The following is a 71,673-nucleotide window of genomic DNA, read 5'->3' as shown; positions in this document are numbered from 1 at the left end:
GTTGTTATAACCGTAGACACATATTAAGATATAACGTTTGTGATTTATCTCCACTACCACCATTAACCAGTGACCTTCGGTATCCTCTTTATGATCAATTATACCACCTGGGAATCAATTGAATAATATCATGACTCCTGCCGAGTATGATGTTCCATGTGCAAAAACTCAACTCAACTCAACTCAACTTTATTTATATAGCACTTTAAAACAACCACAGCTGAAACAAAGTGCTGTACATAAATAGATAAAACAACACAAGCACATAAAAAAATTGACAGGAAATAAATACTAAAATAATTGCTTATTGTTTTTAAAACAAATTAAAAACAATAAAACAATAATTAAAAAAAAAACAAAAACAAACCATAAAACACTAAAACAGGAGCAGAGTCTCATGCTGGGTTGAAAGCCAAGGAATAAAAATGGGTTTTAAGACAAGTTTTAAAAATGGACAGTGAGGACGCTTGTCTAATATTTACAGGAAGCTTGTTCCATAATTTAGGAGCAGCTACAGAAAAGGCTCTATCCCCTCTGAGCTTCCACTTTGACCTCGGTACCTCCAGGAGCAGCAGATCAGCTGACCTGAGGCACCGAGCAGGAGCGTGGGGGTGAAGGAGCTCAGAGAGGTAGAGTGGGGCCAGACCATTTAAAGATTTAAAAACAAATAAAAGAATCTTAAAATGGACTCTAAAGTGCACAGGTAGCCAGTGGAGGGAGGCCAGGATGGGCGTTATGTGCTCCCTCTTACGTACTCCAGTTAAGAGGCAAGTGGCTGCATTTTGCACCAACTGGAGACGTGCAAGGGATGACTGACTGACTCCAAAATAAAGTGCATTGCAGTAATGCAGCTGGGATGTGATGAAGGCATGGATTACTGTTTCAGAGTGCTGTAGTGTGAGGAAGGGCTTTACTTTTGCCAGCTGTCTAATATGAAAAAAGCTGGACTTCACCACAGCACTAATTTGCCGATCCAATTTAAAATCACTATCCATCTTAAAACCCAAGTTTGAGACTGTTGGCTTAAAATAATCTGCCAAAGGACCCAAGTCAAATGGAGGGGGTTCACAAAGGCCACTGGGACCAAACACCATCACTTCTGTTTTTTTCTCATTGAAGTTAAGGAAGTTCAAGGCCATCCAGGCTTTGATGTTTTCAAGACACTCCAGAAGTGGTGTTAGGGAGAAAGCGTTTTTCTTTTTCAGCGGCACATATATCTGACTGTCGTCAGCATAAAAGTGAAAAGAGAGGCCATGCTTTCTCAGGATGGAGCCCAGTGGCAGTAAATACATTGAGAAGAGCAGGGGCCCTATCGACCCCTGTGGAACCCCATACGGCAGTTGAGCAGAGCTGGATTTTAAAAGTTCCAAGGCTTACACTCATGCTTCTGTCAGCCAGATAAGATCTGAGCCACTCCAGTGCAGTACCACAGACACCCACTAGGTGGCGTAGCCAAGCCACTAGGGTGTTGTGGTCCACGGTATCAAAAGCTGCAGTTAGGTCCAACAGGACAAGAATGACATGATCACCAGAGTCATTTGTTAATAAGATATCATTAAAAAGCCGTAGTAAGGTTGACTCAGTGCTGTGCAGGGTTTTGAAGCCTGATTGAAAGACCTCATCCAGTAATGACTAGCTGGGCATGAACAACTTTCTCCAATATTTTTGAGATAGAAGGCAGCTTGGAGATGGGCCTAAAATTGGCCAGCACGCTGCGGTCAAGGCCAGGTTTTTTAAGTAGCGGCTGCACCACTGCATGTTTAAAACTTAGGGGAACGACACCAGAAGACAGGCTGCTGTTTATGATAGCCAGAACTGACTAGCCTATACTAGGGAAAACCTCTTTAAAGAAGCTAGGAGAGACAGCATCACAGGGAGAGCCTGGTGGCTTAATATGACCAACCAGATCTTCTAAAAATGACAGAGACACAGGCTCAAACTTATCAAAAGCTGCAGAACAAGGAACAGGGACAGAGGGGTCAGGTGCAGGAGCTAAGATAGGAGTATTAGCAGTAGCAACCTTATCAATAAAAAAGTGCAGGAAGCTATTGCACATTTCAGGAGATGCCTCCAAGCTGACAGGCTGTGGGGTATTTTTTTTAAATAACACCCGCTGGTTATGACGATTGGCTTCAATGATGTTTGACAGGTATTCTCTTCTGGTCTCTTTAACAGTATTCTGGTAGCAGCGCCAACAGTCCTCAAGGATTTGGAGAGAAACCTGCAGCTTGTCCTTCTTCCACTTACGCTCAGCTTTGCGACACTCCCGTCTAGCTGCGCGAGTTGTGTCATTAAACCAGGGCTGAGCTCCTCTGTGTTAACAGAGGCAGGGCTGACAGACATAGAGCTGATCAAAAGCCACAGAGAAATGGCCAGCAGTAAAAGAGTTAAAAATCTGACGGCTCTGAACAGGAGCGCCAAATTTAACATCAGCACAGGAGAAAGCAACTTCAAACAATACTGGCATATGATCAGAAATCAAATCGTCACAGATCTCCAAGTTAGATACAGATAAACCATGAGAGAGGACGAGGTCTAATGTGTGTCCATGTTCATGTGTGGGGCCAGACACACACTGAACCAAATTAAAAGAGTCAATAAGGCTTAAAAAGTCCTTCACCAACGGCTTATCAGGGCAACACACGTGAATGCTAAAATCCCCGAGGAAAGGGCACGGTCATATTTAGGCATGATTTCAGCCAGAAGACCAGAAAAGTCATACACGAAGTCCTTATTGTATTTGGGGGGGTCGGTAAATGACAGCGCACAGCACCGGGTCGGAACGACCCACCTCAAATAAAGCCACTTCAAAGCTGGAAATTGAGGACGAGACGGTGCGCTGCTTACATTTAAAGTCGTTTTTATAAACTGTCGCCGTTCCTCCTCCACGACCCGACGTCCGAGGGGAGTTAAAGTAAGAGCAGTCGGCAGGTAAAAGTTCGACCACAGGGCTGCACTCACCGACACCGATCCAAGTCTCTGTCATACAGAGGAAGTCCAGGCCACGGGAGCTGAAGAAGTCCCTCAGGGTGAAAGTCTTGTTCGCCAGGGATCTAGCGTTCACCAATCCAATCCTGGTGGTGGGAGCTGCGGCCTGAGGTCCGGTAGAACGGTGGGCAGAAGGGGGCAGAGACGGCGGGGGTGGAGTCCTTCAAAAGAGCCGGTGACCGGCACCAGGCAGGCGTTGATGGGGTCGAGGAAGCGCGAGAGGAGGGAGCAATCCGTGTCCTGTCCGAGAAATGGACGAAGAGCGTGTCATGCAGAGCTTCAGCTTCACCAGCCGACCGCCGCGTCTACCGCGGCGACGGGAACGCTTGCGCCGGGAAGGTAGGGCCGAGGCCCGGTACAGGTGAGGCGGGATTCCCGCCAGAAACGGGGTGAGGTATACTGTCCGCCGTGATCAAATGTACTTAAGTCACTGACATTCGGCCGGATAAACAAAAGAGACTGGCGATCATACACCAGCAGAGACTCAATTTGTTTAGTGCCAATGATGAAAAACAATAAGCACACTAAGAATTGCAGGAACACCGGACGGTCAGCCACACACACTGGCGCCATCTTGGGGTATAATCTCCCCATTGGATTTTCCAAAATTTTTCATCAGTCCTAACAGAATGAGTCTCCTGTAGAAAAATACATTGTGATTTTTTATCCTTACAAAACAAAAAAATGGCTTTACACTTAATGTACACTTTTTCAACCCCCTAACATTCAATGAAATAAAGGAAATTGTGATTGTTTCAAATGCGCTTAACTTCATTTTTTCTGTGCAGGAATGAACATGTTGTCCTTAACAGCATCACATCAAAAACATACCAACTTGCAATTTGAATCTATAAACCTTTTTGAACAGTTAAATCAGTTTAGCTTTCATCCGGCAAGATTCTGACTTACAATAGGCTATAAGTTTTACAAGTACTTTGCTTTCTGTAAACATAAGTGTATCTTACCATGTATCTGAATTTCTGCTTAGTAGGAGCATTTGTATGTTCAACCAGTGCCTGAGTGTTAGCTTACTATACGCAGCATTTACGGGTTAACTCTGCGTCCATCAATGAGTGCATATCCTTCTCTTAAGGAGGCCTTCATCCCGTTGTGTCTGGCTTCTTGCACCTTGGGCCACAGCTTTGCACGGGCCTCGCGATCTTCCTTTGAGAAGTCCTCCTTGAACTGAATGTTCATCTCTTTGCATACTCTTGCCTCTCTTGATCTCTTCCATATTTCATCACGAACAGTTCGCATGGCAAACTGGATGATTACAGGTCTGGGTATCTTGTTGGTAGCTGCATCGTTCCTCTTTCCCAAGCGGTGCACTGTGTCTACTGACTCGCGGAGTTTCTCCACTGATACCGGGATTACTCGTGTAAGGATATCACAATCACAGTCTCTCTCGTGTCCTCTTTTTCTTTTTCGGGAAGGCCCATCAGTCTGAGATCCCTCCTTCTCTAATATCTGGCTTGCTCCAAACACATCTGCTTCAGTGAGACATTTTCTTTTTTCAGCAACAATATTTCTTCTTTCATTTCGCTTATTTCTGTCTTATTTTCACTCACTGCTTGTGTGTTAGCTTCCATCTGACTTTCAAAGGTTTTAAGTCTGTCATCTTGTTCATCAAACCTCTTTATCAGAGCCTGAATTGCATTGAAGATGGTTTAATTTGTAATCTCGATCGGCTGTTTGTTTGATACGAAGGCGTATTAGGGCCATATAAGTAAAAAAAAACTGACCTGGAGGAGGAGGGGGGTAATATTCTGAGAAAAAAACTCAGAATTTCTGAGATTAAACTCACAAATTTGTCAAAAAAAAGGTGTTTTATTCTGCCAAGCAATCACGTAGCCTCACTTTGCAACATTGGAGAGAGGTCGCTCGTCGTTAGGAGATACTTGTTATCTTAGCCCAGAGTCACCATATCATCCTAAGCATCAGGACTTTGAAAAGATACTGCAAGAAACTGGGCCTGTTTCGAAGAAAAAATCATACAAATCTGGATGAGGTGATAGCTTTTGTTCACCAGGAGCTGCAACAGACCGGGCAGATGCAAGGCTATCGCTGGTTACATTTACAGGCGATTCAAATGGGTTTCGTGGTCCAGCAAGACACCATACGCCAAATTATTAGATTAATAGAGCCTCAAGATGTGGATGTTCGGAGAGCGCAGCGTCTCAGGCGCCAACAGTACAGCACCAAAGGACCCAATGCCCTTTGGCACATGGATTCTTATTGTAGTGAGACAGCAGGTGGAGCTGTCTCGCTGCAAAAAGACTAATTATGGATTATTGGATACACCTGTGAGACGCCAGGTAGAGAGCCGAGATTTAAAAAAGGGGTTCAATCTGTGATGAGGGGAGAGCTGTGTGGACGTCTTGTTTGTTTGGCGGCGTTCAGTTCTGGATTCCAGTTCTGTTTCCTCAACCTCGTTCAGGTAAGACAATATGATATTAATATGAAAATCTATTTACAATGATGATCAATTCAATGCACAAATAGTAGGCCTGTACCAGCTGCACTTTATAATTTATGATTGATTAAACTGTATATAGAGAAGAAGACTCCCATTAAACAATCAGGGACTGGAGGTCTTCATTTAGGAAATATTTAATTATAATTCTTCATCCACAGATGGTGCAGGTGATGGCACAGATGAGTAGATGTGGTGTAGGTGGTGGTGGTGGTGGTGATGATGACGTTGGTCACCATGGCAACATGTGTAAACAGTTTAACTGAAGGCTATTTTGTAACATTCGATAAACATAAAAACTTACTGTAATAAACATTACAATATATCTCATATTGATATTAGCCTATTACTGATGACAAAACAACTTTTTTGCTATTTGTAGAACTAATAACGGAAAACCAAATGGCAAAAAAGTTGTGTCAAACTCATTTTAGTTCAGGGGCCACAAACATCCCAGTTTGATCGCAAGTGGGTCAGATCAGCAACACCATTAGATAGTAATGTCTGTCTATCTATCTATCTATCTATCTATCTATCTATCTATCTATCCTTTTGCAACTTGTGGTTACCATCAGACTTATGAATAAGTGCATTACAGTGCAAACTGTTTTATTGCATGAGAATGTGTTTAGAGTTTTGCAAAAAGTATCAATGAGAACTGCAAACTGTTTCACTAGGTGTTTATGGTATTGTCAAAACAGTTTTCGATTTACTAATGGGTTTACACTACTGAGCACTTGATTCAGACAATGGCTTTATATTTATGGTTTTAGGATTTGGCAGACACTGTTGTCCAAAACAACTTAAAATATGTTTGGTTTTAGCCATTCAGAAAAAAAACTTCATTACATGATGTTACTGATGGCTTAATGTATAATATATACAACTACTTCAATGCAGCTAAAGCCAATTTCTTAACTGAACTGTTCTGAATGCTCCTGATACCTTCAAAGGGACAATAGTAAAAGTAACAATGGTTGGAATGTTCTGATTGCTTATTTGATTTATGAGCTCAAGGCTGGAAAATCTACCAAACTGATTTTTTTTTTTTTAACATGCAATGACAATAAAAAAAATGTCTGCTTCCCTGAAAGCACGTCATAGCTACAGACCTAATTGTCAGTGTTGGGGAGTAGTTCAATAGCTAAAGTGCATTATGTAGTAGTTGGGTGTTTCAATTACGTTCAAATTTGAGTAGCTTATTCAGTGCTGAACAATTTGGAGCGATTTACTTTTATTATATTATTTACAATCTACATATTACCCTATGTCTCCGGATTCCATTCAACAACTGATGCATAGCCTCTCCTTTAAAACACATGGTTATACCCAAGTGAGGTTTTGCCTGTCCTCCATTACAAAATCAAAGCCACACTGTCAGTTCAGTTGTTGCTCCACATAACTATGAGTACCAGGCTCCAATTTTACACAATGTTATTTAGATGTATTTGTTTGACAAAATACACTTTTGAACATAGTTTCTAGGAAAAAAGATTTATTAAACATACCTGCATGTCTTGTATATTGAACAGTAATTTGATAAGTATGCCATAGAAATGTCTGACATCAACCCAATACAATGGACCCCAGTGAGCCTTCTTTTTTGTGGTGGACAGCACTCAGGTAAACTGAAAATGTTTTCTGGTGTTTGTTTTGTTTGTCTCCTTTGAACAATGTATTATGCATTGGAACTAAAAATTAAAATCTTATAAAAGAAGTAGCTGCCCTGCAAATACATAACTGACTGCAGAAGTGCAAAGAGAACCCAAATATTTAATAATTGCTCTGTTACATGCCAGGCAGATGTGTGTGTGTGTGTGTGTGTGTGTGTGTGTGTGTGTGGGGGGGGGTGTCTCCTCCCCTGTGTGTGTTTCTTTCAGGTGCTTGCAACAGAAACGCTGCTCACCTGTGCAGGCAGGCTCGGCTGCTCATTGGCTCTCTACCTTCCCACCTGGCCTATGGTAACAGGGGAGAGGCCTTAAAATGGAGGAAATCCCAGACCTTCCTTCTCTTGGCTTTTGTTTGTGCTGTTGCTACCCTTGTCTGTCTTAGTGGTTTCTCTGATTTGGTTTTGGACTGTATGTGGTGGGAGGTTTTGGGGCTAGGTAAGTTGGGGTACCCTTTACTTTTCACACACACGTAGGTGAAAATTGTTACCTCACTAGGTTTATTGGTTGTGCCACTCCTGTAATGTTTTGAGATGTTCTTTTCTTAGGGAAGCCAGTTAGGCATTTTGTTTGCACTTTATTTTCTCCAGAGGTAGTTTAGGTAGGCCTCCTTTTGTTTTATTAATTTCATTTGTTTTGGCACAATCACATTATCCCATCCTCCCCCACTTCGGTGTGTCTTTTTGTTTTAATGAACCACATTATTCACTTCCACTGATACTTATTTGATTTTTATGGTTGTCGTGTTATTGTCTGCTGACTGGGTCACCAAGTGGACGTAACATGCTCTTCAAACTATTTTCACAGTAAAACCAAGTTTTTGTAACAGGTTTACCTTTTTGTTTTTTTAAAATAAAAACATCCAGTGTGTTAAACACTATCAGAAAAAGAAAATGCATAGTTCAAACTAAATGCAAATGCATTATGATCTTTGTATACAACAATCAATGTTGATAATGCCAAGTCTGCCCTTGACCCCACCCCCCCTAATTGTTACATTGCCTATTCTCAGTGTAGGACATCACAATCCTAAATGGGATCTGTATTCAAGTAGTAGCACCAGTGGGTACAGTTAATGTGCCCGTAAGAGAACAAAACACAGTTGAACAAGAGCTGCACTGTCAATAATCCAGATATTGCTATCCAACACTGCACTGAGTTCTGAACGGAACTGTGGGAAGTTCTCATAGCTCTAGAACACATCCACATGTGTGCCCAATAGGCCGCCTTGTGAATTTAGACATGTTTGACATCTCAATTCTGTCACATGTGATTACATCACTCCCTGTGGTGAAGTGTAGAAACTTTCCAAGTTTCTCTTCATCTAACTCTCTGAGGTACCTTTTTAAGGTGGTTCTCCACCTCCCTTTGCTTTGGTGACATGTCAGGGAACTGAAGGAGTGCTTGTACTTTCTTAGGAGTTGGTTTAAGGTTGCCATACAGCTTGACAAGTTAATTGTGGTTAAGGGTGATGTTTGGCTGTATCACCTCCCTCCAGCAATCTATCACATACATCGGATTTTGGACAAGCTCTTTGTGTGCAATCTCCATAAGGTGTCTCAGCTGCAACTCGTCTTCGACATTCATAGTTCTCAAGGACCTCCAGTAGCGCCTCAATGTCAACTGAGGAGAAATCAAGAGCCTTCTGGAGGACAACGTGATCTTGGCAACTCACAAAATGCATGAAAGTTTCAAGTAAATTACTTAGTTACAAGTAAATTATAAGATTTCCTCAAAAAGAGGAAGGGCCAGCTTGATTGGTAGGTATTGACATGTTTGATAACCTAAAACCAGAACTGCCAATGGCCTTCCAAGTTTCGCAGTTGAAGTCATGCCTGATGAAGGGAACTTTCACTGTGGTTCCTACTGTACCACGATCATAAAATTCACATCTCTAACAACACCAGAACCAACACCCTTTTCCTCTGTATTATCAGGAAGTAGCCGTTTTATAATCAAGGGTTGTGTCAGCACAGCTGGATCCATAAATGCATTGATCATTTCATCCAGGCAGTTGCCATGGTGTATATGGTGACTACCTTAGGAGGAGTGGGTGTTGATGTGGACGGTGGTTGTTGTGGGGGTGCATCATTGGATACATATGACATGAAGGGTAGCTGTTGTGCATCATGGGACGTTGGGGGTGCAACATGGGTTGTTGAGAGTAGCTGTTGTGGGGGTACATCACTGAACACAGTGGTGGGTGGCTGTTGTTGAAGCATGACCTCAAAAGCATATGGTTCTGTGTCATTGTCATCACTTGAATGTTCACTGCCACCTGCAATGAGTATAAATTCATGGTCAAATTCATGCAATGTTAAATCATTGTGGTCGGTGATGAAGTGAGCACCTTGGATATCATAGTAGTTGATGACAGGTGATGACAGCTCATTCTCTTTGCCACCTTCCATGCCACTGCTGAAGGATAGCCCACACCTTTTGTTGCTCACGTCACATATTACAGATAGTGAGATGAACTTGTTTACTTTTCCTTTGAAAAGTTTCTGTCAGAGAAGACTGACCAATGCCCTATACTGTATATTGCCCTGTTAAAAACATGCATCTTTCACATACTAGTACCTTATCATCCTCCAGGCTGTTTATCACTTCTTCTGGGACTCTGCGTTGTCGTAAGAAACCTGACACTGTGATGGCTCCAGGCAGTGCTGTCAAGAAGATAATGATAATAAGACAATAATCAAAACCAAACATTTAAAACAGTTGCGTTGTATCCAGTTAACGCAATATCATAGAAACATTATATGGTAGGATGTTGACTATTAGTATAGGCCATGATTTCATAGATTGCTTTAATTACTGAGAAACACTGCATTGTGCTAAGTTGATGCCTATTCTGTTCCAAAACAGGAAGCTCCCAGTGAAATCAAATGTGCTTTCAGGAGGCTAATTGTTGAGAAAAAGTTAAACATTATCAATTTTATAAAATAATGACAATCAGGATAATAAGAATAAATCGGTATGTTATGTAATGAAATTACTATAAAACAAACAATATTTGATAAGTATTTTTCTCAATCTGAATCTCAATCTTTATTTGTATAGCGCCAAATCACAACAAAGTTATCTCAAGGCACTTTCCACATAGAGCAGGTTCTAAACCAAACTCTTCAGGTTTTAACTTTAAAGAGACCCAAAATTCCCACATGAGCAACAGTGGCAAGAAAAAATTCCCTTTTAACAGGAAGACACCTCAGGCAGGACCAGACTCAGAGTGGGCGGCCATCTGCCTCAACCGGTTGGGTTTGAGAGGAGAGAAAGAAAGGATAGAGGAGAGAAGCACAATGAAAATCAACAATGAAGCTAGAAGGTCCGGGACTGGAATCCGTCATCCGGACGTCTACAGGCCCAGATTACCTGTGAGATGAGAAAGCACAGACAACTCCGGGGAAGAAGTTTAGGTTATTGAATGCATTAATAGAACATGAATGTTAATGGATATAGATGGATGGATAGAGAGAGAGGGAGGGAGGAGGAGAGAGGAGCTCAATGCATCATGGGGGTCCCCCGGCAGTCTAAGCCTATAGCAGCATAAGTCAAGAGCTCAAAGAGCCCTAACTATAAGCTTTATCAAAAAGGAAAGTTTTAAGCCTACTCTTAAATGTAGGGAGGGTGTCTGCCCCCCGGACCAAATCTGGGAGATGGTTCCACAGGAGAGGAGCCTGATAGCTGAAGGCTCTGCCTCCTGTTCTACTTTTAGAGATACTAGGAACCACAAGTAGACCTGCATGCTGGGAGCGCAGTGTTCTAGTAGGTACATAAGGTTCTATGAGCTCTTTAAGATATGATGGAGCCTGATCATTAAGAGCTTTGAAGGTGAGGAGGAGGATTTTAAATTCTATTCTGAATTTTACGGGAAGCCAATGCAGTGAAGCCAAGGTGGGAGTAATATGATTTCTCTTTCTAGTTTTTGTCAGAACACGAGCAGCTGCATTAAACAATAACAACACAAATTTTAACAATATTTTGAGTGTAATTTTTGAAATTCATTGAATTTTGAATCAGATTTTTTTGGTAAACAGCATTGACTTGATCATACTACTAAAACTTCAGGATCCATTAGTTTTAATACACAGTAAACCAAAACACTACCATAACATCTTAGCTGATAACTCAATGTACTTTATTTTTGACAAAACATCCCATGTTTCGGTCGTGACTGTCCATTTTTCGGTAGTGACATATGTGTGTCCTTTTGTCACTACTAAAACAACCAAGTCACCATGAAATTTCACCATATGTTTCTGTTGTGACAAAAAAAACATTTTTTGAGTCCATCTCAAAGATGCTAGACAGCACATGGTTAGTTAAAACAGTTCTGAACACACATTAAATAAAACTCATGTTTGTTTAATTGCAGAAAATGGGTGTTTGGTGACGATTCTCAAGGTTACACACCGACTTTTTAGACTTTTGAACATGTTTACTTCAAAATGATGAAACCTATTTGCTCCACATGCAGACACGAGCAAGAGGGGGGCAGACATACTTCCTGATCATAAATGTAGGGGTGCGGCTAAAATCAGTCTCAGTCCACAGACTAATATGTTCAGTGTTTCGGTAGTGACTTCAAAATTGAGGACAGCTTTTTTTACATTACATTCCCTGAATTAGAAATTAACATCTAAGATTTATAAACTTAAATGCTTTTTAAATTGTTTTTTTTGTTGGGGGACAGCAGTTTGCATCTGTAGATTTGGCCCATATAGCACCTTTTAGTCTTCTAACCACTCAAAGCTCTTTTACACTACATGTCACATTCATCCATTCACACACATTCATACAGTACACTGCTGGCAGGAGCTACCACACAGGGTACCAACCTGCTCATCAAGATTATTCTCATTCTCACAGACACACACACTATTGGCACAACCATCAGGAGCAATATTGGGTTCAGTATCTTGCCCTAGGACACATCAACATGTGGACTGGAGGAGCTGCTTTATCTCCTGAACCACAAACTACACACAACACTTTGTTTCCCTTTTTATTCTTCATGAAGGAAGGTTTATAATAACAGCAGCCAGCAGAACTGTGTTCATTATTTAATTTATTTCAACATCATCATCTCATCTCACCAGTAATAATATAAAATAATATAATACATCTATTAAAGAGTCATCCACAGCCCTATAACAATGAGAACTGTGGGTGAAGAGACTGCCTGACAGCAAAGTCACCACCCTGACTTCTGCTCATTGATGACATCATATTCTGTGATGACAGGCCAGTGTTCATCATCATCACTTTACGCTGTGTGTCCATCTTTCACACTGCATGGTTCCAGTTCAGTGATCTTGTGTCTTCCTACATTCAGGAGTCCTGTGGTGGCTGTTGAACTGCTGGCTGAGCATGACATACATGTGAGGGATCACACAGCCAACTGCTTCTCTGGACATTGTTGGAACACCCAAGACCTCAGAATCCACACTGCATGTTTACAGTCAAAACATGAGTCAGAACGAGAGTGGATTTTACTAACTACAAGCAGAACAACAATCAGTCTTCTGTGGTAATGAACAGGTTATGGGTCCTGAAGTGAAAGAAGTCTGGCTCCGTTTTGGCTTGTTGTTAGTACTGTAGTCGAAAGCAAGTTACAACTTGTTGTGTGGTAAAACGATGGGATAGATTTGGCTGTAGTGATCCACAAAGTGGACCTCCAGGCCCTCAGTGATGTAGTCTGGCAGGTCAGAAAAGTCTTTTTTGTTCTCAGATGGCAGGATGATGCACGTCACACCAGCACGACGAGCCTGACAAGAACAAGACAATACAGTTACTAGTTCTACAGTTTACTCATTCTATAGTAAATATGCAAATGAAAAAGATATAAATGACTTCTACAAACCAAGTATATATTTGCAGGCTCTAACGATTGTAAAGTGCTGTAATATTTGTCGATTCATCCAAGCAACACACCTAAATATCTACTGCCCAGATTGTCAGTACATGTGCTGCAGATATGCATGGTCTACAAATTTCTAGTTAGCTGGGAACCATTTCTATCTGTGTGTGTGTGTGTGTGTCTTGTACTTACAGCGATAGTTTTCTCTTTGATTCCTCCCACTGGCAGTATTTTCCCAGTCAGTGACACCTCACCAGTCATGGCTACATTCTGACGTACTGGCTGGTTCGTTGCAAGGGACAACAGTGCGGTGACAATGGTGCAGCCAGCGCTTGGTCCGTCCTTGGGAGTCGCTCCCTACAAAACAAGTGACAGTTGCAGATAAAGTTAACACTGCTGCCAACCACAACAGATTATATGTAGCAGCTTTGAGCACTTCAGTTTTTTTAAAAGGTTCTATTTATAAGAATGAGACATTCCTTCTCATTAGTGACACGAGTCACTGTTAAGTAAGCTGCAGTCAACATCCTGCTGCTTGCACTAGAGAGTGAGCAGCAGTGTGATGTCTTCTTTCTCACTTACACATCTCATAACATCAGGGAGCTTTAACATTGTGTTTTGCACTGTGTTTCAGTTACACACACACACACACACACACACACACACACACACACACACACACACACACACACACACACACACACACACACACACACACACACACACACACACACACACACACACACACACACACACACACAAGCTTCTATTGTTCTGTGGCTGCTGGACAGTGAAAGCCATTCCACCCCACCAAACCTGCAAAAATATGTGTTAATCAACCACCACTCAACCCACAACCCGACCATAATACCATAATCAACCATATATAGTAAACAGTGGTAGGCTCAGTGAGCTGTGGCTGGGGAACAACAAGCTGAGACAGAGAAGCAACACATTGTGGCCAGGGAGCAACTGTTTAGACAACCAACAGAAAAAAGAAAAGATGTTCTGCTTTCGCTCTGGAGCTTTTAGCTGTGTGTGCTGGGGAGTGGGTGACTGGTCATTGCGGAGGCATTTTGTTTTGCAGCGTGTTGATGTCAGTCTTGATGGGGGCAGCTAGCTGTCTCATTAACAACTAGAGAGCTAATATCTCCTCAGACAGCACCGTTTTTGTTGTGTTGTTATGCTGCTTGTTAGTTGACATTAGTGGAAAAGAGGAAAAACACAAAAACGTCACGTCCAGATCGGTCCACAGCCTTTACAGACAACTGAGAAAGTCGGGGAAGGTCTCCATACAAATGCTTCACAAGTCTTACAAATAGAACCTTTAAAATGCTACTCAAAGAAAAAGAATTTTCTCTTGCATAATTTTGAGTAGCTATTAAAGAATAAGTAAAACAAATAAAAAGAGTAATGAGTTAGTCATTTAATAATAGTACATTATCAACATGTTTACCTCAGGGACATGCAGGTGTAGGTGGGAGTTGACCAGGAAGTGATTTTCTGGTTGCTGTGTCATCAGGAAGGTTCTGGCAAAGGTTGACGCTATCTTAGCACTTTCCTTCATGACATCACCCAGCTGACCTGTGGAGGAGCACCAGCACATGGTCCATGTATCAGACTGATGCTTCATTGGCTCCTAAAATGACTGAAGAGTGTTTGATGAACCTGCAGAGTGACCCAGTTCATGGCTTTCTTAACTGACCTGTGACCTCCAGTGATCCCTCTCCCTTTGAGTCTGCTCCTCCAGGAGGACGTCTCAGTGATGTCTCTATGAACAACGTTGTCCCTCCTACACACAGGACAAGATGCTCATTTTCTATTGGTGTGTGTGTGTGCAAGGCCGTAGAATGAACAATTTGCAAAATTGGGTCAAGTCCAATTCACAAAAGTAGAAAACATATTTCTGGCGATTTTCAAGTCGCAGTTCTACTGCAGCGAATAGTTTTCTGAAAGTGAGCACTATATAACTGTGACTTAAAAATCTCCAGTAATATGCTGTGTATATTTGTGAATATACCGAGGACATGACCTTGGTGTCCTCAATGGTAGCTACGGCTGTGTCTGTGTGTGTGTGTGTGTGTGTCTCACCCATAGCAGTCCATGCCAGACCCATAACCACTCCAGGGGGTGTGACATCATACATTCTGTCCACTGTGAAAAGGGGTTTACCCACGTAGTCCTGCAGGTTGTCAGGGGAAACACTCACTGTGGTTTGTTTCCCGCTGACGATGGAGAACGCCACCTTACGGAAAACCTGACAGAAGACAGACACAAAGAAATAATGTTCCTTTCATCACACAGAGCCACAGCTCCCCTGCAGTTATTGATTTCCTGTTTCATAGCAGTGAGTACAAGATTAGTTTCATCCACATGAGCCTGTTCCACAACCATGCACAGCACACACAAGCAACTCCTGTTGGTCCTACTAAAGTAGCTGTAGGATTCAGTGTTCTGATGATTAAGACCAGAATCTCTGTTCTGAGTAATTTAGGCTACGTTCAACACAGCAAGCCAAAATCAGATTTTTAGCCAATCTAGATTGGAACCAGATGGCTCTTATGAAGTCTGAACAGTCATAAATCACATGAAATCCAATTTTTGCAACCCAGATTGAAACCACCTTTGGTAGTTTCAAATCACATTTGGACAGATGTGTCTGAGTCTGAACAGCTCCAAAACACTCATATTGGATTTGACTCTCTCTACATTTCTACGCTACGTCACTCTATGCGACACCAGACCCGCGCTTATTCCAGTTGTTGTTGCTAGGTGATATCACTGGAGGCAACGGAGGACGTTGAAAACATCAGTCCATGGACAGAGGACCAAACCATATTCTTAATCTTTGGGGAGATGGCTCCGTTCAAGCGAAGCTCGAGGGTTTGTTGTTGCTGTCGCTGTCGCAATTATATGAAATCACACAATACACGCTAGATGACACCTCCGCTCTGACAACGTTGCCACGGCAACCTGTCAGATTGGTCATTAATGTGGCCCAGTCTGAACAGAGCCAAATCCAATTTGGACACTTGCTAAAAACAGTGTGAACAGTCAGGCCTAAAAATCTGATTTGAGAAGGAATCAGATTTGCCTGCAGTGTGAACGCAGCCTTAAAGACATGTGAGCTGTAGTTTAGTAGTTCCAGAACAAAGCTTCACAGTGTTTTACCTTCTCCACTTGTTTCTGCAGGTTCCTGACTCCAGACTCCCTGCAGTACTGTTTGATGAGCAGACTGAGGGCTTCAGATGAGATTGAGGCTTTCTCCTCAGTCAGCCCACATAGAGAGCGCAGCTGAGGGACCAAGTACCTCTGCACACACACAAGAAATGGAAATCAAAACCATAATGTATAAGAAAAGGCATATTACACTTTTACTAGCTGCTGAATGCTGTGAACAGAAAACAGTCCACTATTATGAAGCATATAGAGCAAACACAAAACATAATTTATTTATTTTCCCCCATAGTCATATTTGTAAGTTAGTGTCACCTCAGCGATAGCCAGCTTCTCCTGGGCCACGTATCCAGACACATTAATCATCTCCATCCTGTCTCTGAGCGGCTCTGGGATAGTGTCAATCACATTGGCCGTGCAGATAAACAGAACCTTGATAGGAGCAGACAGAACAGGAAGTGGTTTACAAAGATTGCATTTTCACAAAGAACTGTGGAACTGTATATAAAGAGCACATACCTTTGACAGGTCGACAGGAACATCCAGGTAGTGGTCAAGAAAGTTGGCGTTCTGTTCAGGATCCAGAAGCTCCAGCAGTGCTGAGGATGGATCACCCTGGTAACCACGACCCATTTTATCCACCTGTTGATGAAAGGTTAGAGAAAGACGGATTATTATTAACAACCTGAGACAACAAACATGCTGAACACTGTTCACACACTGTCTGCACAAGTTTCCTTTTCATAAGAGTCCTGTTTATTTTAAAGGATTTCTCTCCGTGCACACATATTGACTGCACTTTATGAGTAACACTATACTAATACTGGCTGTTTCATTGTGATTCTGATATAGCTAGGTAGCTTCCTGAGCTACTACCTTATCGTGGTGGAGGGGTTTGCGTGTCCCAATGACCCCAGGAGCTCAGTTGTCGGGGGCTTTTATGCCCCTGGTAGGGTCTCCCATGGCAAACAGGTCCGGGGGGAGGGGCCAGACAAAAGGTAGCTCAGAAAACCCCAATGATGATTACGACGGATGGTTTTTCGTGTCCCTTGCCCAGACGCGGGTCACCGCCCCCCCCCCCGCCCGGAGCCAGGCCTGGGGGTGGGGCTCGGGGGCGAGCGCCTGGTGGCCGGGCCTTCGCCCATGGGGCCCGGCCGGGCACAGCCCGAATAAGGGACATGGGACCCCGCTCCCACAGACCCACCACCAGTGGGAGGGGCCAAAGGGGTCGGGTGTAATGTGAGCTGGGCGGCAGCCGAAGGCGGGGACCTTGGCGGTCCGACCCTCGGCTGCAGAAGCTAGCTCTAGGGACGTGGAACGTCTCTGGTGGGGAAGTAGCCTGAGCTGGTGCGTGAGGTTGAGAAGTTCCGGCTAGATATAGTCAGCCTCACCTCGACGCACAGCAAGGGCTCTGGAACCAGTCTCCTCGAGAGGGTTTGGACTCTCGTCCACTCTGGAGTTGCCACTGGTGAGAGGCGCCGGGCAGGGGTGGCAATACTTATTGCCCCCCGGCTTGGTGCCTGTATGTTGGAGTTTACCCCGGTAGCTGAGAGGGTAGCCTCCCTGACTGTTGTTTGTGCCTATGGTCCAAACAGCAGCTCAGAGTATGCTGGTGCTGGAAAACACTCCCCCTGGGGATTCCTTCGTTCTGTTGGGGGACTTCAACGCCCATGTTGGTAGCGACAGTGAGACCTGGAAGGGTGTGATTGGGAGAAACGGCCCCCCTGATCTGAACCCGAGCGGTGTCCTGTTATTGGACTTCTGTGCTCGTCACAGATTGTCCATAACGAACACCATGTTCAAGCATAAGGGTGTCCATATGTGCACTTGGCACCAGGACACCCTAGGCCGCAGTTCGATGATTGACTTTGTAGTCGTGTCGTCGGACTTGCGGCCGCATGTCTTGGACACTCGAGTGAAGAGAGGGGCGGAGCTGTCAACTGATCACCACCTGGTGGTGAGTTGGCTACGATGGTGGAGGAGGATGCCGGTCAGACCTGGCAGACCCAAACGCATTGTGAAGGTCTGCTGGGAACGTCTGGCAGAGTCTTGCTATGGCCTCAAGGTGGTCGGCCCCTGTCGGGGCGGCAATCCCCGAACCCGCTGGTGGACACCGGCGGTGAGGAGTCCTATAGGGCCTTTTTGGCCTGTAGGGCTCCGGAGGCAGCAGACAGGTACCGGCAGACCAAGCGGAGCGCAGCTAAGGTGGTCGCTGAGGCAAAAACCCTGACATGGGAGGAGTTCGGCGAGGCCATGGAAAAAGACTTCCGGACGGCTTCGAAGAGATTCTGGACCACCATCCGGCGTCTCAGGAGGGGGAAGCAGTGCACTGTCAACACTGGCTGTGTCCCAATCTGGTCCCAATTGCGAGGCTGCATCCTCGAAGTACGCATTTAGAGGCCGATTACGTCACAACGCCGCGCGAAGGCTGTCCCAATTCGAAGACTCCTTCAAATGCAGCCTTGAAATGCGGCCTTCTTTTCCCTCTTTTTCGAGGATGCACCGCTACTATCCTTCGCGGCCTCCCAGATGCTCCCAGATCCCAAGATCCTTTGGGATCTTCAGTGCCGCGAAAACACAACAATGGCGACACCAACAGGTGAAGACTTTTCATTCAAGTGTAAGTATTGGTTTGTTTTATTTAATTATTTGTACTTATTACTACTTATACTTTTATACTTTTACTAATTACTTATATTTTATTACTTCACTTATTTTTTTATATTATATATATATATACAGTATATATATATTTACATATTTACTTATATTTATATATATACATATATATATATACACAGTCACTATTATATGTTATACTTCATTATTATGATAATTTTTTGCTATATTAGAACCCTTTTGTCTGTTAACATAGCATCCCTGTGTTTACCTTTTCTCTTGCTTCGCTCTGTGTTTAGAACAATACTGGAAAAGATGGGCATGGAGGGGAAGGTCCAGCCCCACCAGGCGAAAAAGAAGTGGTGATTTTATGTTAATGTTATAAAATAAAAAATATTGTCAATTGTTACACGTTGTCTATTCCATTTAGTATTTACAACTTAAGTACAATTTATAACAGGGTTAACAAACGGCATAAAGTGCTACTGTTCAGGAAGAACAAGGGATTAAATATTTTCTTTTATTATCAAGTGATGAAACATTTAACTATTTACAAAAATTACATCAGGAATAACTATTTACAGATTATTATTATTTTATTATTCTTTCTCTTGTGTGTTTTCCTTCTTTCTTCTCCTTTCCTTTATTCTTCTCCTTTCTTCTCTCTTATAATTTTGTCAGCTTTTTCACCGTCTTTTCGGTCGTGGCGTCTTTCTCGTCTTATGGGAGGGAACAGCTGGTGACGCAACCAGGAAATGCCTCGAAGGCTAGACCGTCTCATTTAACAAAGGTTGATGCGTCCTTCGGAGGTTCCTCAGAAGGCTGCATCCTTCGAAGGCCGCAAAGGCCACGTACTTCGAGGATGCAGCCTCGCAATTGGGACCAGATTGGGACACAGCCACTGTGTACGGTGGGGACGGTGTGCTGCTGACCTCGACTCGGGACGTTGTGGATCGGTGGAAGGAATACTTCAAAGACCTCCTCAATCCCACCGACACGCCTTCCGGTAAGGAAGCAAGGCCTGGGGACTCGGGTGGGGATTCTCCTATCTCTGGGGTGGAGGTCGCTGAGGTGGTTAAAAAGCTCCTCGGTGGGAGGGCGGGTGGATGAGATCCGCACCGAGTTCCTCAAGGCCCTGGATGTTGTGGGGCTGTCATGGTTGACACGACTCTGCAGCATCGCGTGGACATTGGGGGCAGTGCCTCAGACTGGGGTGGTGGTACCTCTTTTTAAGAAGGGGGACCGGAGGGTATGTTCCAATTACAGGGGAATCACACTCCTCAGCCTCCCTGGTAAGGTCTATTCGGGGGTGCTGGAGAGGAGGGTCCGTCGGGTAGTTGAACCTCGGATTCAGGAGGAGCAGTGTGGTTTTCGTCCAGGCCGTGGAACTGTGGACCAGCTCTACACCCTCTGCAGGATCCTTGAGGGTGCATGGGAGTTTGCCCAACCAGTCCACATGTGTTTTGTGGACTTGGAGAAGGCATTCGACCGTGTCCCTCGGGGAATCCTGTGGGGGGTTCTCCGGGAATACGGGGTTCCGGACCCCCTGATAAGGGCCGTCCGTTCCCTGTACGACTGGTGTCAGAGCTTGGTCCGCATTGCCGGCAATAAGTCGGCAATCCTGTTCATAATTTTTATGGACAGGATTTCTAGGCGCAGCCAGGGTATGGAGGGGGTCCGGTTTGGTGACCTCAGGATTGGGTCACTGCTTTTTGCAGATGATGTGGTCCTGTTGGCTTCATCATTCCGTGACCTCCAGCTCTCACTGGATCGGGTTCGTAGCCGAGTGTGAAGTGGCCGGGATGGGAATCAGCACCTCCAAATCCGAGGCCATGGTCCTCAACCGGAAAAGGGTGGAGTGCACTCTCCAGGTCGGAGATGAGATCCTGCCCCAAGTGGAGGAGTTCAAGTACCTCGGGGTCTAGTTCACGAGTGAGGGAAGGATGGAGCGTGAGATCGACAGGCGGATCGGTGCGGCGTCTGCAGTAATGCGGACTCTGCAAAGATCCGACGTGGTGAAGAGAGAGCTGAGCCGAAAGGCTCAGCTCTCGATTTACCAGTCGATCTTCGTTCCTACCCTCAACTATGCTCATGAGCTTTGGGTAGTGACCAAAAGAATAAGATCGCGAGTACAAGCGGCCGAAATGAGCTTCCTCCGTAGGGTGGCTGGGCTCTCCCTTAGAGATAGGGTGAGAAGCTCAGTTATCCGGAGGGAGCTCGGAGTAGACCCGCTGCTCCTCCGCATCGAGAGGAGCCAGATGAGTTGGCTCGGGCATCTAATTAGGATGCCTCCCGGACGCCTCCCTGGTGAGGTGTTCAGGGCACGTCCCACCGGTGGAGACCCTGAGGAAGACCCAGGACATGCTGGAGAGACTATGTCTCTCAGCTGGCCTGGAAACGCCTCGGGATCCCCCGGGAAGAGCTGGACGAAGTGGCTGGGGAGAGGGAAGTCTGGGCTTCCCTGCTTAGGCTGCTGCCCCCGCGACCCGACCCCGGATAAAGCGGAAGAGGACGGTACGGTACGGTACGGTATATATGATTCTATTTCATATGAGTATGCGATTGCATCTCATTATTTCTACAGATTTGTCAGGTGCACATTCATGCTGCTGATCTCCTGTTCTACCACATCCCAAATTCTATTAGGTTCATATCTGGTGACTGTGGAGGCCCCTGAAGTACACTGAACTAATTGTCATGTTCATGAAAGCAGTTTGAGGCCACTTTTGCTTATTAACAAGCTGGCAGCAGCCATTCAAAGAGGAGTAAATTGTTACATGGTCAGCAATTATACTCAGAAAGGTAAGCTGTGGTATTTAAAGCTGTGGTAAAAAAGCTTTTACTAATAAGTTTAAAATGTGGTTCACTAAAAGTACAGGCATGTGAAGCAGCTCAGTATATCAGGGGTTAGCTTTAAGTTGATTTTAGCTATACAAGTCTTGATTATTAGGCATTAGGTTAACATTTTGAAAAGTGAACCCAAGGAAACTAATCTAGGAAGTGTATAACATTGATGGTAGCTGTTTACATTGATTGTCCTGGACTGTGTGAGCTTGATAACATACAGACTGTTTGAGTGTTCATACTGTAGCAGAGGCAAAGGACCCGTGTTATAGAGTATGTAATATGACTGAACATACAAATAATGCTAGTCCACATGTCACTTATAGTACATTCAAACAGGCAAAGTGACTCCGCCCCTGGCTTAACATCTAAAATGAACTCAAACTAAAAAGAATCATTCGCTCACTGCACATAGATAATAGCACAGTGAATATTATTGCTGCTCTGATATGGATTTACATTGAACTCACACACAGAGAGTGAAAAAGCGACAGCACCATACTGACCTCATCTATTAGTACCAGAGGGTTCTCTGTCTTGGTTTTCTTTAGACATTGGATAATCTTCCCTGGCATCGCTCCAACATATGTCCTCCTGGATACACAGACACACACACACAGACACACACACACACACACACACACGGACACACACAGGGACACACACACGGACACACACACACACGGACACACACACTTTAGAAAATAATTTCCCCATATTTCCTCAAAGATGAACCATCACATTGAGGTACAGTTAATTCTAGCATAAGCTGTTCCTCTGCTCACTGCCCACACAGAGCTTTGTACACAGTACTGACTATGTGTGAAGTGTTCCTCTCTAATACTGCCAGTATTGACCTGTGTCCTTTAATCTCAGCCACATCGGTCATTCCTCCCACGCTGAACCTGAAGTACTGTCTGTTGAGGGCTCTGGCTATTGAGCGAGCGATGGAGGTCTTTCCCACACCAGGAGGACCGTAGAAACACAGGATCTTCCCCTGAGTGGAGCCACGCAGCTGGCTCACTGCTATAAACTCCTGCACAGAGACACATAGACAGAGAAGAGGTCTGCTTCATTCAAATGTTTTACAAATTCTATTTCATACTTTTAAAAAAAAAAAAAAAAGGTATATGGGTAATTGACATGATGCTACTTTTTTGTTTCCATATGCTTTAGTCAAATTTAAAAAGGTTAGTTCGGGTCAGTTAAAATTTGAAAATAAACACATTAATAACTTGCACACATTCTTTTCTTGTGGACCTAGAAATACTGTCTTATAATGATCTCAGAGGACAAGTAGTACTTCTAAGGAGGGGCAACACTTGGAGTGGGTTAAGAAATATTAACATTTCACAGTGGATGACAGAAGTGAAGTGGTGAAAAAAGTTCTATTAACTTATATGTATGGGAGATGAATGGCAGAGACAATGATTGAGACTGAGGCTGAACTGAAACATTGTATACACTCTGCTTTGCATCTTTGTGGAGAAGGATTCATACTGCAGCAGGATAATTAAAGGCGTGTGTACGTGTGTATTTGCTGACCAATATACGTTTCTTAACATCATCCATTCCATAATGGTCTTCTTCTAGAACCTCGTTGGCTCTGTCTAGTAATAAGTTCTCTTCACTGTTGGTGCCCCATGGCATGCTGGTCAGCCAGTCCAGATAGTTACGGGTCACACTGAAACACACACACACATATTATTGGTAAGAGTTTGTATTGTATGTGCATTAGTGCTAAACAAATGAAACTTGTAGAGGTTTAACTCAGGACAGTCAGATGTGTAACGCAGAGTAAAGGTTAACCTGACCAGAATAAACAAACATTTATCACACAATCTAGAAGAAAGTCAAGTCAAACCTGCTGCAGTAACACTTTACTTAAAGCGCCTTATTTGACATTCATAAGAGGTATACAGACATTAAATTCATGTTTGTATCACTCTATAATGCACCTGCAAGCATGTGTAAGGATATTTTATGTGTTTATTAATGTAATTTATTCATATTTATTTATCAACAATTAGAATTTCTCCTGAAGACATATTTAGGAGTTCAAGGTGATACCCTCCTGGAATAAGCAGGTTTATTATTAGAGTCATTTTTTCTCTTTCTTTCTCTCTTCCCTTTTTTCTCTTTTTCTATGAATTTATTATGAATTTAAAATGACTACAATATACTGCAAACAATTTAAATCTGTACTGTAAATGTTATTGATTTACTTTATTTATTAATGTTCATTATATTGTATCATCACATTTATTATGATGATAAATATGTAGCCTATATTACATGAGCAAGATAAAATGAAATTATGACAATAAATAAAGTATTAAAAAATGATAATTAGTGTTCAAACCCTGAAGAGGAAGAAGCCTTCTGTGTTTGTGATAGTTTATTACAGTAGTTGTTGACCAATACATTAAGTAACAGCTATATGTGCTTCTAACTACATTACAGTGTTATAAATGTTATATTATAAACTATTAATAACTATTAATACATGGCTGATGAATGTTAAATAGAGGGACTTAAGTCAAACATGTACTACAGATGACATCAGAAAATATTCCAAATAGAGAGATATCTTAGAAGTTAGTGGGACAAAAGTAAGACCAACTTGAACTCTGAGGAGTGGTTGTCCAGCAGTCCCAGTTTGTTGAGTTCTTCATTGATGACGTCCATAATGTGCTGAGGGACAGTCCTGTCTTTGAGTCTCTCTCTAAACTTCTCCTCGATGGCTTCCTTATCCTCTTTCTCCAGACCCAGCTCCTGAAAAGCCACAGCAACAAAACATTTTTAATAGGTCCAAGTTCACATGAGAGCACTACTAAACACTCATCTGTTCTGGTGAAAATCACAGCAAAGCTCAGGAAAAGCTGCTGTCACAGATCATTTGTGATCACATTGGTATTGTGGTGACTAAATGTTTGACAGTGAATCTGACACATTCTAGGTGTGGACACAATCTAATATAATCCTGTAAAATTAATATAACCTGAGACAGGAGATTTCTGTTTTTCCTTAGAGGTTGAATATGTGGCAGTTGATCTGATGTGACAGACAAGAAGAAGACAAAGTTTGTTCTACCTTCTTAATGATCTTGAGTTGCTCCTGCAGCAGGTACTTCCTGTGCGTCTGCTTGATCTTTTCTTCCACCTGTGAGTAGAGCAAGGGGACAGATGAATGATTGAGGAGTGTGAGCAGAGCAGTAGCTCATATGTGTTTGGTGATGACCTCTGACCTCTCGTCCCAGTCGCTGCTGTAGTTTACTGAGCTCAAACTCCTTTTTGAGCAGAGACAGAGCTTTGTAGAGACGCTTGGGGATCTGCAGAGACACACAGCAGCCAGGTTAAAGGCCTGAACACTGTCTGTACATTGTACAGCTTGAATGACAGATGCTAAACATACATGATAACACCTGGTGTGAACTTCCACACCAGAGCAGCACACAACTGCTTCCCTACATTATCTATGGAGCTGTGGATATGACAGTAACAAACAGACTGCTCACATTGATCTCCTCCAGAACGTCCTGTAGTTCATGTGACTCTGCTCCTGTCAGAGCTGCTCCCATGTCGCTGAGGTATATGGGGTTATCAACCACTCTCTGACCAGCCTGCATCATCTGGAGGACTGACTCTCTGTCACACACACACACACACACACACACACACACACACACACACACACACACACACACACACACACACACACACACACACACACACACACAAAAATTATTGATCATGGTCCAATTAGCAACTTGAGATTTGAAATTACATTAGGGCCAATGCGTTCCACCTCTTTCACTCTCCCCACAGATTGTTTACCTGAGATAGGTTTTTAATAGAAACCCTAAAACACTGACCTGTAGAGAGGATTGAGTGCGATGATGTCCCTGATGGTCTTCACTATCTCCGCTGTCAATGCCTGCAGAGGAACACATATCACAGAGATGATCTTTCCATCTATAATATAATATGATATAATACAATACAATACAATACAATACAACACAATACAATAGGATGGAGGTGTCACATTATTGTATGTGGGACTGATGGAGGATGGAGGTGTTACATTATTATATGTGGGACTGATGGAGGATGGAGGTGTTACATTATTATATGTGGGACTGATGGAGGATGGAGATGTTGCATTATTATATGTGGGACTGATGGAGGTGTTATATTATTATATGTGGGACTGATGGAGGATGGAGGTGTTACATTATTATATGTGGGACTGATGGAGGATGGAGATGTTACATTATTATATGTGGGACTGATGGAGGATGGAGGCGTTACATTATTATATGTGGGACTGATGGAGGATGGAGGTGTTACATTATTATATGTGGGACTGATGGAGGATGGAGGCATTACATTATTATATGTGGGACTGATGGAGGATGGAGGTGTTGCATTATTATATGTGGGACTGATGGAGGATGGAGATGTTACATTATTATATGTGGGACTGATGGAGGATGGAGGCGTTACATTATTATATGTGGGACTGATGGAGGATGGAGGTGTTGCATTATTATATGTGGGACTAATGGAGGGTGGAGGTGTTACATTATTATCTGTGGGACTGATGGAGGATGGAGGTGTTACATTATTATATGTGGGACTGATGGAGGATGGAGATGTTACATTATTATATGTGGGACTGATGGAGGATGGAGGCGTTACATTATTATATGTGGGACTGATGGAGGATGGAGGTGTTACATTATTATATGTGGGACTGATGGAGGATGGAGGCATTACATTATTATGTGTGGGACTGATGGAGGATGGAGGTGTTGCATTATTATATGTGGGACTGATGGAGGATGGAGATGTTACATTATTATATGTGGGACTGATGGAGGATGGAGGCGTTACATTATTATATGTGGGACTGATGGAGGATGGAGGTGTTGCATTATTATATGTGGGACTAATGGAGGGTGGAGGTGTTACATTATTATCTGTGGGACTGATGGAGGATGGAGGTGTTACATTATTATATGTGGGACTGATGGAGGATGGAGGTGTTACATTATTATATGTGAGACTGATGGAGGATGGAGGTGTTACATTATTATATGTGGGACTGATGGAGGATGGAGGTGTTACATTATTATATGTGGGACTGATGCAGGTGTTACATTATTATTAGGGCTGTCAGCGTTAACACGTTAATCGCGATTAGATTAATGTAATCCATAACGCGTTTATTTCTTTTAATCGCATTTTAATGTTGCAAGCCTTTTTGTCCCTTCTACTCACCCGTAGACGGCTCCTCTAGCTGTAGCGCTATGCTTTGAAGTGGCCTCCTGCAGTAAACCTACCGCGCTGATGGAAAGTAAGAGAGCTACTGGACTTTTGAACGGCTTGTTTAACTTTAAAACACTTCCAGACGCTTCAGTTGACAAGTCAAAAGTAAAATGCAACCTGTGTCTAACGCAGTTTAACTACCACCGGCGTACGTTAAGTTTGAGTTAGCACTTCCACGCTAAACACCCAGGTGCAGCCAAGCGAGCCTCAGCTCCACCAAAGTACCATTTTGGAGTGTGGGAGTCGCCGCAAACCCGTGGATGAAAGTACGTCGAAGAAGTTAACCAAAGCAATCGCGAAATGGGTGGCAATTGACTGCAAGACTGTAAGAAATGCTTTACATAATGGGCTTAAAACTGCCTTGAAATGTAAAATAACAGAATTTTAAACATGCAATTCAAAATGTGATTAATCGCGATTAACTACGGAAATTCTGCGATTAATCTCGATTTAAAAAAGTAATCGTTTGACAGCCCTAATTATTATATGTGGGACTGATGGAGGTGTTACATTATTATATGTGGGACTGATGGAGGATGGAGGTGTTACATTATTATATGAGGGACTGATATGTAGGAAGTGTTACTGCTGTACCACAGATTCTACCTTCAGTGTGAAGTGTGTGTTTTGTACCTTGACTTCCTCTGTGACAGTAAACTGTTCATGTTGAATGTTGTCCACTTCCACCATCAGGATGTTGGAGGAGGGCAGGGGCTTCAGCTCTGGGCTCAGGTCAGCTTCTGCAATCTAACCAGCAATAACAAGAACAACAATTAAGTCAGAATTAAGCCAGGTGAGCACTGAAAGAAGTTTTCCTCACTGAAATGATTCCTCTGTGTCCACAGTCATTTAATGCTAAGATACATTTAAAGTAGATAATCAGCTTCTATTGAGCTTCAGCAGTGTGAGTTATTCATATCAAGTGATATCTGACACATTTACTGTCTTTTTAGCATCAAATTCCCTCTTAGTGTTTCTTTGGACAGTGTTTCCCTGATTTAGTCCTCCCTCACTTCCATTGTAAGTGTATTATGAAGGATCTTCTAATGGTCAGTATGAACAGGAGGAATGATAACAACAAGAAAAATGAATTTAATGTTCATTTGTACAGTGCTGTTTCAAGAAAGACTTTTTTTAACCTATCCTTTAAAAATGACTGACTGAAATTAAAATGAAAAGGTTCTATATTGTTGTATAAGGTTATACGTAAATACTTGACAGTTCTTACATATAGAACCTTAAATACTTTTGCTACCACCACTAATACATAACTGATGTCTGTAATAATACATATACACAGAGCACATAACAAAAATATTCATTGAAGAAGCCTGGAGGTGTAGTTCAGTAACAAATGTAGAATTTTCTAAAGCTCCTATAACTTATGTTGAAAATATTAGACACTTATATTATCTGCTAGGCTACTAGTTTTTGGTCTTTGTTGAGTTTTCCTCCTGTTATTTATTATTTTTGACAGTAAATTACTCAATAGAAATGTGATGCCATTATCATGTTTGGTCTGCTTTAAATTTGTGTTGCAGGTCATTCACTCAGTATCTGATCAAATAAAGAGTATGTGTAGGGGCTTATGTCACAGACCTTGTCCTCCAGCTGCTCTGCTGGTGTACTGGCTTGGTCCTTGCGGTTACGTTTGGCTTTGCGTCTTGCTGGAGGTTTGGTCTGGGACTCAGACTCAGACTCTGACCACAAGGGGGATGATGCTGCTGCCTCCTCAGGCTCCACCTCCAGCTCCAGCTGTTTTGTGATCCGGACCCTGACAAACCAGAGACCACATATAGCAGAGATCTACACATGCATACACATACAGACAAACTGTGTGCTGGTAGCAATATGATGGTTTCTAACCTGCGGTGTCCCATGACGATCATCCTCAGCTTATCTCCCAGGTCCTGCATCTCATGAATCTGAACAAAGGTCCCTGTAGAGTAAATGGCATCTAGAGACTCCACCACATCTGACTCATTACTGCAAGAGACAGACACAGTCATTACTACAGCACACACACACACACACACACACACACACAACTGTAGATTGTCAGTGAATAATACTGACACACTGCACTGTAATGTAAATCACATCAGCACGGATGTTTTCCAAACAGCTGGAATATTTCAAACTGAAAACTCAAAAAGTCAAACCCAGCTAATCTCAGTGACAAACAACACATCCTATAATGCTGCTTTGCAATAAAACTCTCCCTCAGGTTTCCCTGTTGAAAGCCTTTAAAGTGAAGCAGTAACAGCAGGAGATGTTCAATGTGCATCATGAGCAGTGACACGCTCAATCCAGTGAGATGAAAGCACATTGACCACAAGAGACCACAGAGATTCAGTCACAAGCTCCTATTATTATCATAGTTGTTAATGTGCCTCTCAGGGTTCACTCACACTAGGCAATCGTACCATGCCCAAGCACGTTTACCCCCTAAAGCCCGGATTATTTGGCTGGTGTGAGTGCAAGTGTACCATGCTTGAGTACGTTACACTTCCCTGGCACGGTACGCTTGGAAGAGGTGAGCTTGAACTCGGTACACTTGGTCATGCATGCGCACTAGGGACTCATATTTTTCCCAAAAATAAGACATTTTAACTCCCGGGAAAAGAAGCCAATTTTCCAGGGAATCCCAGGAAATCGATGATTTTTAAAAGGCAACACTAGCTGAGCCCTGGTCATTTCAAGCAACACTAAATACAACACGGAGACATTATGCATGTATTTCCCAATCCAACCATTTTTAGTGTATTATTTTGTCATTATTAAGGCAAAAGAACTCAATTTATGTCCATGGACATTATAATGAATAGGCTATAGGCTTAATATTAGTTAGCATCCAGCGTGCTGCGTGTTTATACAGTCTGTGACTGTGACCCTCATAAAAGTAATATTTTACAAATCTGCATTATATAAACTAACGAAATTCATTAAAGTAAGTCATTTGGTGACTTCTAAGTCATTAAACTAAGTCTTACTTTTACTGGAGTAAAGAGTTGAATCAGTACGTCTTTTTTACACAAGTATCTGTAGTACTGCATACTACACAGGCATGACTCAGAAGAACAAGCTTGCACTTTTTAATCATAGTGTGTTGTGTTAATTGATCGGCTGTGTTGTGTTTTAGCGGCGCACAGTGCGCTATATGTCAATGTTTTTGTGCAATGTATGTGTCAGAGGCGACCGTGCTTGAGTACATTTGGGTTTGAGGTAATGTGAGCGCGGGCCAACGTGGTACAGAACAACTGGCCCTAGTGTGAGTGTGTCCTCAGTCTCTCAAGTCAAGATGTGAAAAATGCATTGAGATAACTTTTACTGTGATTTGGTGCTATATAAATAAAACTGAATTTAAAAGTAGTGAGAGCTGAATGGACAGCAGACATGACTTGATAGAGCTTGGAGATCACCACACAGGTCAGCATGTTTTTTTCTGTGCTGTGAGCTGTGATGGGCAACCTGGCTAAATGTTTGCATTCACAGGATATCTGCTTGTGTTTACCACTTTTTCACCAACTATAGCATTTATATGAAGCCAGTGACAGTAAGATTACTGAAGTGAATACTGAAGTACACATGGTACCTGACTATCAGTGATCCATCACACTTACCTATCATCTCTCTTGAGGAAGACTCCAGCATATGGCTGAGCCAGCCGAACCTTCCTCCTCAACAGTTCCATCAGCTCTTTGTTCTTCACCTGACAGAGAGATCGACAGACACACACTCAGCACCTGAAAGCAAATACTTCAGAGTACATCTATAGAAGTGGAAGGCTTTTAGAATAGTCCATATGAAAGAGATGGCAGACTGAGCTAAAATGTCTTTCAGGTCTAAATGAAACTGGTCACACACAAGCATGATGCTCAACAGTGTTTAAGACAGAGAACTGCCCGTGCATCCACGACCTTGTGTAGAGCCAGTTGCCTTTGTGATTGCATCATCACCATGTGTTCCTAACAGCAGATCATCCTCACCTCTATGATCTTGATGAAGCGGGGGAACACAGGATTTCTGCTGACAGCGATCAGTGGCACATTGGGAAACACCTCTGGTACCATCATGGGGGTGAGAGCTGTCATCTGAGGTCCACTGTATGATGCTCCCCCATCTCCCCCGGACTCCTCTCCCCCTGAGCCCGCACTGTCTCCGCCGTCCTCTCCGGAGAAACCCGCAACGCTAGCCCGGTTACCGAACGCTCTGTCCTGGATCGTGTAACGTGGGTAGATCGGTGTGAGCAGAGCGGTGTGGCCACGGAGGACGCTCCCAACACGCATCCATCGGTGCGGTGCAGCGGTCAACCTGCAGCCAGCCAACAGGGCTGTGGGTCGCTGGGTGGTGCCGGTGGTGGTGTAGAGCCGCCTCAGGCCTGGTGTGTCGGTCAGGGGATAGCGGCTGCTGCCGGTCCTGAACGCTCCGGACCAGTTTAGTTTAAGCAGAGTGGAATTAGTATGCAGCTGTCTGCCAGCACCGAGCAACTTCATCCAGGTCCCCATGTTGCTCTAGAGTATTCTACGGCACATGACCGACCTTTTTCCGGCAACGTTTGATGACGTAGGTTCTTCATGCTGTAATCCATTGTAACTAGGAGGTCTGATGTTTGTATAACAAGTCTGTGACCTTCACATCATCTACTGACGATACTGCTACAGAGAGGAGTAGGAGGGATGAGGAGTGTTGTAATACTTCTATCATGTACAGATCTATGGTACAGATCTACTGAATAGAACAGCAGTTACTAAGTTTTAACAACGCGTTTCACAACAAACACTACATGAAGTGATAAAAAAAGGTCATTCTGCTTTCCTTTTTTTAAATTGAAGATGTCTATCATTTATTCAATTTTTTCCTGTCTTTTTTTCTTTTGGTATTTATTTATTTTCTTATTGTTTATACTTCCTTCTTTAATATATTATCTATTAACTGGAATGTCTGGCTATTTTTGTATTTTCGTTATTAATTCTATTGTACATTCTGTCAAACAAAGAATAAAGAATTTAAAAAGGGATATTTTCTAATTTGAAATAAATAAATAAATAATAGACTTTTCCTTGTTGAAGGTCGTTTTGAATACAGTGGATTGCAGCATTATTCCCCATGAAAATAATACAAGCTAATTACTAAACTAAAAACTAAAAAATAAATAGAATAATGATGTTAGATACATATAATATTAATAAGTGCTTCTATACTCATTGGTCTAAGAGCTGGATACCAGATAGAAGATGATGGAGGGTTTAAAGTAAATATACGTAAGATACGTAAATATAAATATAAGTAAATACCTAAATAAATGAATAAATAAATAATTATACAATTAAATACTTGAATAAATGAATGTAGTTTAATGCTGAACTGTCACTATAAATAAATAAAATACATTAAATATATAATACATTAAATATATAAATGTTGATTTTATTTGTGTGTATAACACTGTATATAAATAAAGAAGAGATATAGGACAGTGTTAGTGAATAAGATATACAAGTTTTTATTCCAGGGTTATTATAGCTAGTTAACAAAACCTACTAAAACTAAAACTATCTGAGCTGACAACTTCAAATCATGTGACTGAGTAAACTGCTTTATTTGACCATTGACCATAGTTATTTATCATTTATCATTTATTTATTTTCAGTCATCATCTTCCTCTTCTTCATCTGTCTCTGCCATCTCCTCCTGAGCTGCTTGCTGCTCCTCTAAAGCCTCCTGCAGTGCCTGCTCCTCCTCCAGTGTTGGGTCCAGAGCCTCTGTGATTTCTGGTCCACTGGGATACTCCTTCTGTGGTAACGGGGGGACTGGTGGGTTGTACCCTTCCCCTGAATACTTCAGACCCCATCCAACATATATGTTCTCAAACTTCCTAAAGTCAGAGACAACACATGGTCGTTTATAATTGTAACATTGCCTTCAGGATACTGTGAGAAATCAAACAGGCAGTCATGTTATTCTGTTCTTTTCACATACTTTCCACAAGCATATGCATATGCTCCTGGCCAGAGGTTGGAACGCACCACAGCTACTGCATGCTGAGAGGTGAGAGTGGAGGACATCTTGGAGCTCCAGGGAGGGGTGTTGAACATTTCTGAGGTACAAACACTGAAAATACTTAGTTTCCAAATATGGTTTGAGAAGTGGAGGGGGTCAAATAAAGTCATGAGTTCACCAAATACATTTATATTAATATTGCAAATAATGCATTAAATTGAAATTGGATATCATGCTCTTCAGAGTAATGGTCATTGTGCTTTCTCTAATAATAATGTTCAAACTAAAAATGATTGTATTGTTTCAGTGCACCATCCCTACCAAACATTTCATTTATTTTCACTGCTTTTCTAATAAATGATGTTGTATTTTTAGCTTTACCACAAAGAGCACTGTCCTTTGCTTTCAGGCAGCAAGAAGTTGCTTTAATTGCCATTATCTATTATAAACATGACAGCAGTAAGTACCTGCTACTCTTGAGAACACACACAGCTATTTGCCACTACATTGTGTGGGAAATTCAATGGTCCCTGTCTCTGTCAGCTAATAAGAAAGCCAGTGGAAATCTACTAACTAGTTATCTCTACAGAGGAAATGTTAAGGGCATTCAGCCCTGGCAGTTCATTATAATGGAATAACAAACAGAATGTATAGGTGTGCATGTGGACAGCTGCCTATAGTCATTTTAAAAAGTGAGCGCAACTTGTCCCCCTACCCACAGTAAAATTAAATCCTCAGTTACTGTTTCAGAGGAAAGTGCCCCAAATCAAAGACTGACCTGCATCTTGGGAAAGGGGAGTGAGCAGAGGGGGTCCAACCTCTGGCTCAGGCTCATCAGGCTCCTCTTCTTTCTCTTCAGCCTCTCCTTCCTCATTAGACTCTTCCCCTGGTTTCACAGCTAGGTTCACCCAAGTACAGCGACCCTAAAGGAGTCCATGTTTACACATACTATACCAACAGAGAAAAGGCTGCTTTGATCAGACCCGTACCTGCTGCAGGATGTGCTGAACATGATGCACCCAGGTAGACAAAGACTCAGACATTTCAGAAACTGGAAGACCTTCAAAGTCAGGATTCACTTCATAGCTGTCCCTGGGAGCTTCCTCATCCTCATCACCCTCCTCCTCCCCGGCCTGGTAGAAGCCCTGGGGGCTGACCTGAGTACCAGCAGAGATTCGAGCAATCTGCGCTCTCAGATAGTTGGCTTCATTCCCAGGGAAAGGCGGGTAGCTAACAACTGGAGCATCCAGTCTCCCAGTGAAGAATTTACGGATCTGGCGAGCAACAGTGATCTGTGCAGGACTGACTGTAGGAAGCTTTACCCAAGGTAGACCAGGTTCTTTGCACACATAGTAAAGAAACTTGTTAGTGCCTGTTCCTATTGCCTCCTTCGGTACAGATGGTGGGGGTTTATAGATCGACTGAGGAAGTGGATCCATCTGCAAACAGACCACCACAGGATCAGAAAACACACTCAGCAAATTCATTTCACTTCTTTAACTTGCAAAGATTAAAGGACATTCAGGAAGAAGCTTTCAAAAATGTAAGAAATAATCCCTTTGTGATCAAAAATGGTAAACATATACCTTCCAGACAACTAGTACCCCTTTTCCACAGAGCTGGAGCCAGTGCTGGTTCGGAGCTAGTGCTAGAGCCAGTGCTCAGTTGGTGTTAGAGCCACGTCATTGTATAACATAGCCAGCGCGCGCCTTTGAAACACTTCCATGATTCACCAGTGAGAGGCAGCAACATGGCATGGAAACGAAGAAGAAGAAGAAGAAGATGACAGCTCTGGCAAAAAAATGATAAAAATAGTACTTTTAATCAACAAATCTTTAACCCTCTGTAAATGCCACTCTAGTCAGCTAATGAACGTTAACCCGCTGGTCTGCTAGTAAACGCTAACCCCGCTAGTCTGCTAATAAACGTTAACCCCGCTAGCCGGCTAATAAACGATAGCCCCGCCCCCAGTCCGCTGACGCAATTGGTTCTTGCTTTAGACCAGCAAAGAGTTGGTGCTTGCTCTGGCTCCCGTTCTGAGGCTAGGGTCTGGAGCTTTGGCGGTGGAAAAGCAAAGAACCGGTGCTTCCGAACCATAGCTCCGGATCAGCACCAGCTCCAGCTCGGTGGAAAAGGGGTATATGGGTATGATCTGTGCATAGTAGAAGGTTTTAAAAATATATGAAATTAGACATCAGTGGGTGCTAGTATGGGTATGAATTAGGCTCATTTGCACCAGGCCTGCACAGAATCACTCCTGGCAATCACTGTATGATGGATGCTGGTTATATTTCTGTCTAACTTGATCCATACTTGTTTTGTTCTAGGCAACAATGATCTCAAGAGATTGAGCAGTAGGTCCTGCAGATTTTGGAGCCAGGTGTCCACTGGCTGCATCGGTTGTGCGGGGCATGCTGGGAAATGATTGGCTTTCTCCTGATCAAAGAGCTGATTGGTTTAGATATAGGTTCAACAATATGACATTTTATAGAAACTCTTTATTTTTTGTTTAAAAAAAGAACAAAAACATGCAGCTAAGTTAATATGTAGGTGTGAATTTGACTGGGTGTACCCTGCCTCTCCTCCACTGTCAGCTGAGATTGGCTGAAACATGGGAAGTGTGCAATGCTCAGAGTCATACTCTGCCTTAAGTGTGTCACTACACTGGAGTTTGATCAGCTCCATTTTCACCACGTCACTTCATTTTCTGAGCTCCAAAGTCAGCATATTGCTATGTGATCTCAGTACTAACAATGCTCAGTTTTTCAGCAAAATGTGCAATAGGAAACACAACAGGAGAGTCCTGCTCTGTCATGGATTAGCAGCACAGAAAGTGACCCAAGTTTCCAGGTAACACCTGCGTCTGCTACAGTTGCAGCTTGGCTTTAAAAGCTCTCACTGCAGCACGTCAGTTATCACACAGTCTCATCCCTGAGGCTGGAGGTTTAGTACACTGAGATGGTTGGTTATGTCACAGAAACACCAACACAGTCACTTTTCATCCCAGAGCTCTGAGGTGTCTCTCTTTGCTTTCCATAAACATTTCCTCACAAAGCTAGGAACATCATTTGAATAAATATAAACAGCCTTTGTTGGAAAAGCATTTTTCCTAGTATGACACCCCCCAAAATAGACTACGTCCTATACACTGGTGTGACTTATTTACTGCTTTGTATGGTAGTAAAGAAAATACATGAATGAATGAATGACACTGTACAGTGAAATATTGTTTTTTTTAGCAGAATAAATGTGTTGTTGCAGCCAAAGAGGCTAAATATATTAAATCATATTTATTATTAATAAAGAAGTACTTCCCCACCTCATTCTCATTTTCAAGAGCCTCGGCCTCTCTCTCCTCTTCCTCGGCTGCTTCTCCATTGTTTTGTTCTTCCTCTTCCTCACCCTCTCTGTAATCAGCTTCAGCAATGATATAGCTGCTCTCTTTGCCCAGAATCTTTCCCCACAGTCTGCACCGCTGAAGGCCCTGAGACTCAACCAGCTGCTTCAGTGCCAGGAAGACTCTCTGCATCTCCTCTCTGCCCAGACCAACTCCAGCCTGCTCCATGTAGAAGCCAATTTCACTTACATTAGGAAGTGGTGTTTCCACCTGATGGAAGACAGAAACAAACCATGTTACATAACATAAACTACAGATTGTCTTCTTCATATATTTTCTGGGGAAAAGGCTACAAGTCTTGGGATGGGTCATTTTTACATTATAATGGACATACCTAATTTCCTACAATGTACAACATCTGAGACAGTTTCAAGACCATGAGATGCTGTTGAAAGCTCAAAAAAATTAGCAACTTACATTAAAGATCATTAAGTTATATGTTTAACAGTTGTGTTGTTCTGTTCTAAACAAATGTAACCTGCACACTATAATATACTGGCTTCATGTATTGAATCAGTTTTAATGTCTAAAACTGATTCTTTTACAGGTAAGCTGAAACGTCTGTGTCCTTTCAAATCCTGAAAACAAATGTATAAGCGGTCAATACCAGTTCCTCCTCATGGTCAGCTTCTTCTGGCCTTGCAAACAGCAGGCGCTGATGTTCAGCCAGCAGCTCAGCAGCTGTAGTCTGTGGAAGGTCTCGTAAGGTGCTCCACTTGTCTTCAAATAATCCCCGCTTCACATCACAGCTTATATCCTCAATCACATCCACCACATTCTGTGGACGCTCATCCATGACCTTCATCAGCACCTGGGTGAGGTGGTCATAGCTGTAAGATTAAAGAACAACATTAAATACTCACAGTTCCACCATCTTTTCTCATTTTTAAGAAAATGTCCAACCAGAAATGAAATTCTCTCATATTATTTCTACAAGGGTGTATAGCTTTAGTGTTTTAGTTAGTGAATTTGAACAAATGTCTCTCTTAAGACCAACAGACAGTACAACAAGCAGCTGCTACCTTACATGTGAAACATTAATTGCCCTGTTTATTTATTTGTATTTATTATTTCTTAGGAATAGATACATAGTATAAGCAGAGAATAAGCATGTCATGCCAATTTTCCAGTGTAAAGAACATAGTGGGATTGCTTGACTGAACAGCTGAATACAGACGTCGGCCCAGCTAAGTGCTTTTCTCAACCACATTCTATTCTATTCACACATTGTAGATGAAGGAAGAGTTATTGATGATAGTCATCATTTTGTGTATTTATCTTTTTTTTAGTAAAGTGCTAAAATGTTTAGTTGAAGTCTCACTGAAGCTGTTTAGTTTTTGAATGTGACTTTTAGTTTTTGCTTGGTAAAAGGTTGCTTGCTATCCTATCCTATCTTATTCTATCCTATCCTATCCTAAGGAGCAGACCTTGGCTGGGCTTCACCTGTTGTGATTGTTTTATATTGCCACGCTGTAACCAAGCTAGCTAACTAGTTCATATGAACACTAGATAACAACATCACACACGTTACTTACAGGTTCAGGTTACTTTTGATGCTGTTTTTCAACATGAAAGCTTTGAAGGCGGCAGCAGCCTGTACACTCTGCTGACTGCTGTCCTGCTGTTTATCCGGAGCGTCCATCGTCCTTCACCTCCGTTTATTTCTCTTTCTGAACGGTTAACGTTTTCTTTCAACACAGTAACTTTAAACAGACCGACTGACGCCAGCTACAAGACGGTGACAGACGTTTAAACTTCCAGTTAACTGACATTACTTATGGTGTCGACCCCTACTTGTTGCTATGGTTACTGTAACAGAACGGTTGCTAGGCAGTGGACGTCAGCATCAAACACCAAAAATTAAACTGATTACAAAAATAGAATTAAGTATATGAAAAAGGAAGGCTTCTGGATACAGGAAGTCACATTATCCAACTTCAGGTTAAAAGTACTGATCATCTTATCACCTGGCTATAAAATTACTTATACCTATATTATATATGTGTGTTGTTTGTTGTTGTATGTGTGTTTTTATGGACCGAACTGGTCTGAAATAAATAAAGACTGAATTTAATTATATGTCAACGTTGTTTAATAGTATATTGCGCCTCAAACATTCACATTTAGGTTAATTCATCACAAGGGCATTAACACATGAGGGGGGCAAAATAGAAAGACTTTTTCATATATAATAATATAATGCACTCCAATACACCACCCACTACAAATTCAATAAAAAACAAAGTAGTATGACTTCACTTCAATTACATCACCTTTATGAAAATGAAAACATAGTGAAGTAGAATTTATGGCAGAGCTATTAGATTGCATTAGACTCCATAGGTACTCAAAGTGCTCACTGTTTTACTATGTGCTGCTCTGAGGTCAGTGTTGTCTTCACATATTTTCTTCACTGTGAGCTGTTGTGATCAGGATTTTATGTCTTAACTTTATTGCATTATGGCCATTTGTGATTGACTGTAGTCCTATAGGTTGATGTGTTTGATTAATCACAGATCATTCCTTAGTTCCTCCAACAGCAGTAACTGACTTGTCATACAGAAGGCTAACTATAAGGGCCCCATCTTGCTCCCAGCGCAGAGAGGATGGCAGGTCTACACTTGTCTTTGTTAAAAGCTGGTGTCACTCAGTCAGCACCAACCCAGAGCATTTTCTGCATTATGAACATTTTGTGTATTAATGACCCTGTGAAGAAAAGCGGTCTTGCACAAAGTAAAATAGGAACAAATGATTTTGGGGACACACATTTTGTGAATTTGAGCTCAAGAACAACAGCATGAATGTATACAACATAGTTTTTTATTTTATATATACAGTACACAGCTGGCTGATAAAAATCCTAATGATATTTCAACCTTTAAAATGAACACAAGTAATATAAGTGCTAATCAACAGATTAGCAGATGAATGGGATGAACCTTCCAAACATAATGCACTGTGTCGTGCATTATGTCCCCTAAAGCAGGCATGTCCAAACTATTCCACAAAGGGCCATGTAGCTACAGGTTTTAGTTCCAACCAATCAAGAGCACACCATTTGACCTATCAGCTGTCTGAAGACTGAGATCAGCTGATTAAATGAATCAAGTCTGGTGTGCTCCTGCTTGGTTGGAATGAAAACCTGCAGCCACATGGCCCTTTGTGGAATAGTTTTGACGCCCCTGCCCAAAAGAGTAGTTACTCTTTGTCTTTTTCATTAAGGCAGAATGAAAGAGCATCAGACCTGATCAGATCACAGTACAGCTTGGATCAGAACTGCAAATAATGGCAGAAAACAAGTATATGGTTGGAGGAAAATTATTTTAAAAACACTTCAGGTAAAGTTGAGAAATCAGCCCTGAGCTGTTACACACTCCACACACAATCTAACATTCACCAACACAGTTTCAGAGAATGAGGAGTTTTGCTTCATGTTGAATTTGAATTCAGCCAACTGTCACAGAGAGGAGAGGGGGAGGGTGGGAGCCGTGATTTGTTTACATTCAGGGATCATGGTGCATATTTCAGTCAGTCTGTCAGAGGCAGTTAAAGTGTTGCACTCAGCTATTCACATGAAGTGACAAAAACAGTTGTGTCATGAAAGAAAAAGGAGAGCCAGAGAGAGAAGTTCAAACCCTGACTCTGTCCTCGTCTCTGCACAGATCATGGTATGAAACGAGTGTGAATGCGTCCATGCACAGCCCCACCCCACTGTAACATCTATACACCCACCAGCTGAGACCCACTCCCACACTCACTGATTTATGTATATTTTATAATGTAAAACTTCCTAGAGATCCAGTAGTTTCATTGACCATCTGTCTATGCTGTAAATACTATAATATTAGGTCAAAATGTGAAAGACATTTGAGTGTAAGGTCCTTCAGTTGTGACATTGACCTTTAACCTTGTAACCTAACCAGACCATCTGCATACTGGAACTGGTCGCTATTTTCGTACTCCAGCATATCGAGAGCAACCTCACAGCTCTCCTTGACCACGCGTTCTTTATCTCCACGATACTGCTGCAGCACAGTCAGACATTCCTCTTTCCCGATGGAGCCGAGAGCCTCGGCCGCCTCGTGCCGGACCATGGGGTTCTCATCAGAAAGCTCCAGAGCTGCACGCAAGGCTGGTACTGCTGCTGGGTGCTGCATCTGACCCAGGACATAGCCGATCTCATGACGGAACAGAGCGCTGGAGCACTGCAGGCCTGGAGACAAACATCAGCATCATTACAGTGCTGCTTCACGAGAAGGCTGAGAGACATTTCACTGTCAAAAGCTACAGAAATGTTCACTGTCTGTATGCCTGAATGGAAAATGAGATTAAACTCCCACTTCCAATGGAGCTTTTACCATTATAATTTTAAACAACTGTGTAACTGTTAGTGAAACATAACACTACTTTTATTATTATATTCATATCATGTTAAGTTAACCATAAATGTTAAATGCAATATTGGGTTTTGCAAGAGGTTTCAGCCAAATATGTTAAGTCCATATAAATGAGAAACATGCCTTCCACTTTTGAATACATGCCTATTTTTCTGTTTATGATGGGGCATATATCAACAGGGGGAACAGAGTATCACTGTTTAAAAAAATCAAACGTCTCTACACATGTTTCAACTCAAAGAGAACTAAGCTTTAAGCTGAGGTCAAAACATACAAATCTCAGAAGGTTATCAGGTCTTTTTTTGGGGGGGAGGGGGGGTTCAGGACTGCATTTTCTATTGATGTAGCTTACCGTCTCCTAGTGCCAGCACTGCCTCCTTGTTGCCTAGGTTACGGAGTGCAAACATGGCACGGTAGCGTTCAAAGAGTGGCAGACTCTCATCCAAGAGGATGGAGCGCAGCTCTGACACACTCTTCCTAACAGCTGGAGGGGCCGGGTCTACAGAACAGTAGGGGTTCTTATCTGTGCTTCCATCCTCTAATTGTTTATCTCCTTTACTCTGCAGCCACTCCAAACGACACACGGCCAACTGACACGTTTCTGCAACCTGCAGAGATTAGGACATGACATGAAATACACATGTTTAGTTTACAAGTTTGTGACAAGACTGAAGCAAGGTCACCACACAGGTAGAAGGGTTGTTGAGGCTGGACAGTAGAAATCTGCAGAAATGTGTGTGATGATATGAAATATGCTATATTGTTTATACAACTGTGCACTGAATTGTGTTTATGTTGAAATTGTGATTTGGGAATTATTTTTAAAGTGCATGCAATGATTTTCATTCAATTCTGTAGTCTGAACAATTTTAAGAGGTTTTGTCTGGTCAGTCATTTTATCAGCTAAAGAAGAAATCTGTCACTGGCAAACTGAATTACCTTATCAAATGAGCTAACTGATGGTTGTGAGTTGCCCAAAATACAAGTTGATCAATACTAACAAACCTTAAACATATCTCCATTTGCTTTGAAATTGTTTGTCACATGGATCTCAATCAAGTTTACTTTTTACTTACAGTTGATCAAATTTCAAGTTTAACTAACTTGAACTGTACACTTTTTTCCTCCATAGCAAATATTTTACTCACATTGATACTTTAAGTACATTTTAAAAAAAATGTTGTTCTTCATTAAATCTGTTAATGATGTCCATACTGACATTTTAAATTACAATTCATCCGTATAAACTAGAACAACAACATTTTACAAACAGAAAAAGGAACAACTTTAATTAATTTACAATCGGTCTATAAAAAGTCAATAAAAGGTATAATATGTCACTATAATCACTATAATGTAACTACATGTGTATTTATACGTGTGCAGTATTTGTCAACAATGATAACTTCTACTATAAAGAAATATTTGTATTATTATAAATTTTATATTATTGCATCTGTGTTTTGCTGTATTGTCATTCAGTATGTGTTCATACAGCTGCCAGCATTTATGGGAGCACAGAAGGAGTTAATAGTTGTTGACTAATACATTAATAAACACATATCTGCTTACAGCTACATCATGACAGTGAACCATATTAACAGTTATAATAACTGTTTATATGCAGCTTGAAAGAAAGAAAGAAAGAAAGAAAGAAAGAAAGAAAGAAAGGTAAGGATGGATAGGTGAAATGTTAAATTACTTAAGCAAAATATGTTTACTTTAATGCTCTTGAACATTCTGGCTGTTTATTGACATGATAGGTGTTGAATTCCCACCTCTACAACAGGATCCTGACTGTACTCTTTCAGTAGATCCAGAACCACTGGATCACCAATGGCTCCCAGAGCTTCTCCTAGAGACAAACACACGGTTAAAGAGACATACAGTCATACACTGTTGTTTCAATTCTTAGTCTCCTGTGGATTACTGAGTAGTAAATACATGTATGTTATGTAATGGTGTGCTGTAACACATTTTCTACATACTATAAATCATGCTGCTGCTGTCTGACTTGTGAGAGTGTGTGTGTTTACCTGCTTCATGTCTGACCATAGGTTCCTGCTGTGTGTCTTTGAGTACAGCAGTCAAAGCAGGTATGGCATGTCTATCCTGCATCTGTCCAAGGCAGTAGGCCAGTTCATGCTTCAGCAGAGCAGACTCATCAGTGAAGGCTTTACTGATCCATTCTACAGCTTCAATACCTGATACACACATCAGTCCACACAGTACAAGACATTACACACATTTCCTCTGTAAAGTCATCATCTTGAGGATTCATTGTTTTTGTGGATATGACTACATACTGTACTGAATCATTGTATCTTCCTACTATTTAACCAATAGTTCCATTTTAAAGTTGTGAAACTTTCCAGAGGCAGAAAGAAAAAATTCAGAGCCAGATGTTACACCAATGTATACTGTAAATACATGGCTTCTTCAACTCAACTATGTCTGTTTCAATGTTAAGTCATGTAACGATGTGTTTTGTGGGCATATTTTACCTCCCAGGTTCTTAAGGGTGAATAAGGCTCTGAACCGCTGAGTCAGGTCCAAACTCTGGTCCACCAGAACCTGTCCTACTGCTGTCACCTGCTCCACACTGGCCATACTGTAACACAGAGAGACAGACAGCGTATGTATTAGATTTGCTGCTGTGTGCACTGTCTGCATTAATCCACAGTCACCTGCAATTATGATCTGACCAGGTCACTCAAGCTGCTGCTTCTTCTTTTAATCACTCCTGTTAAATATTCACATTTTTAAACCCACTCTTTCTCTTCAGTTGGTGCAATGAAGTTAAATGTGGTAGAAATGCATTACTATACCAGTCCAGTTTAAAGGAAGGGGTCAATTACTGTTCAAAATCAACTGAGCTATTCAACACTGAATGGTGAACGTTTCAAAACACACAAGTCAAGTCTTAATTAAAACATCTGTTACATGAGGGTGTTTGCTGATTTTCTATACTTCATTTCTGTTCTAAGACAACACTGTTAGAAGTCATTTTGCTTCTAACTTACCAAACATCAGACAAGTCATCATGTTACCATATGATACATGTATCTTTTTAAAACCTGCTGTAAAATAACCCTAACCCTAACCCTGTGCATCACATCAAATAAAACTCTTCATATATTTAGGACCAAAACTTCAAAAGACCTGTGTTCATTTTAAATTACAGCTTGCTCAGACATCATATTAAATTGTTGCACAGCCAAGCCGCCTTCTTCTTCTTTTAAACATAAATTAGAAGAAACACTTTGAGGTTTCAGTTACTACCATCAGTCCCCTCCGGTTCATTTGCTGTCACTACATGCCATGTTGAATACTGTGTCATGTACTTTGTTAGTGCTGAATTCAACACTACATAACAAGGCTGCCAGACACGTTTCCGTCTACTTTACGTAAAACACAGACGCAACTCTGGCTGACCAGCTGAAGCTAACTGTTAGCTTTCTTGGTTAAAACTTTATTTAACTCTGACTTAACATTCCTCACATTAGCTCATACTGAATTCACAAACACCAAAACACGTAGGTGACGATAGCAAAAGTTCTCAGTTACCTTCAGTGATTACCTCTACTGAGTACGTTCAAGCAGATGCGTGTTTAGGTTTAGACAGCGGCTCTTACTGCATGCTTCAGTCCTGCAACTTCCGCTTCCGGGGGAAGTTTTCAGAATAAAAGTGTGTCTACATTTCATTCATGACATGAATGAACTGAAAGGCTGACCTATAAAATAGAATTTACGAGTTAGTTATCAATTCATTCACGTGTAAATAAACTAAATAAAGAGAAATGATTGAGTCCTCTCAATGGTTGAGGGGTCTATAAGTAGTGAATGATATAAAATGACATTTAAAGTGGCCAGAGATAGGAAGATCTGATAGTGGGAGCTAAAGTGGAAGCAACTCTGTGATCACCATCTACTTTGGGATCAAAAATAATCTCAGGTTTTTTTATTTATACCACTCATCAAATTTTCTCTTCTTTCTGAACGACAGACATCACCATTAAACTTAACTTTCTAGAATCATCACAGTTTTTGAAAATATAGTTCTATGAGTGCCTGGATGAGCATTGGTTTGTGAACAGGTGAGTTGACACAGCCTTGTGGAGCTCCAGTATGGATAGTTATTACCTTAGACAGACTATTATTGACCTTAACCCGCTGAGTTCTGTTTGTTAAAAATGAGTGATACAACCTGATTACTGTAGAGCTGACATCTAGTTGTATAAGTTATTGTTGTTTGAGGTTAAGCCTTTGTACATAGGAGATGTTGTGAGACACAATAAATCATATTTTCAGCCTGCACCTTTTTCAGACTGCAGAAATCTTTGTATATGCATATATATGTATGTATGCATTTATATAAATGCGTGTTATATATATTATTTGTGTGTGTGTGTGTGTGTGTGTGTGTGTGTGTGTGTGTGTGTGTGTGTGTGTGTGTGCATGGCCTAATTGTCTCTGTCTGTGTACATATGTAACAGTCAACATGCAAAGATTTTGGTGCACATATTTCTTATTTTTAACTGTTCCCCCTTCATAACAACCTCTATGTGGACTATGACCTTACAGGAGAGTCTGTATACAGATTTATCCAACTTGAACATGCTTGAACAAAACACTACCCTACATATTTTTAATTAAATGTGAGTTTAGTTCATCATAGGCAGTTTTTTTTTGGTTTTTGTATTGTTTTCCCCCACCATAAGATGAGTGTTCCACTGGATTCTTAAGTTTAGAAGAACGAGTCAGTTAAATGAGGTTTCTCTCCCTCTCTCTCTCTCTCTCTCTCTCTCTCTTTATATATATATATATATATATATATATATATATATATATATATATATATATATATATATATATATATATATATATATACATATATATATCCATCTATCTATCTATCTATCTATCTGCGGCTCCCCCCGCACGCGGCGCTGTAGACCAATCACATGGTTACTTTCGTGGCGCTGTTTCTGTATCATAATACTTCCGGTGCACATTACAGTGGCAAGTGGTTTTGGTCAATTTTATCAAGCATTGGGTGAAATACAGAGCGTTTTGAATATTTTTAGACTATCTATAAAGGTTCAGCGGGTTCGCTGTAACTAAAGCCATCATGGATATCCCCAACCCCCCTGAAGGTGAGCGTCACGCTGTGCTAGTGTATGGTTTCCGTTGAGTGCCAGCTAGCACTCATGCTAATCGGAGCTACTGTTGTATAAAACCGAATACATCCATGTATAACGAAGCTAACACTGCTGCTATTTAATGTTAGACATGTTTGTAGCCATCTAACAGCATTTATGTAGCTTATACTATTGCAACTCAGCAGTATGAACCATGGTGTGTGAACAGATGGGTATTAGCCATAGACTGTATAAAAGAAAGGTATTAGCTGGCCAAGTGACATCGTTGTTTCAAGTTTTTTTTTTAAACTCAACGTTAGCTGTGTTAACAGCTAAAAGTATGTATTTTTGTCCAAGTTGACAGTTGACTGTTCTTTTCTTTATGTTTATCAATGTGGTTACCAAAAACAAGTTATCTATCTATCTATCTATCTATCTATCATTGTGGCTTCATTTTGATCTTCATTTAAAACTGTATACATGCATCGTGTACAAAAGTAGCAGGGAGATGTTCTAGTTTTTAAAGGACAGGTCCACAATTTTTGAAGACTTTGAGTTTTCCTTGCTAATTCCTCCTGTTCATACTGACTAATAAAAGAGATCCTTCAAATGTGCGCCACAGTGTGTCCACATAGTATACTTAAAAGTAGATGATCAGCTTCTATTGAGCTTCAGCAGTGTGAGTTATTTATATCAAGATTGCTGATGTAAAGTGCAATACAAATTAGATTTATTATTATTATTGTTATTGTTATCTGACACATTTACAGTCTTTTTAGCATCAGATTCTGTCTTAGCGTTTCCTGTTGAGCTGTGGTGGAAGTATAGTAACAAAAAGACTTTGCCACTAAAAACACTGTAACGTTGAAACAGAAGCTGAAGATTTGACGCATTTGGATGACTGAAGCTTCATATTAGCTTCACATCAACTTTTAAATGAATTTTTACACAGAAGGACTGTAGATTGTCTTCCATCGCGTACTTTGTAAGTGTATTAAGATTCATAATGCACTTTAGAAGACCATTAGAAGATCCCTTCTAATGGTTAGTATAAACATGAGGAATGATTGCAGTAGAAAAAAACAGGTTTCCATGTTAATTTGGGCTCCTGTTTTCAGACAGACTTGAAAAATTGTGAACCTGATCATTTTTATACTGATCAAAAATGTTCTGCGCTCTGATTGTATTTCCTCTTCTTTTCTGTCCTTGTACAGATCAAGAACTAAGGAATGTGATCGACAAGTTGGCCCAGTTTGTCGCTCGGAACGGGCCAGAGTTTGAGAAGATGACAATGGAGAAGCAGAAGGACAACCCAAAGTTCTCCTTCCTCTTTGGAGGAGAATACTTCAGCTACTACAAGTGCAAGCTTGCTATGGAGCAACAGCAGCGTATGTAGTTTAAGGGACAGCCCACCCTAAAACCAGAATTTACATACAGATATTTGTATGATGTTGGAATGTTCAGTTCATCTGGTATTAAAGATGAATAGATTCTTTCCAGAACTATAGAAGCCTTTAAGAATATAATAATCAAGAAAGCTTGTTCTATAGAATAAAAAGACCAGGTTAACAAACAGTAATAAACTGCTAATTGAACATTTCAGGACCATATGAATAATGTTCAGTGGAGCAGCAGTTCAACCACAAGCTGCCTTCATATTTTAAAGGAGCTGACCAGAGATGAACTGAGTCCAACATAGAATACACTCTTTATTTGAACCTAGCATTGGTCTGGGTATGGATTCTCTGTATGGGTTTAGCACAGATTCACTTTTTCCCCCTAATTCTTAACATAGTATTTTATAGTAGTGTTACATGGTAGGAACCTCTGTGCCTTGTTAACACATAACAACTGAAAGGCTGGCATGACCAAATGGAGCATGACTAATGTTGAAAATCAATGAAACAGATTAATAGAAATGTAGATTTGCATTATGATTTCTACATTTGACTGAAAGCTTTGATATGCTGTATTAGATAGAAACAGATTTAATCATTCATTTATTTCCTCTAGAGCAGGAATGTCCAAACTATTCCATAAAGGTTCATGTGGCTGCAGTTATTCATTCCAACCAGGAGCACACCAGGACACCCTGGACAGCTAATATATATAGAGACCGATGACCATTCACACCTTCAGGCAAATTAGAGTCACAGATGAACCTAACATCTGCATGGTTTTGATCTGTAAGGGGGAAGCTAGAGCATCTGGAGAGAACCCACTCAGACACAGGGAGAACATGCAGACTCCACACAGAAGGGCCCCAGGTGGCCAGTGTGTGCTAACCCACAGTGATAACCACTGCAACACCATGCTGCCCAGTTTAATCATATACAGTATAAATGTGCATCATGTATCACCTTCATGTACAGCTGTATGTATGAAACATCACAGTTTATTATAAGAAGCATATATCTGCATGAATCTGTAACCAGATTCAGGGAGCTCACAGTATCTAGTAAATAATGTGTTAAACCTGTTAAACTCACCAGCATGACTTACTGACATGAATTCAGGCTCAGGCTTTGTGGCTTTGTAGTGGAAACCACGTTGTTGTTAGCTGTCAAAATGTGCCTTGCTCACATCTTTAAAGGTCAGTTCTGGTTGAATACACACCAGGTCTTACTGCAGTAGTTTTTTGGCCGTCATTGCTGCCATCAGTAATCACGTTAGACTTGGCGGCTAAAGGCGCAAAAATTAATCAGATGTATAAAACTCTAAATTTCCTTGTAATATTTGATATCTGTTTTTTTTCCCCCCAACCAATATATTTATTAAAGTTTTTACATAGATATACAAAGCACACAGACATATATATTCAAACAATATACAAACACGAGGTACATTCCATGAGAGTTCTTACAGGTGTTCTAAAATAATCTTCAGGTTGTAGCATATGATTGTGGTCCTGTACTGGGGATAATTATTCTGTCCCTGTTTCACACAGTAAATCAGATTAATCATTGTTCTTAATATACTGAATGTAGCACCCCCATACTTTCTGAAATATTTCTTGTTTATCTTTTAGAGTATATGTAATTTTTTCCAATGGTTAACATAAAGACAATTCTTTGAACCATTGCATAATACTTGGTTTGCCAATCTTTTTAGAGATATCACTCTCTATGCTTGTAATATTCCCATATTTATAAAGATTTATGTTATGTCCTACAGGATATAAGCCCAGAAGGAAAAGTTTGGGTTCCGTCACTATTCTAATTGATCAAAATTCCTTTATTTCTATCTGTTTTATTTGGTCATTTTTATTATTTATCCTCTGCACCAAATGAGATATAGTGTGTGTATGTTGCTGAATGCGTATTCTCTTTTCACTCAATGTGAGAAGCTTACATCTGCACTAAGTCCTGTTTGTTGAAGGTGCAAAAGCAGAAGATCCGGCAACATCTGTAAAGTGGTGTACTGCTGTGTTTATGAACAACCTGCTGGTCACTTCACAAGTTCATCAGTGTCTTACATCTCCCAACAACCAGGCTCATGAGACGTCATTTGGCATTTTTGCTTGAAAACTGACTTTTAATCGTGCAATTAGTTTATTATCTATATTATAATAAATAGTTGCAGATCAATTTTCTGTTGATCAACTAATCAATTAAGTGACTAATGGTTGCAGCACTACTGTACTGTATCTGCCAGTGCTGTAAAAAGCTGTAAAAACAAAAGATTATCACCTGATAAAGATTCAGCTGCAGACCTACTGCAGGTTATACTGCCTTCACTTCATTTAAACATGATGAATAACAGTCAATCACAGCAGTCCTAGTCTGGAACACACTTAGACACTATTAACAATATCAGTACAAGGAAAAAGGAAATATGGAGAGTAGAAGGGAACACATAAGAGAGTCAAATAGTGTACATGCAGTTTAAATTCACTGACGCAGTGGATCTGAGGGGAAGGAACAGAATACAATTAGTCAAGCTATTTAACTGCAGCATACTCATCATTTTATGAATGTAATTTTCTTATGGAGATAAAGTTGAAGCTTGTGACAGCAACTCCAGCTGGTTTTGGTCACTGATGGATGATCATATGACCAGCAGCTTGACATTAACACACAGTGCTGTGCAGGGTTGCATGGAATCCTTCTGTCAGTCATGTAATACCACTGAACTGCATTAAAGTTTGCTTTTCTCCACTCAGATCCCTCTACCCACGATGGTGAGGAGTATAAATCTGAAGGTATTTATTGGGAACCAGATCTGTCGGATGAATTCCGAATTTCAGTTGGAAAGTCGTATTTTGTTTTTGCACATTTTTGCTGGACATCATCACACTCGTGCATGAAAGCTCTTTTTGTTTGTTTATCAGTTGCATTTCTCATGTTAGTATGTTTTTCTGTTTGAGTTTGTGCTGTTTTGTTGTATTGAGCCTGATGGTGGTATCTCTGATATAGGCTTTTTAATTGTGCTGATAAAAAGGAGCCTAATCCTCCTTGTTGAGTCAGTTTGATCAGTCTAATAGGGAGGAGCCTGGTCACCTGAGTTGGATCTTTCTGTATCTGGAATAATTGGGCTAATGAATCGGCTGGAGTGTAAAGGCTGCAAGATTTAAACAAAGGTCCAAATGTTGGGATTATGGCAACAGTGCCTGTGCCTGCATAATTATCTCACTTCATGGAAAAATTGGGTTTAACTACCTGTCTCAGGCTTAGTTACACAACAATTAAGCTTGCTGGTATGTGTTGTCCTGTTTGCACTGGCACACACTGCTGGGCTGGTGTGTTGAATCACTCCCTGTTATTAGGACAGTCTCTGGATAGGATGCACACACTCATTCCCTGTAATGTTATACACACACTCTGAGAACAATGTAGTAACTACAGAATGACCGGAATGCTGCTTCATGACTAAATGATGTGAATAAAATGCAGTAGAGATGACAGCGAAATGTGATTTTTAAATATTATATACAATATAGAGGGAGAACCCACTAGAGTTTTTAATTCCACTAGAATTCTGAATCTTTTTATACTAAGTGTCTGCTGTCCCTTTCCGCTTACACAATGTTGCTTTACAGTGTGAGAAAAATCATCCTGCATTCTAATGTGTGTTTAACTGAGGGCAGTGGTGCTTTGTTTCCAGTTAGCACACTCTGAGCATAGTGAATACCATCACACAAAGGATTAATTGACCAGGTGTTATATGGCTGATATGATCAATTTATCAATTTGGGAAATCCAGAATATGTGTTGAAGTATTTTGTGACTCATTGCTTAATTTGTAGGGCAGTAACATAAAATATTGCCATCTTTTTTCTTTCAGTTGTGCAGCCTGGCTGTAGTGTAGTAATCTAGAATTTGTGGGCCATGTTTGGTAACCTTGGTGCTTCTGTTGTTTTATACCAACATGTTTCCTTTCAGCAGCTGTTTCTGCAGTAGTGTGCAGCAGGATTGACAGCAGCTGTTTGCAGTCTTTAACTTCTGTTCACTCTTCTGCTTCCTCCCTGGAACATTTCCTCTGCTTGCTGTGCGTTAGCTATTTTCATCCTATTCCAGCTTCAGAGGTCACTTTGATTTAGTACGTTTTTTGATTAACAAACAACGCATCTGCCATGTATATTATTTTTGTTGTTGTTGTATGTTATATAATACAGCTTTCTCTTTGGGCATCTGCATAATGTCAGCAGTCTTCCAGCATTGACTCTTCCAGCTCCAGAACTGAAATCAAAGCTTTACCAATCCTCTAAAATCTCCTGTTCTCTGCTGCTGTCTTTGTAGACTTGTACAACCCAGGTGCCAAAGACGTGGTTGATATGCCTCCACCGATGCAGATGATTGCTCCACCCCCAATTGTTCCACCTGCTACACCCTCTATTGATGAGCTCATCCAACAGAGCCAGTGGAATCTGCAGCAGCAGGAGCAGCATATGCACACTCTGAGACAGGTACCAAGCAAGAGAGACACCAACAAATAAGGGATGATTTATTCATCCTTTTTGTTATTTATTTCTTTTGCACTGCTGTGGAGTCAAATGAATGTATGAGCAGTGACAGACTGGGATAAAAAAACGGCCCTGGCATTTGCACCCACAAGCGGCCCAACTCGCAGATGCAGACCCAACGCACGGAAAGAGAAGCATTTTTGATAGCCCCAATGATGGTGCAGATAAACTCCTATACTTTCAACAACTGCATAAGAAAATTGTCATATCAATGCACAAATAAACCATTATGAATAGATTGTTAGAGCCAGCCGCTCCATAATAAAAACATTTGTCTTACCGTCATGCAGTTAACAAATTGCGAAGGAGCCTGCTCTTTTCCGCAACAAAAAAATTTATCCAATATGGCGCATTTTTCACCCTCAAACAGCAGCGCTTTCTTGATCTTGTCTCTCTTTTTCTCCGCTCCCCCTTTCTGTCGCTTAGTGCCTCTATTCATTTTTTCTAACCAGTTAATCGTATAATCACCACCACAACCAATCTACTGAATGACTTGACCACCATTAGTCCAACTTCCAACACACAAATGCGCAGACGCGATTTACTACACTTTTTTACTTTTTTACGCGATTTACTACACTGCCATGAAATTCCCAGAAGGCATTGCTTCATTTTAATTTTCTCAAACAATCAAATACAAAATACCAGTAGATTTGTTTTATTTCAAACCATGAACATTTTTTAAAATCATAACAAGAAATTTCCCTTCAAAAGTAAAGCAGGCTGATGTAAAACTTGAAATACACCATGACTATGATGTATACAGGTATGTGTGGTATAAATACCAATCAGGTCAACAGCATCAACTACTGCATGCAAAATCATAAGAGATATGAAACCTGGAAGCGCGTTGGGAAGTTGTTCAGCATGCAAGAGAGAGTGGGCCGCGTCAGTGCCACTAGGGGCCACTGTGATCCATTTAGCGTGCTCGGCCGGTCTAGACCTCTGCGCGGCCGTTCTGGCATCTGCCTAATTTGCCAGACCGCCCAGTCCGTCCCTGCACCGGCCCAAATAGCACGTCGGCCCACCGGGCATTTGCCCGGTATGCCAGATTACCAGTCCGTGCCTGTGTATGAGTATCCAGCCAGAAAGGAAAAGCAAATCAGCTGGATTTTCTGTTTGTCAAGTGAATAAACCCAACTGCATATGCTTTATGTAATGAATTCAAACGCAACACATATCCAAGAGTAACCCTGTAATATGGGTCAGAAGCATAGACTGTAATGGATGAAATGGATGTATTATCCGTGATGGATGGTTTGTGGACTGCTGCTCGGAAGCCAATAGTTTCGAATCTGGGCAGCGCCATCTTGAAAATTTCAGGTGCATGCTGGGAAAAATAAAAACATTCTACTTATATGGGCATGAGGCGGGGCCATGGGCGGAGTGGGGAGGTTGCGAAGGCTGGATCTCGAGGACATTGTACAATCAACTTGTCAATCAGGACGTAGCCACGCGCTAATGCATACCCTGCTTTATCGTCAAATATAAACTCATGGAAGGCAAAATGTCCCAAATGAACATCATACTGCATTGAAGAAGGCTTTAAACTAGTGATTGAGACCATAAACACATTTTGAAAACGTTTACTGAGGTTAGAAATCAAGTGAGAAGTTGGTGAATTCTCCATTGACTTGTATTGAGACGGAAGTCCTTTTGACACCAAAACGGTCGCCCCCTGATGGCCTTTTGATAGAATGCAGTTCTAAGTTACTTCCGTGTTGGCCTCATTTCAGAGGACCGGAACTCCCCGCCTGGTCAGAAGCTATGCAGGGGAAATAAATATCTGTGTCTGTGTCTGTTGTATCTATCCCTGTTACTTCCTGTCAACTGGAGAACAGTGGCAGGCTGAGGAAGAATGGTTGATAGTATTTTCTGATGGGTCATTCCACGTTAACTCACCCACATTTTTCCCAGTTCAAGTTCATGGGACATTGCACAATCCTCTACCTCTACTCCAAATACTTTTAGTTATGATATTTTTAAAAGTTTCAGTTATTCTAAGCCTCATCGATTGCTTATTTATCACTAGATTGAGTTGACATTTGTTTTGAATTAGAACATCTAAGGATGACATGAGTTGATGCATTTCTCTCTGCCTTTCTCAATGTAGGAACAAGTGACTGCAGCCATAGCTCTGGCTACGGAGCAGCAGACCCAAAAACTGCTGCTGGAAACTCAGTTGGACATCACCGAGTTTGACAACCTGCTGCAGCCCATTATAGACACCTGTACCAAAGATGCCATCTCTGTAAGCTCAACATAATGGATTCTTTTAGGGTTGCTTATGTGCACATCAAGTAATTGAAAAAAAAGCTTTACATCTTAGTCACATGTTGTTTTTTCCTCTTAGGCTGGGAAGAACTGGATGTTCAACAATGCCAAGACTCCACCACACTGTGAACTGATGACATCACATCTTCGCAACCGCATCACTGCTGATGGAGCACATTTTGAGCTCCGCCTACATCTCATCTATTTAACCAATGACGTTCTCCATCACTGGTACACTAGCCACTCTGATTCAACAACACATACCTAGACAAGAATAAAAGTCATGTACTGTGTTTATACAGTGGTATCTAACATATATGGAGACATAGGCCAATAATAAATAGAGCCATTAATTGCAACCTTGGTCCAATTTTGAAATCTTATATAAAGTAGGTTATTTTGGTATTAAAAAGGCATTTATGATGTGGGCAAATTTAGTGAGAAGAAAATGTTCGGGCAGCATTCAGTGTATTTCTCTTGTAATGCGCTGTGTGTTGTAATATATCCTCCTAGCCAGCGGAAACAGCAGAAGGATTTGCTGGCGGCGCTGCAGAAGGTTGTGGTCCCCATCTACTGCACAAGCTTCCTGGCTGTGGAGGAGGAGAAGCAGCAGAAGATCACCAGGGTAAACATCTGCACATTAAAAGCACAACATCAGTGTGGATTTGGACTGAAGCTGCCAAAAGACTTTGTGTCCATGTCCATTTTTTAACGTCTTTAAAGACTGTGTAAAGTGAATTCAGACTTTTTCTTCTAAACACATTAAATAGGTCATAAATGTATTTCTAAAAAAAGGTGTAAAAAACATTTCAACCATTTAGATTTGAATTGTGGAGCTAGGCTTCACAAACTGTGTTTCAAGATTTCTGTGTTCAGGATTTAATGGGCGGGTCTGAAAATCACCACTGCATTAGTATAAACCCGCCCCTGCTGCTGTAGAGGTATAAATACATTCAGCGCACACTACTACTACTACAGTCCACAGTTAGCCAGTTAGCTGAGTTAGCCGCCGAGCTAGCGGCTGAGTTAGCCACCGTGCTAGCCACTGAGTTAGCTGCCGAGCTAGCCGCTGAGTTAGCCGCCGAGCTAGCAGCTGAGTTAGCAGCAGAAAGCTCTCAGATGTAGTGTCTATGTTTCTGGTAGAGGTGCTGACTTTGATTGACAGGTGACACTTGGTAGGGGGCGGGGTTTCAGCGAACTCGGCGGGCACTCCCACAGCGTTTGGTATCAGAGAGAAAGGCTGAGCTTTTCACAACTTTGAAGCCTAATTTCATATATTTGGCAATTTTTTTTTAATCATTCAAATTCGGCAGGGTGGTTAACAACACACTTTTCTGTGGTATGTCAAACTCAGAACACATATTTATTCTTACTTTACACGGACTTTAACTCTTATTCCAGTTCAGGAGTACTTCTTGGCAGTAAAATAAGAAATCCTAGTTCACTAAAACTCAACCCAGAATAATTAAACACATTCACCTCAAGTTAGGGCTGGGCGATATGGCCTTTTACTAATATCCCGATATTTTTAAGCCATGTCACGATACACGATATATATCTCGATATTTTGCCTTAGCCTTGAATTAACACTTTGATGCATACAATCATGCCAGTATGATGATTCTACATTAAAACATTGTTCATACTGCATTAATATATGCTGATTTTAAACATTCATGCCAAAAGGGTGAATCACAACTAAACAAATTCATCAAAACTGTATTTATTAAACAGCTATTAAGCAGTGGCACAAACATGTCATTTCAAAACAAATAAAGTGTCTTTTATGCATGATGTAACTAATATGACACATCAAAATAACACTAAATTAAAGTGCACATTTTGTGCATAATGCCACGAGGATATAAAGGTAGAGCTGACTCTGCTACGTAGATTATATCAAGTGTGTCGATGATCTTTCTGAAACCGGGCTTTTAACCACACTCACTGGGGCCATGTCTTTCTCTGTGTGGTGTGTTACTGCGGACGTTATCTCCTTCTGTTTTGGAATATTTTTAGTCGTATTGCTGTTCTGGAAAAAGAAGACGCTAGACTCAGTTGCGTCAGTGCTTTCTTCAATATGTCACTGGCCGGAGATGTGCTCTTGTGGAGTTTCAAGCACACATGGTGATATAACTTTGCTGTACTACCAGCTTTTGTGGTGACGTTTTTATGGCGTACTTTACATATTACGGTTTGTTGTTCAACGTCCTCCCTCTTGTACCCAAACCACCGCCAGATGATGGATCCTGAATTGTTTTTTGGGGAATTAATCTCCCTCCTCCACCTGTCCATATCACCTGCTGCTCCCGCGACCTGAGATCGCTGCTACTGCTGCTACATGCTACCGGGCATATGACGTTGCACGCACAACAGAATGTGTTGTACGTACCTAGGTGCGCTTGTTTTAACTCTCTGTGCGGAGAGATGAGAGAGTGAGAGAAACCTGTAGTTCAACGGGCCGCGACTAAAAACAAACTGCGTGTAAATTGAATGTATACTCGAATATTCACGATATAGTCATTTTCTACATCCCACAGAGAACAAGCCGCGATACATCGAGTATACTCGATATATCGCCCAGCCCTACCTCAAGTTGATAGTGTCATGATAGGACACATCATCATGTCAGCTACACTGACTTGAGTCTGTCTTGTAGTGTCAACCACATCCTTATATCAGCAGACAGTGCAGGAGTCTGACTTTAATACTACTTCATACAAATACAGATTAAGTCTACAGCTGTGGTGAATAAAGGTTCACGCAGCAGTTTTGTGTCTGTTCTGCTTTTCATTTACTGAATTGGAAAGCTAAGAAAGAACCTGTAAATTAGAATGTTATCCCTCAGTCTAATGTGATTTTTCTCTGATTATTACTGTTCTCCACTTTCTTTACAGTTGTTGCAGCTTTGGGAGAAGAACGGCTATTTTAATGAGGAGACAATTCAGCAGCTCCAGAATCCAGCACTGGGCCTGGGCCAGTACCAGGTGAGTGGAAGAAGATTCAGGCCCGACAAACAGTTTGGTATTTTGCTGACCTGGAAATTTGCTGCTACAAAATAACTCCACACATCTCTTCTCATGTCACACCGGTTGGTTACAACTCTATCTTTTTATGTGGAAGATATTTGATTATTATAGGCTCATCAATCCTTAGTGCCAATCCCTGTTTGCCAGTTTAGTTTTTAGCTTAAGTAATGTCTCATGTTTTACTGCTTAAGTGCATCTCTGTGCAAATGCCTTTGTCACTTCAATTACAGTGCGATGTCATCATTAGTGAAATAAAATAGAATTGAAGCTGAAACAGCATTGGATTGATGCAATCATATAAATGAATATTTTTTGATCATCATTCTACTGTAATTAACTGTTGACCCTGAACCATCCCCTTCTGGCTTCAGACGTGTGCTGCTTTGTGTTTACATTGTGCCTCTCTGCACCTCCCAGACAACAGGCATCTTTCCATTTGATGAGCTAATGTTGTTCTCATAGACTGTAAATATAATGGATGTAAGTTGCGAGGGCTGGATCTTGAGGAAATTGCACGCCTACCTACCACAGTCCACACTGGCAACCTGGTGATGCTAACCAAGTTAGCTGTTACGACTAACTATAACCACAAAACTCCAGAGAAAACTGTCGGTGTGAAACAAGTTCACGGCTATTTCCATACAGTCTATCTGTCCGCCCTCCTGAACCTGTGAATTAATTAACCTGTCAATCACGACGTAGCCACGCCCTAATGCATACCCTGCTTTATCGTCAAATATGTTATCAGGGAGGCCAAAATTTCACAAATAACATCATACTGCATTGAAGAAGGCTTTAAACTAGCGATTGAGACCATAAACGCATTTTGAAAACGTTTACTGAGGTTAGAAATCAAGTGAGAAGTTGGTAAATTCTCCATTGACTTGTATAGAGACGGAAGTCCTTTTGACACCAAAACGGTCGCCCCCTAGTGGCCTTTTGATAGAATGCAGTTCTAAGTTACTTCCGTGTTGGCCTCATTTCAGAGGACCGGAACTCCCCGCCTGGTTGTTCTTCACTGTGATTGGTTCAGCTGTTTCAGACCTGTGAGCTGTGTGACTGGCTGACAGAGTATTTAATAATGACCACACCCTCTGAGCTAGGGCTGGACGATTATGGCAAAAATCATAATCACGATTATTTTGATTGATATTGAAATCGCGATTATAAAACACAATTATTCATAGATTTGTAAACATAAGCATTTATTGAACCACCAGAACTCAACTTGAAATATATTTGAACACCACAACCAGAAATAAATTAAAATCAAGAATAAAAATATCATGATAAATTGAAATAATAGCAATATGTAAAAACAATAAATAAAAATAAATAGCCAAAACCTACCAAAACAAAAATCCATTCACACGCTCTCACGCCACACCTGTCATTTCTCACGCTGAGAAGTGATAGATCCCACCGCACAGATATTAATACATTATGTAATCCATACATCCCAACTCTCTGCATATTGATAGCGGCTCCCTAACGCCCGCAAATGATACACAATCTCCCGGAGTCCGGAGTGAACGAGTAAGAGCGCGCGCTACAGAGTGACTGCGGGCGCGCGTGTGTGTGTGTGGCTCTCAATGCAGCGCGTGTGAGAGCGCAGCGTCCTGATAGCTGTATGATCTCACGCCAAACTTTTCATGAAACTTGAGAGCACTGAAGATGTCCCAGTCTTACCTTTCTTCTTGTCAACCAAAGGCCTTTCTGTCATTTTAAATCTCCCACATCTGCACAGAAACACACCGTTCCTCCAGCGGGTCTAACATAAGGGGCGGGACACAGAACTTGCTGGGAAAGACGGGGGTGTTGGATTTATGTCACAGGTGCGCCGCGCCGGGCGGAACAATGAACGCTTTATGTCGATTATTACGTTTTTATAATCGCGAGAGACCAAAATCGATATCGTGATTAAAATTCAATTTATCGTCCAGCCCTACTCTGAGCTATAATCCACTTCATCCAGGCCTTCTGCACTGCTATACATACATGAACCAAAATAACCTGTGTAGTTGGGGATGTTCCATGTAGCCAAGATTTACCACTTTGAAGTGATTTTCACTCACTGATAACACTGTCAGAGTCTCAGATTTGATACCCCCTTGTCCTCTCAGGCATCTCTGATAACGGAGTATGCTGCGGTGGTACAGCCCATCCAGCTGGCCTTCCAGCAGCAGATTCAGGCTTTGAAGACGCAGCATGAAGAGTTTGTCACCAGCCTGAAGCAGCAGCAGCAACAGCCTCAGCCGCAGTCCCAGTCCCAGCAGCAGCCACAGCCTGCCCCTGTAGCACAACTGCCAATCCCTGCAGAGCCTGAAAAGGCTCCTCCTATGACTACACAAGCTGGTGAGGACACACATTTAGTAAAAGGAGAGACTCAGCCTCATACAGAAAGCCAGATATATTGTTTAAATGAACATTAATGTTAATGACCTGTACATCAATACATTCCAGTCACATTCTCATTCAACTAGCTAATTAAGTAAAATCATGTCACACTTTTATATAATTAAAAAGTGAATTTCCTCTCAGTGTTTTTCTGCAGGTTTTATCTTGTCTTCTTAGCTGTGTAGGTTTGTCTGTATCATGAAGTAAGATGAGTTGGTGGCTATAGCTGGCTATGTTTACACTTAACTCAGGTTTTCCAATAATTCAAAGCTGGCTCACCTTTAACTGGGGTAGATCACCATGGTAACCTGTGGTGAAGGGTTAATTTGCTCCAGAGCAGGTTAACTTCAGAGGATTGGATCAAATGTTTTTAAAACTATAATTCATGTAGAGATATTCCAGTTAAACTCCAGAGTAAAGATATAGACCTGTAAATGTGCAGAATATTTACCCTTTAAGATCAGAGTTAACAGAGCCTGCTCCGTGAAGCCAGGTAACCAAAGACAGTAGGACTGAGACACACTTGCTCTGTGATACTGGCCTCAAGTATGTCTTTTTATGTTATTGCTGTAATGTGTCTATATGCGTGTTGTGTGCAGGCGATGTTAAGCCTCCCATGTCAGGTCCTCCTCCAGGGGAGTTTGATGGAGCTTCATCAAGACCTCCAGACCCCAGCAACTCCAGCGGACCCTCAGATATCCCCTCCAACAAGCCTGCTTGGTATGACCCCCAGCACATGGGTCCCTGGAACCCCAACCAGCCGGTAAGAATCTGTGTGTGTGTACTTTCTTCTTTCTCTATTTGTAGGAGCTTTGAGATGCAGCAGCTCACAGGAAAGTGATGACTCATCTTTGCTATCCATCATGTCCTCCTAACATCCCAAAGAAAATCTATTTTAAACTATAAATGGTCAAGTTTGAAATCAGCCAGCTCCACATGTTCCCTCATGGTGAGTATAGAGTGTGAGATGAAGATGAGCAGTGTAGCAGTGGCATAGTAGGGAAGGTTTGGGGACTAGGAGACTGGGATTAAAATCTCTGGTAGAACAGTGGACTAAGATATTAAAATAGTTAACAAGGTTCTCTCTGAAGGCGACATTCAGATCCGTATTAGGTCTGTGTGATAAAACGCAGCACTCTGATTCATTTGAATTGTGTTAGTGTTGACACAGGGAGGTGCTGATCCAGCAAGGCGATGCATTGGCCAGTCACATACATGCAAGTTTATAATCAATCAATCAATCAATCTTTATTTATATAGCACCAAATCACAACAAAAGTAATCTCAAGACCCGATGAATTACAGTGCATCATTATAAAATAAAATAACTAAAAATAATAAATAAAATGAAATAAAAAAAAATATATATATATATACATATATCGAGACACATTCACCCCTCCACACATACATCAACACACGGACAATACAAATTCTGCTGTTGACCTCACAATGAAAGATAAAGCTGCTGCTGTGATAACCTTCAGAGTTGCTGGTGATAACCTCCTTGTCTTAACAGCAGCCTTCACTCCCCTGCTCATGTGGTCTAGTGACAGGTCTTACTGGCCTTCAGAATCCCTGCCTGACCTCATGCAATTCTCACCCCCTTTCTGACTTTTGTCTTTCTCCAGCCTCCTTTTGACCCAAACCAGCCTCCCCCTCCTTGTCCTCCCTGGACCAGCCATGAAGGGATTTGGAATGATCAGAGGGACCCAGGGAACTGGAGCGGAGGTCCGCCCAGAGAAGGAGGCCCCTGGAGTGGTCCAGGTGGGTCTGACCCAGGGCCCCCCTCTTGGAACTCTAACTATGAACAGCAGCCGCCGTGGGGGAACCAGCCTGACCAGCCTCCCTGGGGCCAGAGAGAGCCCCCGTTTCCTCCACGCATGCAGGCATGTGGTTTGACTTGCTTTGCTTACGCTCTGTGAGCACTTCTTATTGTACTGCATGGTTGACTTTACATGAACCATCTGTAGTCACAGTGTATCTGAGTCTGATGTGATTTTGCTGCTCATTTACATGAATGACTGAATTTTTACAGAGACCTCCCCATTTCAGAGGGCCCTTCCCTCCTCACCAGCAGCCACCTCCTTTCAACCAGCCCCCCCCACCACCACACAACTTTGGACGCTTCCCGCCACGCTTCATGCAGGACGACTTTCCTCCAAGACACCATTACGACAGGCCACCGTACACCCCACACCGCTTTGACTACGCTCAGGGAGATTATCCTGGAGGTGAGTGCAGAGGTACAGTGATGCTGATCAGTAACTCTCATGTTAACCCTAACCCTAACCTTCTTTCTGCACCTCTACTTGCATTTAATGATGTGTATTTTAATCATATTCCTCACCATTTGTTAGACATGCCAGGTCCTCCTCCTCCTCCTCCCCACCATCATCCCAATCAGAGGCTCCCTCCCCCAGGTATGGGGGCTGATCATCCTCCCTGGGGTGGTGGCGGCCAACACCCAGATTTTGGCCCACCTCCTCACGGCTTCAACGGCCATTCACCCCACATTCGTCATAGGCAGCATCCGGTCCAAGATGACCCCAGTCTGGTGCCTAATGTACCCTACTTTGACCTGCCAGCTGGTCTCATGGCTCCACTGGTCAAAGTAAGTCTCCTATCTCTGATCTGGTAACAAGAGTGTGAGAATACATCAGAATGATATCAGCTTGTGAAACTGCTCAGCTGACAGTGAAAGCCAGCATGAAAGATCCAGTATAGACAGGAACACCTGGAAAAGAGAATGAATGAAGAATGAGAGTAACTTGTTGAGTATAAATAGATTATAACAATGGAGTAGTACTATAGTTTTCATTATTATTATTATCATTATTATTATTATTATTATTATTATTTTCAACATTTAGAAAATTTAGATAGAATAGAAAATAAATCCACTAAGAGACTAAAAGTCAAACCAGGTCTGCATGTCTCATTGTCCTGTACTGTCTTACTCAGCTTGAGGACTATGATTATAAACCTCTGGATCCTAAAGACATCCGGCTGCCTCCTCCCATGCCACCTAGTGATCGGTTGCTAGCTGCTGTGGAAGCTTTCTACAGCCCTCCATCCCACGATCGACCCCGTAACAGGTACACACCTTACCTCTGTGTGCAGCACGTCTGACTGAAATGAGGATGGGGATTTGTGTAGTATCATCATTTTTGAGTTAAAGAAGAGATGTACCACTTTCTGTCATTTAGGAGGGCTAAAAACTAGGGATCGACCAGTAGTCGGCATGGCCGATAATATAGGCCGATATTCCGCATTTTTATGATAATCGGCATTAGCCGTTTTTTCCACCGATAACCGATAAAATAAGTTTATTTTAAAACGTGCTCCTTTGGCTCTTATGCAGCCGTCTCTCTCTGCCTGAAGTCACCACTCTTGGCTGTGTAACAATGTCCCGCCTACAGCGCCCACCGATTGGCTGCACGGCACAAGTGACAGCCAATCAACACTGCAGCTTCTAGATGCAGCGCCACAGAGAAGAGAGGAGAGGACTGCTCCGTGAAGCAGCAGTGTGGTGTTTGAAGGCAAGGCAACAGAAAATGTCCAAGTTGCAATAAAAATACTCTATGGTGAAGTTTTAAAGACACCACAACCTTATTATGATCAGTTTCAATGAAAAAATTTGGACCTCCCTGCCTATATTCACATCAAGTGCGACACGATTTTGCAAATAGCTTAAATGAAACGCTTCTAAAAATAAATAAATAGCACCACGGCAAAAAAAAAAACGAAACAAAAAAAACAAATGATCAAGTGAATGTGACCTGGAGCTCCTTTATTTAATAAAAAGAAGACATAGCAACATATGAGTACAGCAAGTAGCCTACAGATTAAGAGAGCTGAACCTGTTGAACTTCAAGAGATCTCTGCACTTTTTGTTTTTATATAATAAAACAATTGCTTGAACCATTTCAACCAAGATCAGAGTTTTTGTTATTCTACAAAAGTTTAAGGTCTTTTTATCACAGATTTTCACAGTGTACAAAAAAACCAAACAAACAGTATACTGTATTCAGTCTAATCCCAAGTGTGTTATTCTAAATTTTGACACCAACATTTTTACTGCAAATTAATATCGGTTCTAAATATCGGTTATCGGTTTCCTTGATTACTAATAATCGGTATCGGTATCGGCCCTTAAAAAACCATATCGGTCAATCCCTACTAAAAACACAAATAGAGTTTTTAGATGTTTAAAATGTCAGCTATGTAGCTGGTAAGTAATTAAATCAAAATCCTCTGTACACAAACATAGTGAGCTGGGATAAACTTGCCCATGTTGAACTGCTGTGTGTGGCATTAAGAGGATTATTGATACTGAATGTGAAACCCTGTTTTCAGTTTGATAGCACATGAATTCAGTTTAAAATGTTCTTATCAAATCAAAGTCATAATATTTCAAAGCACACTAACCAAAAATAATAAACTGCTGAGGTTTTTTTTGGCATTTTTGTAAATAAAACCATTAATGTAAGTTATGTACAGCTGATGTTATCTGCCGTAGGCAATGTTTGTCATATAAACCTGCAACAGTGACTATCAGTGGCAGTTGAAAATGAGAAGTCTGCCAACAATAACACATTAAGTACATTACCTATAAAAAAAGAATGAGGAGGAAAAACAGATTGGCTAGTGAGAGATTTTATCAATTTGGAAACTGAAGTCAAATGTAATTGGCTATGGGAACGGCATATATAATGTCTTATAATGTCTACTGTTTCACTATTGGCCCCTTATTCCCTTTATTTCCTCTAGTCAAGTTCTCCATTTGATAGTTCCACTACTTTTATTCGCTTTGCCCAACCAGAATAAGATTATTCTTCCAGTTGTGTGTATGTATTAAAGACTAGTATATCAGTTTGTATGAACCGAGCACAGTGAAATCATCAGATGATTGATAGAAATAAGTGTAGGATGTGGAGTTAACAGCTAGCTGTGTTTGTTCCTTCATCAGTGAAGGCTGGGAACAGAACGGTTTGTATGAGTTCTTCAGGGCCAAGATGAGAGCCAGGAGGAAAAAGGGACAAGAGAAACGCAACAGGTAAGCCTCCTCTTCATCTCAATCTTTGTCTCTTGTTTAGTACCAGGGGCCCAGCGACCCCGATTGATGATAATGACTTTCATTTTTTATAAGTGAGATGCATTTTTGAAGAGGCCTAAACATGCTTGAAAAGTCACAAAACTTAGCTCAGACATCAGAAGTGGTTTACAGTCAGAGATTGATATGGGTCTTGGATTAGGATGTGTCAGGATGCCTCGGTAGCCCCCCCTCCCCATCCATACAAATGTTGTGGTTTATTCCTTCCAGTGGACGTGGAGGCAGTCGCTCCAGAAGTCGCTCTCGCAGCAGAGGGAGGTCTTCATCTCGCTCCAGCTCTCATTCATCCAAGTCCTCCAGGTCACGCTCCCGCTCCTCGCGCTCCCGCAGCCGCTCACGCTCCTACTCACGATCCAGGTCTGAGACACACACATAACACATATAACACACACACATGTGTATGTTTACCTCTGTGCTCACATGTTCATATGTACATGTGTGTGTACATAAAAAAACAAACCAAGGTTTAGGTTACCAAAAGTTTCAGGTATCAAATAACAGGTTAACAAATCACAGTAAGTAGTAAGAAGTAAATAAAAGCTCCTCTCTTAACCTGCTTCTGCTCAGGTCCAGGAGTAGATCCAGGTCATCTCGGAGTCACTCTCGCTCCAGATCCAGATCTCGTTCTCGGTCACCCGGAAAGAGACACCGCGGTGCTAAATCCAGGAGCTCCTCCCCTCCGTAAGTCCTCTACACTGTCACACTTTGACAAGCTGCTTTCATTTTGATGCTTTACAATAGTAAACATGAAGTATATAGAGTAATATAGATGAGCACCTCTCTCTATAGCCCCATGCCAGTGTTGGGCGCTCCTCCCTCCAAACTGTCTGCAGAAAACAGGCTAGGAGAGGAGAACAAGGGCCATCAGCTGCTGATGAAGATGGGTATGCTTTTATCTTTCTTTTTTTAATAAGTTAAACTGCATGTTTATAATGTCCAGTAAGAATGTTTCATGTGTTTTTAATCCTGAAATGTCCAGGCTGTGTTAGGGAACATAAAGCAGGTACTGTGGAGCACATATCCATCCAGTCCTTCTGTTGTTGACTTGTCTGCTGTAGGCTGGAGTGGTTCAGGAGGGTTGGGGGCCAAAGAACAAGGCATCCAGGACCCCATCAAAGGAGGTGACATCAGGGATAAATGGGACCAGTATAAAGGAGTGGGGGTGTCACTGGATGACCCCTATGAGAACTACCGCAGGAACAAGAGCTACAACTTTGTTGCCCGCATGAAGGCGCGGGAGGAAGGTACACTAACTGTCTTATTAATCTTATTTTATAAGAGATTAGAGTCTTCAGACATTATTTAGGTTCAAATACAGCATTATTCATACTGTACATTAATTTAATGCTGATATGACCTTCATATAGGGATTGTGTGAATCCTTTTAGTAGCTGAATGTCTGGGCACATTGTCCTCACATATCATTCATCAACTACTGAACTGTCAGATCATTAGCTGTATACACAGGTCCTCCTTCCTATTTGACCTCAGCGACTTCAAATTCAGTCAGTATCATCTTGGAGATGAAAAGTTATTAAAATGGTGACTTTTCGTCATTCCCAGGGGGCGTGGCCTTGACGCTGAATTTTTTCATCCTAAATCCAACATACATGATCCTAGGAAACCCAAACTTGAGTGCTTGATAAGAGTCCCGCCCTGAACAGATCTATGTGTCAATACTGTATCTGAGTCATAGCGCCACCTACTGGCAACAGGAAGTTGTGTGTTTTACACTTTGATGCTCTGTGGGTAGCAGATTAATCAGATCATCTCAAATTTACTCAGAAAAGCCTCAAGACCTTGGAGATGTATGTTCTGAAGTTGGTGACTGTGTGTCAAAATGTGTTGCCATGACGACGACGCAGATTTCTTGACTACATGCTCTGATCTTTTCCAAATTGTATATGTTTGTTCAGAGTCCCGGTCTGAAGACATGTACTGATGTGATTATGATTAGTGGCTGTGTGTGTTACTCTGTGGGCGTTTTCTAGTGTGTTATTAGTTAGTTAGTTAGTTAGTTAGTTAGTGTTATTTCACCAATTCATGCAACATCCAATAATAGCATGCGTATTAAGACGTCTACATGTGCGCATCTCTCTGGGACCGAGTCAAAAGACCTGGAGGCAAGGATCCTATTGTTATTGTATCGTTTATTATTACTCTACCGCCTCTTTGAGCCTCAATTTGACCCCCTAAACATGCTTAAAAACTCACCAAATTTGGAACGCACATCAGGTCAATAAAGTGGAAAAACAAACAACGTCAAACTCTCTAGCGCCACCTAGAATCACTAAAACGGCCACTACGCCTGGTAGGAATGTCGTAGAAAGATCAACCCATAATTCAATTATTTGTCTTATCAAGACCTACAAATCACGCGCTGACACCCCTGACCTAAATCCAACAGGAAGTGCACAATTTGTCTTGGTTTAAATGTTTGATTTTTGCAGATTTTAGGCCTCCTACAAACGTTATCTTGTCCGAGGGCGTTCATCGTGGCGGCTTCAAACTTTAATAACTGACTTAGCACAGCCTGCTGCACAAAAGTTCGGAGCAACTTTGTCATTACTCGTCTGGTTTGGATTTTAGAAGACCTCAAAGGTCAAGTGCCCAAAAACCCTCGCCAAAACGCTCCCAGACAATGAATGGGAGGAAAGTCTAATGCCACTTTGACCCTAAATTTGACCAACTAAACATGCTCCAGGACAGACCAAATTCACCAAGCACATGAGGCCTGGCCATGAATTTAATAACATGGAAAAATTAACCCCAAAAGTGCCAAAATGTGCTCTCTAGCGCCACCTTGAAACACTTACAAGGCCACTACGCCTGATAGGAATGTCGTAGAAAGATCAAACCAAAACTCAATTATTTGTCTTATCAAGACTTACAAATCACGTACTGACACCTCTGACCTAAATCCAACAGGAAGTGCACAATTTTCCTTTAAATGTACAATTTTCGCAGATTTTTCAGACAGGTAGCGAGAGAGAGACTACTTTAACCTTGTTTTTACTCTAACTTCTAAAAAACTTTTTCTCTTATACTCTCTTATTTTACTTATTTATTTAATTGTTTTTATGTATGTAATTATTGTCTCAATATTTGTTTGTTTTTTGTCACTTGTTCTTTCTTATTATCAGCTTGTCAGTTAAAGCATTTAGCTTGTCTGTATGAAAGGTGCTATAGAAATAAAGTTTGATTGATTAATTGAATAATCTGTTAACAAAATTGAGCAAATATTTTCTTTCCCTGATTCAGTCAATCGGGAACCCGAGGCCCCACCAACCGAATGATGTCATCAAATGCAATCAAAGAACCTCCCCATCTGCCCCACCTCCACCTCCATCAAGGATCTGACTCTCACTGTCTATATTCCATCCAGGATTCTTCATTCCTCAGAAACCAGAGTGATGATACAAAGTGCCACCACACTAGATGAAGAAGCACAGACTCTTCTGCTCTCTGCAGCTGCAAAACCACAGAACTCAACAGTCTTTACTGGAACACTGCAACTACAGTGTAACTCACTCATATTTTACTTCCAGTGTTTCTGATTTTAAAAGATTTTTTTCATCAGACCCATTTCTGACAGCTGCAGGAAAAGAGCATGGCAGAGATTTGATTGATGCACACGTTAACCGTCGTTCAATGATTTTAAAGTGGGATGTACACAGTTAAATGGGTTCCTCTCTCTAGTTGTTTGGTTTAAGTTTCAGTTTCACCCAAAAAATAAAACAATATTTTCTCATGTTATTCACCATATAAATGTGTTCAGTTTAATCTGCTGGGAGACAAAAATCATTTCAGTTTTGCAAATGTATTTAAAAGACTCAACAGCAGTGTTTGTTTACAAGAATAATGTCCTACTTACTAATTCATAGATGTTAATATGGAACTATTTTCAGCTGAATAAATAGCATAAAATAGTGCTCACTGTGAATGGTGTCGCTAATCTCATTAGTGGAGATCTCCAAAATTCTGCATCAAAACTGAAGATATTTATATGGCTAGATATCACTGGGAGAATGTGTAAATATGAAGACATTTTGGTTTCCTGTGTAAGCTGACCCTCAAAGACAAAATGTAGAATAAGAATGTGAGACGGCTCCTTGATCTTTTGAATCTTTTTCACTGCTGAATATTGTGATACTTTTTCATGTAATTACTTCCTGAACTGAGTTATGAAAGTCTGTCATGTAGTTGTAGTATTAAAATAAATCTCACAGAACAAAAAAATCAGAATATGAGATGAATTGTTTGGTTTTTTTTGTCTCCACAAACCGTGTAAGCAAAATAAACAGAACTCACTACATCCATCAGATCAGTTTTGTTCTGACGCCATTGGTAAGTGGTCAGTTTAAGACTAACTATAATGAAGTGATCCATCCAGTTGAAAATGTGAAAGGTGCATCTGCTTAAATGTGCTGTGTTGCGCTGATGCTGATGCTCATATCTGCCAGGAAAGAAAGGGGGGGAAAAAAAGAAAAGTTTGAAATGATAAAATATTAATGGTAAGTCCACATTGTGAGAGACTACTAAATCAAAATAGGCCTATCTTTATCTATTACAATGTTATCATCTCATAGATTATCAAAATGATTAGATTTTTGATCACTTTCATGTGGTGTATACTTTTGTTTAGCATCTCTTTGAATTTAAAAATCTAACATTTCCTAGCTGCAACTCATCTGGGTGACTGAGGGCCTGCAGTGTTTCGTACAAGGAGATTCATTTTGACATTTGTGTGTTATTAATATATCAGTTATAAACATTTGTTAAGGTCCCATATTTCAGTAATTCATCTACACCAGGTATTTTTCATATTGACTTTTTTCTAGTTCCCTGCTTTTAATCTGACAGCTGGAAGTCTTCTATATTGTCCAATGGAACACAAGCTGATTTGACTTGCAGTGCTGTATGGATGCTGCATGCACCGTTACACTGTATGCATGACGTAAAAATCATGTCAATGTGGGTTAACTGAAGACATTACAGCTGAAACATGTCTGACAGCAATTCTGAAATAAGAGTGAGACAGCCCATCACTGGACTGGATTTTAAATTCAATGAGCATGGGGAAAGCTTACTGAGTTTACACAGGAGAGCTTGTCACCAAATGAAGCAGAACTCACAATAAATACACCATCAAACCAGATGTCAGCAGCTGGCCCACATATTGTCTGAGAACAGACAATTGTGATGATAATGCAAGTGCTCTTGTGTGCACCTGTATTATCATAACCTCAGACACATTAGGGTACTCTCATAAGTCATATCACTGCTAAATCTCATTCAAACAACGCATTTAGTTTATTCCATAATGTTGCTTCTGTACTGAGTATGGAAGGAAAAACTCCCCATTAACAGGAAGTAACATCAAACACAAGTGGGCGATCATATGCTTTGACCAGCTGGGTTGAGAGATAGCAAGTGAGCGTGTGAGAGAGAGAGAAAGAAGCATAGTAATAACAATAATAACAATGATGATAATAATAGAAGTATGACTAATAATAATAATAATAGGTTGATGGAAGCCAGCGTGCAATTAGGTTGTCCACAACTCTAATTCAAAGGAAAATGTGAGATGAGGAAGAAAGAAGAAGAACAGAAGAAGACAGTGTATAAAGTGCATTAATGGTATATGAATACATATAGAAGGAGGACAGGGGGAGGAGAGAGGAGCTCAGTGCATCATGGGAAGTGTAGGGTAGTCTAGGCCTATAGCAGAATAACTAGAGGCTGATCCAAGGCAAGCCTGGGCCAACCCTAATTGCTGCTGTTGCCAAGTGCTGCTAAATGAAAGAGTACAGTCTAGACCTGCTGTGCGTGAAAAGTTCCTTGAGATAACGTTTGTTGTGATTTTTATACTATATATTTCTTTATTTGTCTTCAGGTCAAACTACTGATCTGGATTGAGTTAGTCATTGAGAAACCTTCCCACAGCAGGATTGAGTCCATGGTTATGGTAAACTATCAGCTCTTATCTTCATTACTAACATATACAACACACTGTATAACGTACACTCTATAGTATGATCTTAGCCTTTCCTCTTATCTCTACCTTGTCCTCTTGTCTATCAGGCTAAGAGTCAGTTCAAGAGGATGTCTCCACATAATAATGTAACACTCCACATCCTAGTCCTCACTGAAGCTGAATGTAGGCAGCAGCAAGTGGATTCCCAGGGAACATTATTATTATCCTTATTACTTTTATTTTTATTATTTATTTATTATTGTGTTACTTATCTGTGCATTATCTATTACTTTAACCTTTATTCATGCCCCCCTTTTATGCTGTTTTTGTTTTAGTGCTACAAACGAAATTTTGTTGTGTAAAATGACAACAAATAAATATCTATCTAGCTATCTATTAAGTCCTTCTCCAATACACCATCAACAATTCCATTAATAATCAATGCCATGAACTACAGTATTTCAGCATGGCTGTATGTAATGTTTTAAATATCAGTTTATTTTTACTGTCCATAATAAAAACATGACAAACCCGGTAAATGTATTTTTTTTAAACAGCCACTGTGTCCTGGTGAATTTCAGGGTGGCAATACCCACCCAGTGTGCAAGCAGAGGACAAAGTCAAGCCTCCTATCAGTGTCAAGTTTGAGATGCCCTAGTTCACCACATCTGGCCTCCAGGTAACAAATAGAACTTCTACAGATTGTCTGATTGAAGAAATGTCCATTGTAAGCCTTTCTTTTATGTCAGTAATTCAGTATGGAAGTGATGTCTTGTAGTTCTTCTGTAATGCTGCAGGGGTCACTTTCCTATTTGTGTAAATATGTGTGTAGTGACTGATGCAGACACAAGGTGGCAAGGTTGTCAATACAATAGACACACAAATGGAGTGCAGGCAGGAAAACCTTCACTGTTCCTCCCAACACTGTGATAAAGAACAGCAATGACCAAAAAGACCATGATTATACTATATACATACACAAATACTTACAAAGTTCATTTTTACCCTAACCCTTT

The 71,673-nt window shown here is 41.3% G+C and overlaps 4 protein-coding genes across 5 annotated transcripts; 1 reads left to right on the top strand and 3 right to left on the bottom strand.

Moving 5' to 3' along the window:
• Positions 1-12,197: 12,197 nt before the first annotated feature.
• lonp1 (lon peptidase 1, mitochondrial) lies at positions 12,198-31,484 on the bottom strand. Its single transcript, XM_053321746.1, has 21 exons — positions 30,954-31,484; positions 30,588-30,676; positions 28,831-28,950; positions 28,564-28,738; positions 27,598-27,711; positions 25,506-25,567; positions 25,149-25,278; positions 24,879-24,962; positions 24,725-24,793; positions 24,255-24,406; positions 23,177-23,315; positions 22,489-22,667; positions 22,138-22,225; positions 16,688-16,810; positions 16,484-16,600; positions 16,163-16,303; positions 15,083-15,248; positions 14,697-14,783; positions 14,448-14,575; positions 13,184-13,348; positions 12,198-12,899 (listed from the first exon to the last, which is right to left on the bottom strand). Exons 1-21 carry the CDS (start codon positions 31,470-31,472, stop codon positions 12,744-12,746), a joined length of 3,003 nt encoding a protein of 1,000 aa, XP_053177721.1. The 5' UTR covers positions 31,473-31,484; the 3' UTR covers positions 12,198-12,743.
• Positions 31,485-32,613: 1,129 nt separating this feature from the next.
• Positions 32,614-38,006, bottom strand: rsph4a (radial spoke head component 4A). Its single transcript, XM_053322300.1, has 7 exons — positions 37,900-38,006; positions 36,972-37,194; positions 36,287-36,574; positions 33,957-34,406; positions 33,746-33,890; positions 32,947-33,064; positions 32,614-32,842 (listed from the first exon to the last, which is right to left on the bottom strand). The coding sequence occupies exons 1-7, from the start codon at positions 38,004-38,006 to the stop codon at positions 32,614-32,616; spliced, it is 1,560 nt and encodes a 519-aa protein (XP_053178275.1).
• Positions 38,007-39,175: 1,169 nt separating this feature from the next.
• dohh (deoxyhypusine hydroxylase/monooxygenase) lies at positions 39,176-44,428 on the bottom strand. Its single transcript, XM_053321774.1, has 6 exons — positions 44,329-44,428; positions 43,266-43,372; positions 42,798-42,965; positions 42,540-42,616; positions 41,114-41,369; positions 39,176-40,577 (listed from the first exon to the last, which is right to left on the bottom strand). The coding sequence occupies exons 2-6, from the start codon at positions 43,369-43,371 to the stop codon at positions 40,267-40,269; spliced, it is 918 nt and encodes a 305-aa protein (XP_053177749.1). The 5' UTR covers position 43,372; positions 44,329-44,428; the 3' UTR covers positions 39,176-40,266.
• A 1,353-nt stretch (positions 44,429-45,781) lies between these two features.
• Positions 45,782-68,930, top strand: cherp (calcium homeostasis endoplasmic reticulum protein). Of its 2 annotated transcripts, none has more exons than XM_053321748.1 (20): positions 45,782-45,917; positions 47,117-47,290; positions 50,065-50,103; positions 51,641-51,807; positions 53,978-54,115; positions 54,218-54,369; positions 54,652-54,763; positions 57,036-57,125; positions 59,291-59,522; positions 60,164-60,327; positions 61,196-61,453; positions 61,603-61,798; positions 61,925-62,178; positions 62,529-62,662; positions 64,537-64,623; positions 64,891-65,037; positions 65,248-65,361; positions 65,470-65,564; positions 65,739-65,924; positions 67,942-68,930. In XM_053321748.1, exons 1-20 carry the CDS (start codon positions 45,893-45,895, stop codon positions 67,974-67,976), a joined length of 2,799 nt encoding a protein of 932 aa, XP_053177723.1. In that variant the 5' UTR covers positions 45,782-45,892; the 3' UTR covers positions 67,977-68,930. The 2 variants fall into 2 exon arrangements, with proteins under 2 accessions (XP_053177723.1, XP_053177722.1); XM_053321747.1 differs by having other exon boundaries at positions 61,603-61,810.
• The last annotated feature ends 2,743 nt before the right edge of the window (positions 68,931-71,673 follow it).

The sequence above is a fragment of the Scomber japonicus genome, chromosome 7, assembly GCF_027409825.1.
Source record: "Scomber japonicus isolate fScoJap1 chromosome 7, fScoJap1.pri, whole genome shotgun sequence".
Classification (NCBI taxonomy): Eukaryota; Metazoa; Chordata; class Actinopteri; order Scombriformes; family Scombridae; genus Scomber; species Scomber japonicus.
Note: the sequence above shows the minus strand (reverse complement) of the source record. Positions and strands in the feature narration are given on the sequence as shown.

What these genes read in the sequence shown, in the direction of transcription:
- lonp1 (XM_053321746.1), bottom strand. Translation starts at nt 31,472, where the DNA reads ATGGGGACCTGGATGAAGTTGCTCGGTGCTGGCAGACAGCTGCATACT. An exon ending in TCTGGCATGGACTGCTATGG is followed by an intron (nt 14,784 to 15,082) that starts GTGAGACACACA and finishes TCCTGTGTGTAG; the next exon opens with GAGGGACAACGTTGTTCATA. An exon ending in GGGATCACTGGAGGTCACAG is followed by an intron (nt 14,576 to 14,696) that starts GTCAGTTAAGAA and finishes GCTCCTCCACAG; the next exon opens with GTCAGCTGGGTGATGTCATG.
- rsph4a (XM_053322300.1), bottom strand. Translation starts at nt 38,006, where the DNA reads ATGGACGCTCCGGATAAACAGCAGGACAGCAGTCAGCAGAGTGTACAG. An exon ending in CTCTTGAAAATGAGAATGAG is followed by an intron (nt 34,407 to 36,286) that starts GTGGGGAAGTAC and finishes GTCTGTTTGCAG; the next exon opens with ATGGATCCACTTCCTCAGTC. An exon ending in TTCAGCACATCCTGCAGCAG is followed by an intron (nt 33,891 to 33,956) that starts GTACGGGTCTGA and finishes GGACTCCTTTAG; the next exon opens with GGTCGCTGTACTTGGGTGAA.
- dohh (XM_053321774.1), bottom strand. Translation starts at nt 43,371, where the DNA reads ATGGCCAGTGTGGAGCAGGTGACAGCAGTAGGACAGGTTCTGGTGGAC. An exon ending in CACCCTTAAGAACCTGGGAG is followed by an intron (nt 42,966 to 43,265) that starts GTAAAATATGCC and finishes TGTGTGTATCAG; the next exon opens with GTATTGAAGCTGTAGAATGG. An exon ending in TATGGTCAGACATGAAGCAG is followed by an intron (nt 42,617 to 42,797) that starts GTAAACACACAC and finishes GTTTGTCTCTAG; the next exon opens with GAGAAGCTCTGGGAGCCATT.
- cherp (XM_053321747.1), top strand. Translation starts at nt 45,893, where the DNA reads ATGGATATCCCCAACCCCCCTGAAG. An exon ending in TATCCCCAACCCCCCTGAAG is followed by an intron (nt 45,918 to 47,116) that starts GTGAGCGTCACG and finishes GTCCTTGTACAG; the next exon opens with ATCAAGAACTAAGGAATGTG. An exon ending in TGCTATGGAGCAACAGCAGC is followed by an intron (nt 47,291 to 50,064) that starts GTATGTAGTTTA and finishes TTCTCCACTCAG; the next exon opens with ATCCCTCTACCCACGATGGT.